The sequence below is a fragment of the Rhinolophus sinicus genome, linkage group LG09, assembly GCF_036562045.2.
Source record: "Rhinolophus sinicus isolate RSC01 linkage group LG09, ASM3656204v1, whole genome shotgun sequence".
Classification (NCBI taxonomy): Eukaryota; Metazoa; Chordata; class Mammalia; order Chiroptera; family Rhinolophidae; genus Rhinolophus; species Rhinolophus sinicus.
The window spans coordinates 73,861,838-73,933,926 of NC_133758.1; the positions used below are offsets into that span (position 1 = coordinate 73,861,838).

General features: G+C 34.6%; 1 protein-coding gene across 2 annotated transcripts; it reads right to left on the reverse strand.

The window, feature by feature from the left end:
* Positions 1–11,961: 11,961 nt before the first annotated feature.
* GNAT3 (G protein subunit alpha transducin 3) lies at positions 11,962–57,396 on the reverse strand. 2 transcript variants are annotated; one of them, XM_019746884.2, is made up of 8 exons: positions 57,182–57,396; positions 47,484–47,526; positions 42,416–42,557; positions 39,648–39,805; positions 30,677–30,805; positions 15,439–15,568; positions 15,094–15,247; positions 11,962–13,538 (listed from the first exon to the last, which is right to left on the reverse strand). In XM_019746884.2, exons 1-8 carry the CDS (start codon positions 57,297–57,299, stop codon positions 13,348–13,350), a joined length of 1,065 nt encoding a protein of 354 aa, XP_019602443.2. In that variant the 5' UTR covers positions 57,300–57,396; the 3' UTR covers positions 11,962–13,347. The 2 variants fall into 2 exon arrangements, with proteins under 2 accessions (XP_019602443.2, XP_019602444.2); XM_019746885.2 differs by lacking the exon at positions 57,182–57,396 and adding an exon at positions 47,797–47,882 and having other exon boundaries at positions 13,204–13,538.
* Between the last annotated feature and the right edge of the window lie 14,693 nt (positions 57,397–72,089).

Sequence of the window (72,089 nt, forward strand, 5' to 3'; positions counted from 1 at the left end):
TGGACTTTTTCTATCTGACTTATTTCGCTTAGCATAATAATCTCAAGATCCATCCATATTGTCGCAAATGGCACTATCTCATCTTTCTTATGGCAGGATAGTATTGCAGAATTGTACACTTGCAATCTATGTGACTTTACTAACCATTGACACTCCAATAAAATTTAATTTAAAAAAATTAAATGAGAGTATCAGGAGACATTTCTTTCACTCCATGTTACTTTGTTAGATCACCTGCTTCTAATTTAGTTCTGTTTGAGATCTCAAAGGCATATTACTCACCCAAAGGAAAATATATACATTTAAAAAAATTAATCTGCATTTTCCACCACGCTTTGGTAGAATGGCTGTTATATTTTTCTCTTATGCCATTCTTCTACTTCTCCATATAAATGCTTGCTTTTCCTTTCTAGTTTGCAAACTCAAGAGAGTGATTGGAAATTATATCTCTATTCCTATGTGTAGAATACTTTTTGTCCATAATATTAAACATAAAAGGGATGAAAAAATTATAAACTTTGACTTTTTCACATCTTTGTTTGCAAATTCATAAAGAAATTGTCCTTAAATGAAAAAATATTATAAACTAAATTATCAAATACACTATTTTAAAGCCAACCTCTTAATCTTTCAGTAAATCACAAAATACGTGTTGTACAATACTTGAAGAAATCTACCCTCAGTTTGTGGTTCTTTTTTTTTTAAAAGAATATTGGATTGAAATAGCACACTATGTATCTATTTTAATGTAATGTGATGATGACAATTGTAAAGATGATGATGTATAAAGAATATACCTTCATGATTCAACCTAATCTGAACTGACATTTGTATGTTAATTTTCTCAACAGCATTTTATGCCATTCTTATTCGTTTTTACATGTAATTACTGAGCAGAAATTGGTGTTAAAAAGTTCAACTCAGTAAATTTTAAAGATCTCATTGACTTTATTCAATGATTCATGAGTTGGGCAGCATCCAATCTAGCAGATCGATAGGAACTATGTGAAAAGCAGCACAGAATGAAAGACTTCTACAGGCAGAAAGAAGCAGCAACAAGACAGATATACTAGGCCAAAAAATCAAGTTGATTATTACAAGGTTACTTTCCTTTAGGGGATGGCAGAGGTCTATTAGTAGATTAACTAACTAGTGTTGATTAGGAGATTCCTTACTGGTTTAAGATTCTATTTCTGGGAAAGCCAAAACCAAAATTAAGTCTCAGTTTGGTGGCATGGGGCTTAAAACAAGTGACTCTATTTTGGATAACTCTTCCCTTTCAGTTGAACAAATTATATTTAAGAGAGGTTAAATTATTTACAAAGGTTAAGTTGTTAACTAAATGGTAGAACTAGGGTGGATCCTCTGGTGAAATTAAGTCACATGCTCATTTTGGATAGAGGGGAGACAGAGTTCAGTGTATTAGAGACCATTCAGCCCTTTGCAGGGAGGGGTGGGACCACTGCAGTCTTGGTAGAGGGGTTGTGTTAGAGCAAAATTACTATTAACAGCTTCTGTGATACAGAAGCGCATTGTGTATTTAATAGAAACAAAATGTAGAAGGAAGTTAAAAGGATGAGTAAAAAAGTAAAGATGATGTTTTTATTGGGAAATATTGTATTTGAAATGTTAATTTGCATTTGAAATCAGCCTCTTTATATTCAGACTTCTAAAATAAAAATGTCAGTATTCATTGTCACCATTAACCTCTCATTCCTTAGTCCATGATTATCTGATTTCCAGCCTTATCATTTTGCCAAAATGTAATCAGTGACATGAGTGTCCCTAAACCCATTGGATGTTTTTCAGGCCTCATCTTTGTTGACCTTTTCCATAAGTAAAACTATTAATTATTCTTCTTCATTTTTGAAAAATTCTTCCATCTTGTCTTTTCCTGCACATTCCCTGGTCTGAATCCTACTACTTTTCCTTTCCTTTTCAGTCTCCTTTGCAGTTTCCTCCTCTTTGCCAAATAACTGTTATAATTCTTCAAAGCTATATCCTAAGCTCTTGTATTCCCTACTCTATATCCTTAGACAATCTCATTTGCACCACAGTTTCTATTACTATCTATTTCTTGATGATTCTCAAATGTCTATCTCCAGTCCAGACTTCTCTGACCTCTATGTAAGAATTTCCAACTACCTACTCAACTCTACTAGGATATCTCCAAGGCACCTCAAATTCATCATGTTCAAAACCATCCTCATGTACTCTCTCTTTAGTCCTCAAACTTGGTCCTCTTCTTCTACTTCCTACTTCAGTAAGTCACTACCATCCCTAAAATTTTCTCCCCCTGCCCACTAACACCTACTACATCTGACAGTGATGAATCAACCACCAAGGTCTGTTGCTTTGACCTCCAGAATACATTATGAGTCTGTCTGCCATTTTATTATTCAGCTCTGTTGTCCTAGTTCAGTTTATCATGATCTCCTTTTGGAACATTTTGAAGCTGCCCACTCATTTGTACAAATCTAGTCTTCCTTTCTTTAGTCATTTTTCCACACCACAGCCAACATGATATTTTCAAATTGTAAATCTTATCATTTCTGAACACTTGCTTTTAAAATAAAGACAAAAATGCCTAATGTGTTGTAAGTGACCCTTACCTCACTCTATTCTACCCCTTCATCTTAGAGCTGCAGCCATGATTTCTCTTACCTCAGGACCTTTGCACATGCACTTCCTGTGGACTGAAATAATTCCCTTCCTCACTTTACCTGACTACTGCATCCTCATCCTCAGTTCAAGTGTATTTACTCAGAAAAAATTTCCTGGCCCCTCTGACTATATCACTGTTTGCATGCTATGTGCTAATGGGATCGTGTTCTATTGCTTTAATAATGTAAACTGCATTTTATACTAATTATGCTATAATTTATAATAGACATAGTAGTAAGAAAAAAAAAACAATTACATCATTTACATGTCTTAAGGAAAAATCATATTCTTCCTCCTATTCTTCCTACCTTCTCTTCTTTCTTCCATCCATATGTTCATATTGATCTAGTTCAAAATAAAAATCATTTATTTACAACAGATTTTAAAATCTTGCTTTCTTTTTCCTGATTCATAAGTATGCTTTGAATTTCATCTGACCAATTTTTATTAAGGGTAGAAACATGTTTGTCCTCCTACGTATTAAAGAAATCGTTATTTATGTCTTAAGTCTGGAGGTACAACACTTAAAGCTGGATACTGATAGTGTATTTATACCTAATTATGTGTTGTATATACTAATCCACAATGGTGCAATTGTGTCTCATACATTTCACTGAGTATTCTTTTGGGAAATTTCAATCTAAGTGTCAACATTTTTCTGGGTTCAATTGTGTGGATTAAATCGTCTGGAAAATAGCTAGGCTGAGAAAGCCATGTTGAGGTTATTACAACAGCACTTCAGTGAAAAATTAGAGTGTCAAAAAAGAGTGTACTCAGATGAATAACTTCATAAGGATTTTATACAAAGGGACAAGTGGTTTCCTAGGGAAAGAGAAGATGATCTTGTCTTTGGTTCAACATTTAAAAATGATAATAAATCAGATTAATGCCAGTCTAATGGCTCCTATTTTGGAACAATAAAGATTTCTGCTAGGGTTGGATTTGGGTTTAAGCACTACAATTTCATAACTTAAAGATGGCTGCTTAATTCACTTCAGAGAGTCAGGATGAAAGTCACGTCCCTGGAGAACTACAAGGACCTCTCCTTATTGAGGGTTTTTGGGTTTTTTTTTAAGAAAATTGCTGCACAAAATAGTATGCAAGCTCCATTCAGGAAAAAAAAAAAAAAAAAAGCAGTGTTGACTCCTGGCACAGAACCCTTATGTGCCAACTAGCTTGCCCAGGCCCAGGACAGTTCTCCTTCTCCTGAGACCTTGACTTTAAGTCAGTCATCAAAGCAGCCTTTTACTGTGCTGAAGTCTGTTACCCATGTGCACAGTCTAAAGAAATATAAATAGTCCCTTATTTCACTGAATTTTGTTTGTGGACACATCATCTTATTCTGAACAGAACTGAAAACCAAGAAGTAAGTACAAAAAGCATTTGCCCAAAAAACCTATCACAAAGTCCATGCAATAATATTATTCTTGTTAACCTATTACCTAACATTTCCCAAACCATATTTCCTAAATCACTTGCTACAGAAACAAGGGTTTTAAAAAGTTCTTATACTTTGTCTCCTTCTCAGAGATATACAGCATTAAAGAAACACTTCACTTTATTTAACCTTCTGTGTCAAAAATTTAACAAAACTAATTCCTCAACTCTTATTTTTGCTGAAGTAGTCCAATGTTGGAAACTGTGTATTAATTAACTGTGTATTAATGTTGGAAAGTGTCTTGGTGACAGAACCCTCATATTAAACTTGAATGATTCTGCAGTAACTTTCAAAGTGCCTGTTTAGAGTACTAGTTTTTTATTAAAAAATTAAATGAATAAATGGATGGGTTAGTGGATGGTTGAACAGATAGGAGGATTAACAAGTAAATAAATGAATAAAAATAATCTTTAGGCCTAACACAATGAATATAATTATTAAACATAGTATAGTAAAGATGAAATAAGGGTTGCTAATGTCATTGGATACTGCCAGTAAAATGAACTAGTATTTGCAATTATAGAAAATAGTAACTCAAATTTACTCCTCACACAAGTGAATCTCTATGACAATTAACCCTTACTTGGCACTTAACATCATCATTTTAATCAACATATGAATAGTTTGAGGTTACTTCTTCCAAGTCTCTTCCTCTTTCACTTCCACCTTCCTCAAACCCCTTACTCTATCCAATCAAATCTTCTGTTATACTGTGAATCCTGTTTATATTTCTATATACAACATTACAATTGCATATTAATATTTTGCCCCCTCCGTTAATAATACATAAGCTCTTAATATGTGTCAAGTACTCTTCTAAGCACTCCCCATGCATTATCTCATTTATTCCTGAGCTCTCATCTGTAGCTGTTAATATTTTTCTCACTTTATGTATATGGACACTGAGGAGGTAAGGACTTTGCTCCAGTCTATGCAGCTAATCAGGGAGAGAGCTGAGATATCAGCCCAGATGTCTAACTGAAAAACCCTTATTTGGCAGTGTTCTCCTCTATTTATATTTCCTCCATGCTAGAGGGGCGGTGTCTCTTGCTTGTTTGTCCTTAACGGCAAGAGCTTTTTCTCCTGGTAACTCAAATTAACTCCTCACACATGTGAATCTCTATGACAATGAATAAAATGAAACCTATACCCTAAATTGAAGCTCAGAGTATCATTGCATTACAATATAATAATTATTGTTCATCATAATGATTGTAAGGCATTAAGGAAAGCATAAAATATGGTGACTATATTCTACCTCCAAAAGATAAAGTAGTCTATAATATAGTTGAATATTCATTGTGGCTTAAGATACCAGGGTTTTAAAGGAGCAAATCCTCTGTTAGTTTGAAAACACCCTATTTAGTAAAACATCATCCATTAGACAGGTGATCAAAAATAAATAATGCCCTTTGAGTTCTAGATGGCAGTTTTATCATATTCAGCTTGCACAGCTTAGGTATCAGGTATTCTATTCTTGCTTTTTGCAACTCCTTGTTGGAGTAGTAATAAAATATGGCACGACAGGAGTTACTTGATGAAGTGATTTAAAACTTCAACATGTTTCCCGTTCAGATCTAACATCCTTAGTCAGCTGATGGTTGGAGATTAATGTCACAATTAGTATGTGGATGTTTGATATGCTAGCCTCCTGGGTTTGGAGCACTTGTAAAATGCTGTGGCTCAGCTGGGCATTTTGTTGCCACAGCTCATAAACGTAATGTAAACAGACATCTGCTGGGCCTCTGCGGAGATGGGGTCTGAAGCTAGGCAAGGACTTGATTTAGCTTAAAAAAGAAACAAGACTTTCAATGTGAAAATATTGTTTTCAGCAGGTAAATATCGCAACAAATTTTGTAGACTCTTATCCGATCACCGGAAAGTCAAATTGTGCACATTCTCCATTCACGCTGTGTGAGATTAATAGATTATAAACTGGTTGTAGTTTGTTCTGGTCATTATGCATGAGAAATAGCGTGTCTCTTGAAATGTCTTTAAAAATTGGAAGTGATGCTAGTTATACTTTTAGACTTAAAACACAACTGAGAGATAGCACAGACTGAGTCCATGGACACTAGAAATTTATCGAATCTTTCTTTAAAGCTTTTTATTTTTATTTGTTTCATTAATGAGGTCCCAGGAATTGTATATAAAAATTTATAATGCCCAAATGATTGGACTTAAATTTGTGAGTTCAGGAAGGACTAATTAACTGGCAGTTCTCATTAGTTTAAAAGTACTTTTAAATTATATTTAGCAAAGGTGTTTTAGGTTTTCATGAAGCATGAGATGGTGTAGGAGATTGATTCAGCATCTTGACTCCGTACTTTACAGCAAGAAGACAAACTATGGAGGTTTCCTAGATTTGATGAATTTATACATTTAAGGCAAGACTACAAACTTAAAAATTTTATGATGGTTTCCCAAAGTTACACACACACACACACACACACACACACACTCACGATTAACGGAAATGATGGAACTATGTCTGTATCAAAGATCACACTACTACACTTCACCAAGAATAAGTCTTTATTGATTTTCATCTGAAATCTATCACAAACAACTAAATATATTAGGTTGGTAGAAAAGTAATTGCAGTTTAGAAAGTTAAAAATAATTGCAGGGGGCGGCTGGATGGCTCAGTTGGTTAGAGCTTGAGCTCTCAACAACAAGATTTGCCGGTTCAATTCCCTGCAACTAAAGATTGAAAACGGCAACTGGACTTGGAGCTGAGCTGCACTCTCCACAACTAGATTGAAGGACAACTACTTGGAGCTGATGGGACCTAGAGAAGCACACTATTCCCCAACGTTCCCCAATAAAAATTATTTTTAAAAAATTGCAAAAACCACAATTACTTTTGCACCAACCTAATATTTATATATCTCAGTGAAGGAAATATTTTTATGTAAAGATATATTGAAATGTGAGAAAAATTAAAAGACAACAAAATATTTGGATTACAGAAAACATACAAATAGGAGTTATACTATTATCTACTTATATTTATAGACGTTAAAGTATCATTACTCTGTTCACTAATTCTCAAAGCATTATAGTGAATGCTTTGAGATGTGAGCATTTCCCAAAGCTCTGATACAACTTCGATCAAGTATATGGTTCAAATCCTTTGGAATGTTACAGATAAGGGTCCTTTATAGTATAGCTGGTACTAGCTTTAAAAATAGCTGATACTCAGGTGAAAACATGATTTGTTCATCAAGTGGTTGTTTACATATGCAGTTTAAAATATGTCCTATTATTCAGGGGAAAGAAATTGCTTTTGAAAGTCTGAAGAGTTTTAAAAGGAAGAATATTAAATATTAGTAGTAAATCTAAACAGGACACCCTTTAATTACTGTAAATGTATAAACAATGTTATGAAATAAAATGTCTAAAGGTTCTAAAGGTTGATTCCTTTATTATTTCGTTTTGCTGTTTTAAAGACAGCACGTCACATGATATAATTCTGCCTTTATAAGCAGGTAGACAAAAGAAATGTTCACATTTTAAGTTTACGTTGTTTTTTTTTTTAGATAATGGACTAGCTCCTACAGGCCTTTATGATGTGCTGCAGTCATTATGCAAAGACTGAAACAGTCCATTTGACTTACATGTCTGCTCTGGATCAGCAGCCTCCTTTCAAGCCCCCTGAGACATCCTGATGGGTCTCTTGTTACAGAAGTATCAGTGTGGTAGCACAGGCAAGAGGCATGTCACTTGCTTTTACATGTCCTTAGGGTAGTACTATCATTTCTTTCAATACTAATGGGTCTGACTTCCTCTCTAGAAGCTTGTATGATCCCTATGATACTAATGGGATGTGGCAAGTGGCTTTGACAAAACAGAGATTTCTGTCATATTCCTGTAGCCTCCTATAGGTGGTCCCAAAGCTCATGGGGGATGTCCAAGAGAGGACCACCAGGCTAAACAACGAATTGTTGCCCTTGAGTAGAGGCAATGTTAAGTGCTTGATTCTCCTTCCTAGGAACAAATAACACTTGGAAACCTTCAATTTAAAACTGAAAAGAAAAGGAAAATCACACATTTTAAACAGTGTCACATTTTAAATGTGAATTAAAACTCTTTTACATATCATTTCTCTTCCTGTTTTTGTTTTCTTTTAATAACTCGGTTAAAACAAGCTTACTCTGGTATCAGTTTTCAAAGGAAATTGCTGCCTTCGAAGCTGAGTCTACATATTGGTCTGTGATGATTCTTTAATCTACTCTGTTCATCCATAGGTAAGAAAAAGAGACACGTGGAAAAAATTAAGAATTGTTCAATGTCCTGCAGAGGAGCTTTGAGATTTAAACTCAGGCACAGTCCAGGGTTCCCTACAGGGACCTTGTCACCTGTCCCTGGAGGGCCGGGGGAGAAACGTTGTTCAAGAGAACATTGCCACAGATTCACAATGAATTACCTGATGAGTAATTTGCTGTTGGAATCTGTGAGTTTAATGAAGCCTTCTCATCCTGGTCCAGAATACAACTGTCCAGATACTTCCACTACTGGTTTATAGCAAAACAATGTGGTTATTGCTTATCAGTACTTCTTTTTACATTTACAACAGAACAGAATTATGGAAAAAGAATAAGAACTTCTGCATTTGAAGTAACATATATGGTTTATGTATTTTTATAATAAAAGTTTCTACTTTTCATTTCAAGAATTGGAGATGATTATGCTTCTCTGCTATAGGTATTGCTGGGGAGTACACCATATTTGTGAATAAAAATGTGAAGTGATTGTTTCTTGAATATACTAGAGACTGACTAAGCATTTGTGGACTCACTGTGATGAATGGACTGACCTACTCCATGGAAAAGAGAAGTGTTTTTTTTTGCTGGTTGATAACTTGTGCTATTATAAATGTACACTCATACATCAATATTTTTAGATAATAAAATATTCAGATTATCATTGGATAAGATCATTGTAGCCTACATCACTTTTATCTCTGGCATTCTGCATGGTGTGATTTTTATGCTAAACTTTCTATGCTAAGAATAAGTGCAATCATTTTCTCCAATGTAAGGCTTTTAATATGATAAAATGGATACAATCTTCATTGGTCTTGATAGTATAAGGATATTTAATATGTGACCATTTTTCATTTTCAGAAAAGAAAACTCACAGCAATATACATTGAAAAAAATGACTTAAAATCATATATGTGTGCCAGTTCTTGTTTCAACCTTACCAATTTATAAAATATGAAGGTCTTTCAAATAGAATAATCCCTTTTCCTTTGTGTCTCGTGTTATTCTTTACCTGAAAGGTGTAATAATAAGGAGGTCATTACTGTCCCTGAGAAGTAAATTAGGATCTTTTTATTTCCTTTTTCTTTCATGTGACTATTTATTTCTTAACTAGTGTGACAAATGTGGTTTAAAATAAAAATTGTGCTATTACCAATGAAAAATGTGTGGGCAGCTGCTGTGCTGGCAATAGCAAAATGTCACAGAGCACTAATTTTCCTCTTGAGGTGGTGGAGTGGTGATTGTGGAAAAAGTTGTAATAAGCAGAATAATGCAGTGGTTAATGTTATAGCAGAATGAAATTTTACTTTAATTTACTGAAAACATACACATTAATAAGCAGCAATTTGTAACTATTCACAAAACATAGTTGTTAGGCATCAAATTATTTTTTTCTTCCTTTCATTGTGAGTTAATCAAGATTTTTAGGCACACTACAGATTAAGAGAAAAACACATTTTACAAAATTAGTGGTAACTTAGATTTAAACAGTTTGAAAATGTCAAAAAAAATGTTAGAACATGAGTAAATATCTTCAAAACACTAAACAAATTTGGAACTGTTTCAATAGCTTTGTTAGTCACAAATTTGACTAGAATAGTGCATATTATGATTATCAGAAGACTAGCATATACTATTGACTAGAAGTTCAAAATGAGCTATGGTTCTTAATAAGATTTTATTACATGTTTCATTAAAGTTACTGACAATCCACATTTATTACGTTTGCAACATTTGGATAGAAAAACACATGATGTAAGTGTGCCCCCATGTGGCTATACATAGTTTGTAAGAATGTCAAAAAAAACCTAAATGGAAAGAGGGCGTTAACTGGTTCTATATTACCTAGTAAGTACTTACTCCATCCCAGGCAGAGTTGGTTGTTTCTCCTACTTTTAAATTTATTCTAAGTTAGAGAAGTCACAATTATTCGCATAGTTCTTACAAATATTTTATTTTTAGTTGCCATACATGTTAACCAACACATCTGCCTCTGATTCTGAAGTAGTATAACAGTAAAAACCATAAATCAACACAAAAATCTTATTTTTCCTTGTATACATAATTATTTGATTAAGTCAAGCCTGAGTAATTCTCTGCAAGTATTTTAAAATACATTTTGTGATTGAAATAGGATGATAGATCAAGTAAAATATTTGTATTAGGGCAGACTCAGGGCCTGAAAACATAGTTTGCCCATTTGTGTGATGTACATGAAGACTGCTGTTTGTTTATAAATTTTGTAAATCAACTAAATATTGGATATCTATAATGTATATTGTAGATGCCACAGAATTTGAAACCTCTTTTCCATAGAGCTTCTTTGTAGAGTTGCCAACATTTCTATTTTGACACATAGATATTACCCAATTTATACCCCTCTTCATTTAACTCTCTAGTCACTAGTCCCACAATGCAAAGACTTATCTATTGACCAGTTCATGCTTCTGGAAAAACTCTGGAAGGAGTAGTCATTAATGATCCCATTAAAGATAAACCCGCGCCCGATTGCTGAGGTAGTGCAGTGTGTCTGCAATTCGACAAATCTTAGAAATGAATGAGTTGGGAGTGTTAGAAATCTAAGGCAAGCAGGATTTGGGGACATTCTGAGTCAGGAAGCAAAACATCAAATAACATGAAAGTATCAGTATATTCACTTTTAAACTTAGAATGACAAAAACTAAGACTGCTTCTTTGAGACACTACAAATGCAAGAACCCTACTGTACAATTAAAAGGTTGAATTTTCAATTAACACAGGTGTTTTCAATTCTTTAAAACAACTTTAACATTGCTGGTCTCAGTGAGAGTTTCTTCCGGCTAAAGCATAGCTCCCCATATTTTCCATTTTGTTACTTTTTTTATAACTCAAAATGCTGTGCATCTACTCCAACCATTTTTTATTAAATATTTAAAAAATGTATAATCAGGAATAGACTCAATTTTAAGGAGAGCAATCATTAAAGAAATAATGCAAACTTTTAAAAATATTTTCTCTATTAAATATTTCTCTACTTAACTAAAATTTGTTTAGCATAGCAACTGTTTTTGATTTTCAAGAAAAATTTCTTTAATTTCAATCACAGGATTAGAAGAAATTTGTTCATTTGTTTGTTTTTGTTTGTTTTAATAATCCAAACTTACCTCTAGTTTCAGTATGGTCATTTAACATATTCGTTAAAGTACTTAAAGAACAATATTCCATAAATAAGTATTGATGCCTGTCAATTTTTTCTGCAGATTAAAATGTATTATATGTTTTTTAAAACAAATTGAACCATTTATTACCCCACCTTGTTATCTAAAAGAGGAATCCTAAAGGAAAGTGAGAGTCAAAATCTTAATAGTAATATTTCAAAAAGTATCTTACTTCTTTCTGGAAAATTTTCCTCACACTGAGGGAAAAGAATAAAGTTAAAGTAGAGTAGGGAAAAAAAGACAAAGCAATGGATGAAATGATAGTATTTATAACCTTAATTTAAAACTTCATAGCATTGAATATCTCTTAGCAAAATGTTGGATTGTTTTCATTTAGACATTGGTTCTTAGCCAGGAAATTTTACTGAGTATCTGAACTAAATATTTTCACATGTTTTTTTTTTTTTTTTGGTCCTTGGTATCTTAGGCTCCTTAAAAATTTATATTTGGCAAAGAAATTCCAAAATATTTTTCTTATAACCTTTTTTATTTGAAAAATTTATTTATAACTCTTTTTGTGTTTTTGAAAATAAATCCAGAGACACTCTAGTCAAGGTAACTTACTGAGCTATCTAAATCAACCTAAGCTACAGATTGGCAAATTGCTAATTTATGTTTCTTTTATCTCATCTAGACTATAGAAACCTAATTAGCTGTCTTTTCAGAGTAGTTCTACCTCTCATGCCCTGACCTACTGTTTTGACTTATATCATCTTCTGCAACTGTTGAAAGTAAAAATATTGAAACATGCTTAAAAAGTACACGTTGTAAGTGGTACATACTTTAAAAAAGGTCTTCTTTTCTGTTCATAAATAATAGGTTTTGGTTTGTAAGACCCCAAAACAGCTTTGAAAAAGGAGGCTTTGACCATTGGCATACCGTATAACATTTAGAATGAACCATAGAATATTAATAGAGAAGCTCAGTGTTACTCTTCTAAAATATCTCTAACTACTCACTCTTTCTACTTCTTATCCCCAAAAACCAAACCTAGTAGTGCTAAGACAGTCAGTTATTTTTTTTCTCTTTTATAGTCTAGAATTAACCCTATATCATCAATTATAATAATGTTCCTTGCTGCTCTGGAATAAAATGTGGGAAATGAGTGGTCCATTGAGAACTTTTGTTCACCCTGAAAGCCTTACATTGTATATTCAGCCATACATGGTCCCGTTTCCAACCAAATTGGGACAAAAAAATTGGTAGAAATCCTCAATTCTAAGGGTAAATTCAGTATTAATGATATTTTCTAAGTGAAAAAAATGCATGCATTTCTTTTGCATATATAGTTTCCCAATAGCAAGTACATGTTTCATTTTGACCAATAAAACACCACATGTATCATCTTTCAATAGTCTCGACAGCATAGGCACAGTTACATTATTAACAGAAATGAATGAACCTCAAAATCTGGACAATAATATGGATTACCTTTCATTTTTAATTATTCTGTGATTAAAAACGGGCCACAATGCAGAAATTTATTTCTAAGCACATTCGGTGTCAATGATATGTACTGATTTAACATTACTAAAATGTATCAGTTTTCAGACTTGAGGACTTCAAAGATACTCCCAATCACAATGTCCCAGAGTAATGGAAACTTACCCAGATATAGGTGACAATACATTAAAACTTTTTGTGAAAGTTTTTGCTTTATAATGCTAATTATATTTTTAAATAAGTTAATATCTATTAAAACTAAACACATCACATAGCCTCATTCCTTTCATATCTTGAAAAATGTACATAAGCAAGAATGGGAGAAAAAAAGTATTGATTAGAAAAGCCCACAGTCTTTCAGATTCTCTTTGATTATTATATCTGTTACTGCATCAAACACAAACTTGACATTTTGGGTATCTGTAGCGCAGGTCATGTGAGAATAAATTTCCTTATCTTCTTTTTTTAAATTCAGGTCTAGAAACTGGTTCTTGATGTAATTCCCTGCATCTTCAAATGTATTTGGACCTTGTTAAAAATAATAATAATAATAAAGTAGTAAACTTTAATTGAATTAAAAACAAAATTATAAATATTGGTAAATTTTAGAATTTCACTTTGTGAGCTGCTATTTGATGTACTCTGTATTGAAAAATCAATATTAGTAATAGTCAGTTATCTGGGATTTACGTGACACCTACTTTGTGCTGGGAACTATGCCTACCCACTGAAATGTGACCTCTGCATCAAAAAGCTCACAATACAGTAGAAGTAATTATATATATATATATATATATATATATATATATATATATATATATATGTATATATATGTATATGTATATATGTATCTATAAAGTAATTATATATATATATCATATGACATGTATGTGAAAGGCTGTGTATGTATATGTGTACATGGGTCTGTGCATGTGCTTTAATATGAACTGAAAGAAGAACATAAATTATACATGACTGAACTACAGAATGAGTTCGTATTTGACCTGGACCTTTGGAAATAGCTAGAATAGAGAAGAAAAATAGTATGAGTGAAAACCAAAAGTGAGAGTGAGAATGGCCTGTAACACTAGACTTGATGGTAGGGTTAGGAAGTGAATGTGTACTTTGGAGAATACAGTCGAGTGGAAATTAAAGATTCATTTAGAGGAATTGTAGGAAATGAAGTAGAACAGATGGTTTGGGCCAGATTATGTACTACGTTGCTAAACCAAACAAAGTAGCTGTGATGAGATATGTAAGACCACAGAGAATTGCTCTTGACTGATGTTTTAGTAGAGTTTAATAAAGAGCCAGTGAAGGCTGTGTCGAGCAAGATTAGACTAGTAGCAGGATACACAATGGGTCAATTGGAAAAAGGCAGAAATAAAATAAGAAGGCTAATCAATACAGGGCAGCTAAAAGTGACCCGTTGATGTACTTTATAAGAGAAATTGCTTAGTAGGGACCTTACACAGGCTAAGACAATAGCACAAAGATTTTCCAAGGAGGTAAGATTTTGTTCCCACTTTATTGTTACTAGGAGAAAAATTCCAGGAGGGACAATCTTTAAAACAAAGAACTTGGCTAACATCCAAAATACTGACCACACTAAATGATGACAAAGATGTGGAGCCCCAGGAACTCTCATTTAATGATGGTGGGAATGCAAAATGAAACAGGCACCTTGGAAGACAGTTTGGCAATTTCTTACAAAACTAAACAATTTCTTATCATACAATCCAGAACTTGTGCTCCTGGGTATTTACACCAAAAATTATATCCATACCAAAACCAGCGTGAGGATGTTTATAGCAGCTTTATTCATGATTACCCCAAATTGGAGGCAACCAAGATGTCCTTCAATAGGTGAAATGGTAAAGAACCTAGTTTGTTTATGAAATGTAATATTACTTAGCAATAAAAAAAAAGAGCTATCAACCTATGAAAAGATATGGAGGGCACTTAAATGCATACTCCATTTAAAATTGAAAAAATTAAAGAAGTTAGAAAATTCCACATATTGTATGATTCCAGCTATATGACAAGAATTCATTACTACATAGTTAAAGGAAAAGTATCTTACCAGTGTATTCTGGAAAGCAGACACTAAGATGCACTTTGGTTACTTTTTCTTGAAAGAGATCTTTTTTATTGAGAAACAGGACAATGGAGGTTGTTGCAAAGTACTTGTGATTACAGATACTGTTGAACAGGTGAAGGCTTTCATGCATTCTGTTCTGTGTGGTTTAAAAGATGAGAATGTGTGGGGTTATTATCTGCAAAATACTCATGTTGGGCATTATAAACAAGGGTCTAGAAATAACATATTTTTTTGGAAGGCCTTAATTGTGATAGAAAATGTGGTCATAATGTTGGAAACTACAAACTCATGTTTTTCACCCTGGCATTATTTTCCTTTCGGACTTACCGCTTCTTCATCTTCCACTAGGACCATGTCATAGGCACTGAGTGCAGCACAAAATATTATGCATGTAACACCTTCAAAGCAGTGAATCCATTTCTTTCTTTCAGATCTCTGTCCACCTACATCGAACATTCTTTGAAAAAGTAAAAATAACAGAATAACAAATTTTACAAATATCCTCCACAATTCATAGTAAGATTAATATTTAGACTTATAGATGAATGCTGTCATATCTTTAAAAGTTTCCTTTTAAATTTTTATTGATTATAGAATAAGACTTATTTGGCCAATTTTCATCTCTAGCACTAAAAAATGAAATTTTTTTTTTTTTTAAAGTCATGCAGACTAGAATAAAATAATTCACACACTGACTTTGGGCACCTGGGAAATTTAAAGTAGTTTAGAGTTTTAGTAAGAAAGTTAGCCTTAGGAGATTCTGATCAAAGTCTATATATAGTCTTGAATTGACAGAACCAACAAGAAGATTGGAAGCTACCATAGTTCTGATATTATGATTCACGGCTATTTTCTTAGCTCCTTCTAGATTCATTCATTCTTGCACTCAAATAGTTATTTAAATTGATCATGAGTTGAAATAATTAATATTGTTAAAATGTCCTTACTACCCAAAGCGATTTCCAGAATCAATGTAATCCCTATCAAAATGGTAATTATTACAGAAATACAAAAAAAAAAAAAAAATCCTAAAATTAGTAAGGAACCACAAAAGACCCCCAATAGCCAAAGCAATTTTGAGAAAGAAGAACAAAGCTTGAGGCATCATGTTCCATGATTTCAAACTATATTACAAAGATATAGTAATTAATACAGCATAGTATCAGCATAAAAACAGACACATAGACACAATAGAACAGAATAGAGAGCCCAGAAAAAACCCATGCATGTATGGTCAATTAATTTATGACAAAGGAGCCAAGAATATATAATGGGGAAAGGACAGTCTCTTCATTAAATGGTGTTGGGAAAACTGGATTCATATGAAAAAGAATGAAACTGAATGATAATCTTACCCCATACACAAAAATTAACCCAAGATGGATTAAAAACTTGAGTGTAAGACCTGAAACCATAAAACTCCTAGAAGAAAAAATAAGTGAAAACTCCTTGACATAGGTCTTGCTAATGACTTTTTAAATCTGATACCAAAAGCAAAAGCAACTAAAGCAGAAATAAGCAAATGGGAATATATTGAATGAAAAAGCTTTTGCACAACAAAGGAAACTATCAAGAAAGTAAAAAAAGCAACCTACTAAATAGGAAAAAAAATTGCAAGTCATATATCTAGTAAGGGGTTAAGAGTCAAGATAAATAAATCATACAATTCAATAGCAAAAAACAAACATCACGTTTAAAATTGGCAGACTTCCTGTCAAGATTTCAGAATAGGTAAACATTATACCTGCCTTCTCTCATGACTAAACTAAACTACAGAACAACCATCACGGAGAATTACCTAGCGTCTAGCTGAATTGGAGGGGCAGCTTTCTCCCAGACAGAAGTGCTGACAGAATCCATTGTTTCTTTGTTGAGCCCTCTACCTCCCAGCATGCTGACACAGGTGGCTTCCATATTTGAGTCTCCATCAACATAGCTAACACCATTCATCCACCATGTCTGGAATTCCTTCAGACCCCGCCACACCCAACTTTTGGGTACAAGCTGCATCTAGTGGCTCTTCCATACAAACGGCCAGTTTTGGCTGCAGACTTTCCTAAAATTTCTCAAAGTTTCACAAAACCCAAATAAGCAGCATCTGGCTTTAGTGTGTCCTATACCTCTTGCTGAGCAGTCCCATACCCGACACTAGTGACAGCTGGATTCGATTTGCAGCTTGGCCTCTAAAGGCACCTACAAGCCCAGCACTGGTAACAGCCATCTGCAGATTGTTCTGTGGCTCATGCTAGGTGTTTCCGAGAAGGACACAGGCTGTGGCTGAACTTTACCTATGGAGGGACCCCGGTGCTGGCACATCCCGTGGTCAGAGTCAGACTGAGCTGGAGTATCACCCGGTCCTCCCTGAGGATGACACACAGAAAGGGCAGACTGGGCAGGTACCAGAGCCTTGCTAAAGCAAATCCTGCTCCATAGAGTTAGCCGCTGAACAGCTCTGCACTGCAGTCATGGCCAGTCCTCATAACCAATCAAACTGAGGATCAATCCCTTCCATTGATGTGCAAACAGCAACCAACTTTCAACTACTACAGGAGGGCAAACACAATCCACACAAGGAACACACCTGGAGCACCTAGCTCAGGAGACCAGGGAGACTGTGCCATTTGGTCCCATAGGACACCTGCTACATAAGGCCACTCTACTAAGACCAGGAGACATAGCAGCCCTACCTAATACATAGAAACAAACATAGTGAGGCAGCCAAAATGGAGAGACAAAAAACATGTCCCAAATGAAGGAACAGAGCATAGCTCCAGAAAAAGAACTGAAAAAAAAAGAAAAAGAAAAAAAAAGAAAGGAAACAAGCAATCTACAAGACAGAGTTGAAAACACTGGTTATAAGCATGCTCAGTGATCTCAGGGAGAACTTCAACAAAAAGAAAGGAAACATAAAATTGGATATGGAAAACATAAAAAAGAACCAGACAGAAATAAAGAATACAGTAACTGAAATGAAAAATACATTAGAGGGAATCAACAGTAGACTAGATGAAACAGAGGACTGAATCCGTAACTTAGAAGATTAGGTAGTAGAAAACACCCAGTCAGAACAAAAAAAACGAAAAAAGAATACCAAAAAAGGAGGATAGTTTAAGGGCCCCTTGGACAATATCAAACAGACCAACATTCGCAGCATATGGGTACCAGAAAACAAAGAGAGAGAGCAAGGAATTGAAAACCGATTTGAAGAAGTTATGAGTGAAAACTTCCCTAGGCTGGCAAATAGACATACAAGACCATGAAGGATAGAAAGTCTTAAAGAAATGAACCCAAAGAGGTCCACAACAAGAAATATCATAATTAAAATGACAAAGGTTAAAGACAAGGAGAGAATCTTAAAAGCAGTAAAAGAAAGGCAGTTAGTTAACTACAAGGGAGTTCCCATAAGACTGTCAGCTGATTTCTCAACAGAAACTTCCCAGGCCAGAAGGGATTGGCATGAAATATTCAAAGTGTTGAAAAGCAAGGACATACAACCAAAATAACTTTACCCAGCAAAGCTAATATTTAGAATTGAAGGACAAATAAGTAGCTTCCCAAACAAACAAACAAACAAACAAACAAAAAGCTATAGGAGTTCATCACCACCAATCCAGTATTATAAGAAATGTTAGAAGGATTTCTTTAAGATGAGAAAAAAAACAACATAAAAAATATGAATAATAAAATGGTAATAACTACATATCTATCAACAAGTATACTTGCAATGTAAATGGATTCAATGCTCCAATCAAAAAACATAGGAGGGCTGCATGGATCAGGAAATAAGACCCTTATATATACTACCGTAAGAGACTTATTTCAGATCAAAAGATGCACAAAGACTAAAAGCAAGGGGATGGGAAAAAGATGAAAATGGGAAAAGAAAAAAAAGAAATCTGGGGTAGCAATACTTGTACCAGACAAATTAGACTTTAAAACAAAGGCTTTAACAAGAGACAGAGAAGGACCCAGTAACCCCACTACTGGGTATTTATCTAAGAATCTCAAAATGCTACTTCCAGGGGACATGTGCATCCATATATCCTTGTAGCATTATTTCCAATAGCCAAGATGTGGAGGCAGCCCGAGTGTTTGTTGATGGATGAATGGATAAAGAGGAAGCGATATATATATATATGAATATTGTTCAGCTATGGTAGGGAATGGGTTCCTGCTATATATGGCAGCATGGATGGACCTGGAGGGTATTGTGCTGAGTGCAGTATGTCAGACAAAGAAAGACAGAGGTAATGTGATTTCACTTATGTGTCGAATCTAAAGCACAAAATAAACAAACAAACAAAATAGAAATAAACTCATAGATACAGAGAACATATTGATGGTTGCTTGATGGGAGGTGGGTTAGGGGGTAGGGAAAAAGGGGAAGGGATTAAGAAGTACAAATTTCTTATTACTAACTAGTGCTTTAGAGTATAGGATAAGGAATATAGTCAATAATATTGTAATAACTATGTATGATTCCAGGTGTGTATTAGAGTAGTCAGGGGATCACTTCTTAAGTTAAATAAATATCTAACCACTATATTGTACACCAGAAATTAATATAAAGTAATATTGAATATCAACTGTAATTGAAACATTAAAAAGGGGGGAAGGTGAAGAGGAATAAGAGGTTCAAATTTCCGGTTATAAAACAAATAAGTCATGGGGATGTAATGTACAACATAGGCAATATAGTCAATAATATTGTGATAGCGTGGTACAGTGTCTGATGGTTGCTGGACTTATCATAGTGATCACTTCTTTAGGTATATAAATGTTGAATAATAATGACATATATCTGAACCTAATATAATATTGTATGTTAGCTATATTTTAATTTAAAAAAACTTCAAAAATGTGCTGAAGTCTGAAAAGACATTTTTCTGTAGAACACAGATAGCTATCAGTTACATGAAAAGATGTCCCACCTCATTAATAATGATAGAAATGCAAATCAAAACCAGAGTGAGCTATTACCTCACACCTGTTAGAAAGGCTGCTGTCAAAAGATGAGGAATAACAAATGCTGGCAAAGATGTGGAGAAAAGGAAAGACTTTTGGGAATGTAGATTGATGTAGCCAGTATGGAAAACAGTATGAAGGTTCCTCAAAAAATTAAAAATAGAAATACCATGTGATGTAGCATTTTTATTTCTTGGTATTTAACCAAAAAACCCCACTAATTTGAGAAAATACCTGTATCCCCATGTTCATTGCAGTATTACTTACATAGCCAAGAAAGATATGGAAGCAACCTAATTGGTCATTGATAGATGAATGGATAACCATATATCTATGAAGGAATATTATTCAGCTAGAAAAAAAGAAGAAAATCTTGCCATTTGCAACAACATGGATGGACCTTGAGAGCATTATACTAAGTTAAATAAGTCAGAGAAAGACAAATACTGTATGATATCTCTTATATGTGGAATCTAAGAAACAAACAAATTAACTCAAGCTTATAGACACAGAACAGAGTGGTGATTGCAAGAGGTAGGAGGTGGAGGTGGGAGAAATGGTGAACTTTTGTTTTTGTATTTTAGTTTAAATAAATCGAATAAAATTTTTTTAGAAAACAATTATTTTTTTTGTCTTCTACGGACTGACACAAAAATGGAAAGATTCAGTTGCTATCTTCAAAGAGTTCTCTGTTGTAGAGAGAAAATAAATAGGTTATTATTATTTAATAAATATTCTAATATGCAAGGGAGAATGTGAACCCAGAGGAAAATAAGTCAGCCTGAAGGATCATAATACTTACTCAGAGAAGATGTTTGAAAGTTTGGCCTTTCCTCTGTTTTGGTGTTTTGGGAAAAGGCACCGTTGTGGACATAACAGCTAAATACGGAGCTACATTTTTAATCCCTCCCTTCCCCTTATCCTCTGTATGGAACATATCCAAACTGCAATTTCTAACTCATCTTCTTCTTTTCAACTCTTCTCCTCTTGTGTAAGCCACCAATGTTTGTCACCAGTGCCACTAAAAGACTTCTACTTTTCAATGGCTTCTGTTTTCCCTTCAGAATCAAACACAAACTGGTTGATGACCACTAAAGCTCTAGCTGTTTTGGCTCTTACTTACCTTTCCAAGCTTAGTTCATACCACTTTCCTCTTTTTATACAGTCCAATCACAAGTCTGTTCTTTCAGTTCCTTTAATATAAACCTGATTTTTTGCTACTTCAGGACTTTTGCACTTTTGTCTCCTTCCCACGTGACATGATTCCCTTTTCCCTATGTAACACTTCTTTTTTCTCAACTTAATAATTGGTCTTAGTATGAATATCTCCTCCACAAAGAAGGCTCTCCCCATCACTCATTTAAATTCCATCACATCGCTCTCTTTATTTCCTTTATAGTAATTGTCACAATCAATTGTTAACTGGTTTATTTTTTACCTGTTTAATAGAATAGTGGCCTCATGAGGACAGGGACCTTTTCTTTATCAGTGATGTATATTCCCTATGCCTGACACATAATAGACATGCAATAAATATTTGCTAATAAATGAATACATTCCATGTCAATGGGGTGGAGGGGGTGTTTTTATGTAAAGTGCATGTGCAAGTCATCAAGAAATGAGAGAACATGGCATTTTTGAAGTAAGCAAGTAATGTATATTTTTGAGAACATGAAGATTAAGGGAAAAATATTGAGATATATATATATATGGCCTGATAATTATTCATTTATTCATCAAATATTTATTTATTGTGTCAGGTATTAGATATTCAACCTCAAGAAGCTTCTAATCTGGTGGTGATAGTGGTATGTGTGTATGTGTTTGTGAATAGACAGGACACATATGTGATAGGGAGTGTAGGGGGTGGTTTGTAATTTGAAATGGAGTGACTAGAAACTGCAGAAGATGATAGTTAGACAAAAACCTAAGAAAATTAGGTTTGAGGGATTAAGCCAAGTAGATGTCTAGGGAAGAATGTCCCAAGTAGAGGTAACAGAGGAAACAGCAAGAGCAAATGATTTGAGCAGGCAAGAAGTCTGAGGTATCAGGCAAGAAGAATTCTAAGGTGTTAGGCAAGAAGAAGTCTGAGGCCAGAAATGGTGTAAGGCCAGAAATATATTTACTGGGCTTTTGTATTACAAGAGAAGATTAAATTTTATATTGCAGTCAAGGGGAGACTATGAGAGAGTTTTGCATAGGGAATTAACAATATTCATTTGGTTTGTTCGCTCTTATGTTAGATCACTTTGATCTGAGTCCAGAGCATAGATGTTTTTTTTAAGTGTGTTTGTCCAGGACCCATCAGGTCCAAGTCAAGTAATTGTTTCAATCTAGTTGTGGAGGGCGCAGCTCACACCGGCCCATGTAGGGATCAAACCGGCAACCTTGTTGTTAAGAGCACTGCACTCTAACAAACTGAGCCAGCTGGCCGCTCCCAGAACATAGATTTGATGAGGAAAAGAGGCAAAGCATGAAATTATGGGGCTTATGTAATTGTTTAATCAAAAGATATTACCAAGAAGAATTCAAGTTGTACAGAGATTTCAAAGGTAATAACTATACTTAGAGTAATAAATGTCAATCGGCTGGCTTATTAAAGATAATTGAAAGTACCGTGCATTATATTTCTTTATGCTTCACATTTCACATGTCAACCAAGTAGAGAACAGGTATATGGAACTAAAATTCTTCAAATATACTTGTATATAGGATAGATAGATAGATGATAGATAGATAGATAGATAGATAGATAGATAGATAGATAGATAGAATAATGCACCAATTCAAATCACTCCATTCAGTAGTAGATTAAAAGAGAAGATAATCACAGTATTCAAGGCAATATTTAAGAGTTCAATAGTTATGTGGTTTAGAAATTTAAATGTGTCAATAAAGACTATTATATGTGCTGCTGATATCCAAACCCTCTACAGTTTCAGACTACCAATATAAATGGAGGTAGAGGTTGTATTATGTGAAAGTTAGCGAACAAATTTAATTTTTAAAAATCAGTCAACATTCTTATGATATAAAGGATAATAACTATGCATTCAGACTTTTAAATTTTTAGACAATGTTACTTTTGACATAAAATTACTTTTGACATAAAAGAATTTTAGTCTTTTTTAATTTTAAAAAATAGAGCTTTATTACTTTATTGAAACTACCTTTATTAAAATAAACTATAAATTGTGGGAGAAATGGAAATAGTTCAGATCACGACTTTTATTTCCTCCATAAATTTCCATATCACCATGATAATGTTTTAATCTTAATATAACACAACTAATAAGAGTTTACTATTTGCCAGGCATAAGCTACAACAATTAACTCATTTAAATGTTACCATAAACTTATAAGGTATGTATGATTCTTATTCTTATTTTTCAGATCAGCCCTTTAAGCAGCTAGCCCAAGGCTTATTAATTCAGCTAATATTTGTTAAGGCTGCTAAGTGCCAGGTGCCATGATAGGTTCTGTGGGAATGGTAATTATGCTGTGGAAGTTGTCAAGCTTTGTTGTGAATCTCATTAAATTTAAATCCATTTACTTAGACCAGCAGTCCCCAGGAAATACATAGTTTCTACAGTTAGCTATCAAACACTCATCAATTAATTGCAATTATTTCTGTGGAGTCTATCTTTCTTGCCTCAGGTCAGACAGTAGTTGTATGTGTTGTCAGACAGGTCACTGGGCAAAAATTTAAAACTCCCCTTTCCAGGAGTTTTGTTCCATTCTTTTAATACAGAAAGTGTAGACCATCTGGAGTCTAGGTGTTGCACATATTTTTTCATTTAATCATATATAAACACATGATGAATCTTGTTGGCAAAGAAATGTGATACTGTGATTGAACAAAAATGTATTAACTTGTGGACTAACTTGATGAGTTGAGGATGCAGTGCACATCACTAGGTTTAAACTCCCGCGGGGCTTTCAAATTAAAACCACCCCTTGTATTTCCATGCACTAAATTCTAACACATAAGAACCTCTATAATTCATTCCTCTTTTTTTTTTTTTTTTTGGCTCTAATCCTCTCCTCAGGGTTTGATTCGATAGTGGGCATCCTATAATGGAGAGCTAACTAATCATGGAATCAGAATAAAGGTCATGGGATGAATGGAATATTTGTACTAGGAAAGCCCAATGTTCAAATTCCACAGCTGGGATGACAGTGCAGTAGGAATCAAATTCCAGGATACGTTGATTAAGTTTTCTCAACTAAACAGGGCTTGGGTTAGTCGCGTTAGCATTTGTTTGTAGCTGCTATTTCTATGTTTTTTTTTCTATCTGACGGATATGTTCTTCCTATAATCACATTTATATTTTCAATGATTATATTCAAATCTTGCAAATCTGAGTATATTCTTCAGGTGACTTATGATAATTGCTCAGATTTCCTGCATGTTAACTAAATATTTTACTTCAGAGAAGATAATCTTATTTGTCTCATGTTGAAAGTTTTTTAATTTTTAAAATAATTTTTACAGGGAGTCCCTAGTAATAAAAACATTATTGACCTGAAATGCTCATTAGCAAATCATACCAATGGCTGGAGTTTTGCTTTTATATTAATTCTCCTGGATATTATGTTAGTCCTAAGAAAATTTACATAATTTTCTCTGCTGCTGTAGTAATTTATTTTTCACACATCTCTTCTCAATTCAGCATTTCCTCTAAATTTTAATTTTGGGCTTATTTTAAAGGTGTAAAGCATTATAGCTTATTGAAACTATTTGGAGATTCCCTAAATAGAGCATTTCCTTATCAGTATATTTCACTGAAGAAGTATTGTGTGTGTGTGTGTGTGTGTGTGTGTGTGTGTGTGTGTATTCCATCATGACCATTCTGTGAAAAACACAGATGCTCGCTGATGAACATTTGGTTTGGTCAAATCTATATGTACAATTAATGAATGGACATATGATACAGCTTGAATATTCTTAATTCCCTGAATAATTAAGGTAACCAGAGCACCTAAATGATATTGAATGGAACTTGAATCCTAATTTTTAGGTAAAGGGTTGTTGTTGTTTTGTAATACATATTTCCTTATAAAGTCTGATATTAAAGTTAGGATTCTTAAATTTAAAAAAAAAGTGCCTGAAATGTATGATGCAGCTAAAAATTGACCACTAATGCTTTTATGTGACAGCTGAATACTGATTTGTTAAGTTGTCCATAGCATTAATATAGGGCAAGGCATCAGAGTTTTATGGCTTTATATTAAACAGTTGACTAAACAGTTGAGTTTATAGTCTATTTTAAACAGTTGGGAAAGCTGCTGAGTTTTATGGATTTAAGATAAAAAATTGGCTAAATATTTACCACACAATATTATTCATACTTCATATCAGAAGAGATTGTTATTAAATAATCTGCCCTTTATAGTGCTTGCAAAATCATTGTATAATTTAGGATAGCTAAAAATCAATATTGCTATTGCAGCTAGTTTATCTGTTGGATGTTTTTGCTCATCCTGTAGGGATGTGACTCTCTTAGAAAAATCATACTTTCTGACATCTTCGTTTATTTGACCACAGAATAATAAGATCTAATCTGAGTAGAAATTTATTTTAAACTATTTTGTTGAGTGGGATTTATTCCAGATATTTGGTTCTATCTCAATTGGTATAACTTCTTTAGATGGCTACATATGACAGGACCAATAGGTGGATCTGTGTCATCACTACCCAGTCATAGCAAAATGACCTGATGAAGTCTTTCTCTTGTGCCCAGTTCTAAAAATCAGGGTGGATACTTGCAGACACATCATATATGCATGGAAATCATTCTAAATTCCTTAACTGTTTGTGGTTAAAACAACAAAATCGAAATGTAAAGTAGCCAGGGTCTCTAAACTTCCATAATTGTTCAGTGTTCAGACCATTGTATACTTTCTACTAAGTGTGTGTGTTTGGAACTTTAAATGCCCACTAGATAATTATTTAATTATTGAATAATTCAACTAATTAAGTCATTAAAATAAATTACATCACTAGAATAAATTACACATTATGTTATATAGATTATTTGGGTAATATTAACCATGAACATACCTGAAACAAATAGATAGTGTACATGAGTTATTGCTCTAAGAGACCTCATAAAGAATAACAAAGCTAAGTTGAGTATAGCTGCTGTGTAGACACCAGACTCATTTGTTCCTGAGCTAAGATGACTCCTACCCCACAGACATGAACACACTGGATGATTCAACTTCAAATTCAGTAAAGTTATAATTTATTTCATATTGGATCCACTCGAATGTTGTTGAAAATAGCTACGTTAAACTTACAAAATCTACAGCTCTATGCTGTAATATTTGCTGACCTCTTTTCCTTGGCTCCCTTATAGTTTTATGCTCTTTCAATTTCTGTTTCGTAATCATAGAGCACTTAGGGAGAAAGTGACTTCTCTATAGTTGTTTAATAAATCCTTGTATATCGATAAATTCTTTGTTCTGTGGAATTATTTTATAGCAAAAATGGGCTCAAATTTACATTGTATTTTCCATTTATATGGACTTTAATATCTTTAATGATAATTTATTTCATCAGTTTGACAATTGGAGTTCTGGTTTGATAAGAATTCTAAGGTGATTTCCATTAAATTAGATGATACATGAAGGTGATACAGTACTTTGGCAGAAATAATTTTTCACTTTGAAGTTTCTGTTTAAAATTCTGGAGTTCTCTAATTTAATATGTAAATTAAGTCTAATTTTGAATAGTCATAGGATGATTTATGCTATGTGAATACAAATCAATGCTAATGCAATATATTTTGTGAATATATATGAATACCTAGCCACTTACTAAAATGAAGTTGAAAGGTACATTATTTTTATACTTTCTGTATAGAAATACTACAAAACTTTATACTACAAAAACCTGTATGCTTTTGGATAATTTTATTCAGTACTTCCCCCCAAAAGGTGATTTAACTGTAAGGTTTATTAAGGGAATAATATATCTCAATTGCAATGACTAAACTTAAAAACATATTTAAATGGTTTAAAGAGTTCCATAAAAAATATAATTGTGTTTTTATATTTTATAGTAAAATTTAAACATGTTCAAAATTTTACTGTTTAAATACTTTTTTAGAGAAATTCCATGCATTCTCATAGAAGATGGCTTTAATAACACACCCTCTTGAGTAAGAAAGAAAGCAAAACCTATAAAGCAGGAGTGTCCAAACTGCGGCCCGAAGGCCAACTGCAGCCCGCAATCCATTTTTAATTGGCCCGCAGCAAATTCCAAAAATATATTTAGTTTACTTAAATAAGCCAGGTGAGGCAATACGTACTTCACCTTGAGTGAGTGGCCCGCCTGTTTGTGTATTTTACTGCATATGGCCTTTGGTAAAAAACGTTGAAAAAAGTTTGGATATCCCTGCTATAAAGGAAACAAAAGAGCTCAACACTTGCTCTACTGAATGGCAAAGAGGTAGTAGTTGTGTAGTATTAAAAATATCACGTCAAAATAAGTGCTAACTTATTTTGGGGTTCACAATCCATTTCACAAATACCATACATTTTGGCATTGATACTGTAATAGAGAATTAGCAAGACATTTCTCATTCCTCCATAATGGCCAGCAATATATGAAAGCAAAATAGGAGAACAGTTACCTATATGACTTAAGACAATGCTTCACAAAATTAACCACAGAACTACAGAACAGTAAAATGGTCATGCACCAGTGGAGGTCTAGAGGTATAATCTGAAGCGGTCTATTCTGGGAAATGTACCTTCAAAACAATGCTTTAATTAAAAAAAAAAAAAAAAAAAGCAAATGTTGTATTCTGCTCAGAATATTTGTTTTTAAAATTTGTGAATATTTATGTTATTTAGTAGTGGATGAAATAGAAGTTCCAGGAAATGAACATGATTTCTGAGGTTTTGTGTGTTCATTGGCAATCATCACCTATCTCCGTTTTAGAAGCACAGACTTGTGAAGTCCCACAGAACCTTTCCAACTCAAAGATATCTCTTCAACAAGCTGGCATTTCATTTAATTCCTCCTTCCTTCTCTCTGAAGGGTATTATGAATGATCAACAATATTGGAAGAAGCACCTACTTCATAGAAAAAAGAATGGATTCCAGCCCGAATTTACCCATAGCCCATCAGTGATATGCACTGTAAGAAGTTAGAAATCTGCGCATTCTGTTCACATTTGTAGCACTTCTATGTATTATCTTGGGGAACTCTTTAACCTTATTTTGCTTCCATTTCTTGATTCTTTACCCTACATACTCATAGCAATGTCCCAATCATCATGTTACAGTGAGGGTGTAAAGATAATATACATAGAGTGTTTGGCATGGTACATTTCTTCATCCAGCAAGAGTCGACTGTATGCCCACTCTGTGCTAGCCATGGTGATAATTACAGAAGATAGAGTGGTAAACAGACATGACCCCTGGCCCTCTGGAGCCCAGAGCATCTGAGGCAGAAACAGAAATAAAAACAGCAAACTGATACAGAAACAAGGCAATTTCAGATATTAGTAAGTTTTAAAAAAGATTAAAAAAATAGTGTGATATATCTATAGTGTCATGGTACCCGCTCACACTGGCATGGCTAGTAAGAGCTTTGTTTGTTTGCATTTCTCCCCAACTCTGCATTTAGCAACTTCATGTTGGTAGGTTGAAATTGGCCATTGCCATGGTGTTTACACCAAAGAAATCAACAAGGGCCACAAATCAGTCTTTCCTCTTCCCCCTGCGCCTGAGAGTCTGTTTACCAGCACACTGCTGTGTGGTAGTGATAGGGATATGCAAGGATGATTAATAGATAGGATGGTCAAGGCTCACTGAGGAGATGGCATTTAATTTGAAGACTTAATGATAAGAAGGAGCCAGTCCTTGCAGAGATCCAAGGTCAGAGCATTTTAGTCACAGCAAACAGCAAGTGCAAAGGCTCTAAGGCTTGGAATGTTCAAGGAAGAGATAAATAAAAGAAGATAATTTATGATAGTGACTATTTATGATAGAAGACACTAAATTGGTCCGTGTTATAGAGAATGACCAGGGCTGTGAACTTCTAGGTGTTCAACATGTGACATTAATTTTTAAAACTGGTTTATGATCCAGACAATCTAGGCTCCAGAAACTTCATTAATGTATGCAAGATAAGCTAACATCAGGTTATAACTTTCTGCTAGAACTTTACGTTAGTCATCTAATCTTTACAGCAAACTCATTAGACAAGTAGAGAATAGGTAATGTTGTTCCTCAACAACTGCTGCTAACAAATAGAGAGCCCGGGGTTGGAAACTCGGTAGGACTAGACTCAAGGCCTACACCTGGCTTCAAGTCTGTGTTTCAGTGAGAAATTTGGAGAGGAGAAGGAGAATAAGAATGAAAACGGAGTGTGTCAAAAATGCTTTGATAGGCTTAGGAGGAGCAGAGGGAAGAATCAATTGAACGTGGGGTCTCAAAGGAAATCCCAGAAACTGAATCAAAGATCTGGTTCTGGAGAAAGTTGCTGCCAAAGGGGACCAGCACCACAGTGATGACAGGGCTGAAGAAACTTCGATCCCAGTCTTTGCAGTCCCATTATACTGGTTTGATCGTTGTCTCATTTTTCAGAAAAATAACTATTTGTGGGCCTGAAATTTATGCATAAATTTTGAAGAACTTTTTTTCCATATTAACTTGAAAATATCTTGGCCATCTATGTAATAACTAGTTTAATTAGGTATTATTTATCACCCATTTTAATACTTAAAATATGTTAACGCTTTTATCCTGCTGAAATAAAATTTTCCTCACAAATTGATGTGAATGATTTGTCACTTTTTTCTAGGTTTTCTACTTTTTAAAAGTATTCACATTATTGCGTATGTGAATGACTATATTTTATTGACTTTTTTCTTTACTAAAGGTTGTATGTAGAGCCTGGTTTTCATGTTTAATACTCCATCTTATCCACAATTCGTAGGGAGAGATGCTTAAGTGTTAAGGGACGTTTTCTAACACTATAGTATGGATTTCTATTTCTGGGAATAGTAATTTAGTAATTTTGCAATAAAATTTCTAGGAAGATCTTGATAATGCAAGGGCAATGAAAACAGTGGACTCATTTTCATACCCAAACAATTCTTATAAAATAGGCCTTGCTGTTCTAGTAAATAGCATCACATTCAAATAATTCTCTTCTCTAGTATTTGCATTTTTAAGTTAAGGAAACAAAGTAATAAGAATATTTCAAGCAAATGGAAGAGTAGGAAGGCAAAGGAAATAGGATCTCTGACACCTGTTGCTTAAATGTTATTTAAATGTATTTCTTTTTTTTTTCCCAAAGTAGGGTATCAGTTTCAAGTATGAGGAAAATAAAATTGAGTTCCCAACTGCTCAAGACAGAGGTGTTTTTCTTGGAGGGAAAGACAAGACTCAGGATGAAGGTTTATGTGCATGGCTACAGGAAGGCAATAAAGGACAGTGGTACAAAGTAAACTGGGCCTAGTGAACATGCCCAAGGACCCACTGCACTTGAACATGGGTTAGCGCTTTTCTCTGTGAAGAAATATGGAACCTGATGCATATTTCTGTTGATACCTAGTTAGAAAAGATATTTGATCATACCTGAAATGCAAGTCTTTAAAGGAGAATTGAGTTTCAATGATTCCAGTTGTTTTCACTCGAGAATGTAGAACATCTTGCTCATTGGGAACATATCCAGGAGCTGTTATTCTATCCAAATCATTAAGGTAGCTAATAAAAACAAAAGAAAAATAAAACACATATACTTTTAACTTTGCATTTGAAGATACCAAGATTCAGTGAAAATGAATTTTTTGTTTAGGGTCCATTAGAATTATTAAACTCTAGGTGGGTGATTTTCTAACTCGGCTAATCAGAATTACAAGAGCCTGGGGACTGGGATGTTGCCGAGCGCAGAGTGTTGTACACAGATGGCTCTGGGGTAGGGGCCTCTTTTAAAGGTAAGCAGATAAATGCTGCCTTAGCTTGTATTGTACGAAGCATGTGTGATAGATTTGTTGGTGTATACCATATTTCCCTGAAAATAAGACAGGGTCTTACATTAATTTTTGCTCCAAACAACGCATTAGGGCGTATTTTCAGGAAATGTCTTATTTTTTCATGTATAACAATCTACATTTATTCAAATACAGTCATGTCTTCTTCTGGAACATCGTCATAACATACTAAATGTGTTCGTCTAGCTGACGATCTTAACTGGGGCTTATTTCCGGGGTAGGTCTTATTTTTGGGGAAACATGGTAAATAGATGTTTGAGAGAAAAGTTCTCTTTATAGAACTTTCATCATCCCCCCAAATGCTACCTGGTAATGGTGGTCCCTGGACTAGTGTCAAAATGTTGTAGTTTGTATTTAGGCACTTTGGGTTTTAAAAGTGATTGGTTTTAACATTATAAATTTTTTTTTAAAAAATTCCTTTAAATCTATTTTTTTAACTGTTATTTATTTAAGTGTGTTTTTTTCAGGACCCATCAGCTCCACGTCAAGTGGTTGTTTCAATCTAGTTGTGGAGGGTGCAGCTCACAACGGCCCATGTGGCAATAGGCAAACCTGGTGTTACAAACATCGTGCTCTAACTAACTGATATAACCGGTCACCCCTTCCCATTATAATTTGAAAGTTGCTGTGTTGTTTCTCCACTGGTTGTCTAGGCTAGGACTCTGAACAATTTTTATTAAGTGCCATGATTATATCCAGTTAACTCCATAAAAGGAGACCCTTTTGACTTTCTTGCTGATTCACACTGGAACTAACGCGTAAAATTGCTGACCCACCCCTGAGCCAGCACTCCTGGGGACAGAAACCTGAACCTATACACTGTAGCCATTCCTACCTTTTCTTCTCTTCCATTAGTGCATCTGTGTCCCACTCTATCCCTACAGCCATATTAAAAAACCCCACTGTTATCAGGCTGAATACTGTACTCTTTCTGCCCACAGGATCTAGGAGTGGTGAGAGCCAGGAATAAGCGATTAAACTGTGTGCTCTATAGGAGTCTGTTAGATTAGATAAAAGAATCTGCTCTTAGTTTCATCCTTGAAACCAGATAATGTCTTAACTAAAACAATGTGTTTTATTGACTTAAAAACAGTTGAAAACCACTGTTCTAGCCTTTTAGTACAAAGGTTTTAGTAACTTAGCAACTTTGCTATTTCTGTGAAATAGAGATAGCAATAGCCTGGTAAGGTTTTTATGAAAAAATTTACCATAATATTTAACAAGTTTATGCAGAACCTCCAATAGAAAGATCATGATGGGCATCCATCCATCCAGACAGAATTTGAGAGGTAGAATCAAACTGAATGTTAGTTATTATTCAAAGTTGAATTTTTCAGGGACTAAGTTGTAGAGCTGTTATATCTTAGCACCTAGCACAATGCTTTAAATAAAAAAAAAAAGCTATTTCATCATTAAAAAAATAAATTCAACAACAATATATAGAATTTATTTTTGGAGGATGTTTCTGCTTTTGCATTGAAATAAACTAAGGATAGCCAAGTGCTCCACCAGAGGGATTTTGGCCATGGACAAATAGACAATCACACTTTAGAAACCCAAGTGTGTATAACATAAAAATTTATCACCATTTATTATTCTAATAAAGTGTAAGATTTTTTTTTTTTTTTTTTTTTTTAAAGGGAGACAAATGAAGATATAAATATGTCATAAAAAAGTACCCGGAAACTTTTCTACTTTATCTATTTTCTTTTTTATTATGATAGGGAATGTTCCTTTAAAAAATTTTTATTTTAGTTTATCTATTTTCTATTTTGTGAATCAAGTTCCTTTGTGAATTCTGCATTAACTATGTTTGCATACGTGGTGGGTATACTGCTGGTCATGCAGGAATAAAAACAAAACAAAAATAAAAGTAAACAAAAACACACCTGCCATGATAGAGATTAAATTCATTGTAATGAGTTAAATGAGCTTTGGTAAAGACACATTTTAATGTACTTTTATCTGCATATATAGATGATTTCAAGCAAAAGAGAAGCTTTAGCAGAGTAACAAATTTGCATACAAAATACTTGTTTTAATAAACAAATACAGAATTTGTATGCTGAAACCTGTGGTCTAAAACTTAAACAAAACCAGAGGCCCTAAGTACATATAATTCAAATCACTTAAAAAAATTAACTCTTTTTCTAATCATTTAAAATAGCATTTTTCCTGGTTAAGTCTATGTTAAATCTTAAAGCATATGGAATTTAAATACTAGCACACTAGACAGCCTCAATCAGTAAACCATGAAGTATTAATTAAGATATTTCCCTTGTTTGCCAGATGCTTTTCTTTCAGTTTGTTAGTAGTGATAGGGTGGGGTGGGGTGTTATGTTGTCAACAAACACTGTTAAATAGAGGTAGTAACAGACTGGTAAAATTTTTATGACAAAATTTTCTTACACTGATTAGGACTCACCTTGAAGTCTTTACATTTGAGAGAATTACAAATATTTCATTTTCACCAAAAAGTAAAAGAAAGAAAGAAAGAAATGAAGGAAGGAAGGGAGGGAGGGAGGGAGGAAGGGAGGGAGGGAGGGAGGGAGGGAGGGAAGGAAAGGAAGAAAGAGAAGGGGAAAAAAAGAAAAGCAAAGAGAAAGGAAAAAGAGAGGGAAAGAGAGAAAGGAAGGACAAGAAAGCAAAAGAGACCACTGCATCATATAATGCATATGAAATAGATGTCGATATGGTACTGATCTGATAATATATTTACTAGTTTTAAAATGTGAATATCATCCAGTATTTCAGAAAAATCTGCTGTTAATTTCTGGAAGAAAACAACAGCTATTCAACTATTAATCTTAGCAACTTTTACTTAATATTCCTTTTAAGGACCCATAAAAGAGAAAAAAAAGTTAACATTCAGTAATTTTAATTTTCTATGAAAACTTTCTTAGACATGTGGTGGGGGAGGTGGGGAATCAACTTTCCTATCGTTATTCTACTGTCTTGCAAATCAATTTGGGTAATTTAAAAACATTAAAATATGGGCAACACTCACAAGATGGGTGCAAAAAGATATTGGGTACATGTGTTTTTCTTGAAGAACAGATAAATTATTTCCAGTGTGGGAGAGAAAATTCCCCATAACTTCTGTCTGTGAAAACCAGTTGAGATTGTGGTTAATATGAATCTATGATGTGATAAATACTCCCAGTGTAAAATACATATGTGTCAAAACAAAGAATAAAATCTAAAACTACTTATTAGAAAGTCTAGAAAATAAAATAAAATGCCCATTTTGACTATACAATATGTAAATATCTTTGGCTATCAAACAGCAAAGAATTTGATAAACATAATGATAATATAATTGAACTATTTTCTTATAGTATTTTAAGGGAAAATCACCTTTAATTAATAATGTGTATCCAAAGCTCATTGTATCTATCTATCATCTATCTATCTATCTATCTGTCTGTCTGTCTATCCATCTATCCATCTAATTCATCTAACCTTCTCTTCCTCCCTCCCCAGAACTTTACAAAGCAATATTTTATGAAGATAGTGCATATTTTGGTTTCTTATTAAATGTGACTGCCTTTATCAATGATTCATATAGAAAAATAATGTTTTTCATATACATAGAACCCTCTCAGTATTAAAATGTCACTAGGCACTGGAACACTTATAAAAACAGTTATTCAACTTTATATAATCACAGGATGATATCCATTCTCTACTTCATCAGATAGACAAGAGCAGGACTTTTCTCCAATGACAATGTGCTCATCAGGTTATGGAATTTAAAATGAACATGAGAGCTCTGATCAAGATGGCAAAATAGGTAAAGGCTGTGCTTGTCTCCTCTCATGATCACATCAAAATTAAAACTAAACTACAGAACAACCATCATTGAGAATCATCTGAAGTCTGGGTAAACCAAAGTCCAACAATTATGGACATAGAGAAGAAACCACTTCAAGAGTGGTAGGAGGGGTAGAGATGTGGAATGAGCTGGCCCCACACCCATCTGTGACCATTAAAAATCAGGAGGGATATCTCAGCTGCTGAGGTTCTCCCCCTTCTCCCCCCACCAAGAAGCGATGGTTCTCAGCCACATACCAGGCTTCCCAACCATGGGTTCCAGTGCCAGGGAGAGAAGTCCCCATAAGAGACTATGGCTGAGTGCAATGGAGGGGTGCTGAGGTCCCAGGCTTTCCTCTTAAAGGACCCATGCATGGACTTACTCACTGAAAGACTTAATTGATCTGAGTACAAGAGCTGGGGCAACAACTTAAAAGTTGCCAAGGACATATAGGCAGGAACTCAGTGGTATGGCTTGAGGACAATGTCTGAAGGGGAAACTTTCTCCCAGACAGAAGTGCTGGCAGAAGCCATTGTTTCATTACTGAGTCATCTCCCATCCTGATGTGAGACACAGGTGGCCACCATATCTAAGTTTCCATCAACCTGGCTAACACTTCACCCAACCATGGTGATTCTCTCCACTTAATTGTGGGCATACCCAACCCACTTCTAGTGGATTTTCCATATAAATGGCCTGTCTTGGCTCATACTGTGGACTATCCTAAAAATCTCTCAAAGATTCACAAAATCCAAACAAGCAGCATCTGACTTTGGTGTGTCCTGTACTGCTTCCTGAGCAGCTTCAACCCCGGCACTAGTGACAGCCAGTTTCGTTTTGCAGTTTGACCTCACAAGGCACCTCCAGGCTCAGCATGGGTGGTGGCCATCTGCATATTGCTTGTGGCTTAGGCCAGGGGGCCCTGTTTAGGGCAAAAGCTGTGTGTGGCTGAAGTTGGCCTGTGGTGGGGCCACTCCTAGGAGACCCCAGAACTGGCATAACCGGTGGCCAGTTTTGGACCAAGCTGGAGCATCATCTGGCCACCTCCAAGGATGAAACACCCAGAAGGCAGACTAGGTAGGAACTAGAAAGCCAGTCCTCACAACCAATCAGCCCAAAGGTCATTCCCTCCAATTGACATGGAAACAGTAACACAGGCTTAACTACAGCAGGAGAACACACACAACCCACACAAGTGACACACTTGGCACATCCAGCTCAGGTGACCAGGAAGACTGTACCACTGGGCCTCACAGGACACCTATACACAAGACCAGTCTACTAAGACCAAGAGACATAGCAGCCCTACATAATACATAGAAAGAAACACAAGAAATCAGTGCAAATGGGGAGACAGAAACATGTTCAAAAGAAAAGAACAGAACAAAGCTCCACAAAAAGAACTAGACAAAGTGGACAAGAAATCTATAAGACACAGAGTTTAAAAACTGGTTATAAGGATGCTCAGAGAACTCAGGGAGAATTTCAACAAAGAGATAGGAAACATAAAAATGGAGATACAAAACATAAAAAAAAATTGTCAAAAATAAAGAGTATAGTAACTGAAATAAAAAAATATATTAGAGGGAATCAATCATAGATTAAATTCTCTACTTCCGAAGTAGGGGATCAAATCAACAATTTAGAATGTAAGGCATCAGAAAACACCCAATAGGAATTGAAAACCTATTTGAAGAAATAATGACAGAAAGCTTCCTTAGCTTGGTGAAGGAAATAGGAATACAAGCTGAGGAAGCACAGAGTCCCAAAAAAGATGAACCAAAAGAGGCCACACCAAGACACATCATAATTAAAATGCAAAGGTTAAAGACAAAGAATGAATCTTAAAAGCAGCAAGAGAAAGGCAGTTATTTACCTACGATGGAGCTCCTATAAGATTGTCAGCTGACTTCTCAACAGTAACTTTCCAGGCCAGAAAGGGTTGGCAGGAAATACTCAACATGATGAGAAGTAAGGACCTGCACCAAGATTACTCTACCCAGCAAAGCTATCATTTAGAATTGAAGGACAGATAAAGAGCTTCCCAGACAAGAAAAATCTAAAGGAGTTCCTCACCACCAAACCAGTATGACAAGAAATGTTAGAGAGACTTTTTTAAGACAAAATAATAAATAAATAAATAAATAAATAAATAAATAAATAAATAAGAATAATAAAATGGCAATAACTACATATCTATCAACAATCACTTTTAATGTAAATGGATGAAACACTCCAATCAAAAGATAGAGTGGCTGATTGGATAAGAAAACAAGACCCTTACATATGCTGCGTATAGTAGACTCACTTCAGATCGAAAGGCACATACAGACTGAAAGTAAAGGGATGGAAAAAGATATTTAAAGGAAAAAAAAAGCTGGAGATGGCAATATTTATATGAGACCAAATAGACTTTAAAACAAATGCTATAACAAGAGACAAAGACAAAGGAGGACCCACTAATCCCACTTCTGGGTAATTATCCGAAGAAGCCCAAAATGCTACTTTGAAGGGATGTATGCAACCATATGTTCATTACAGCACTGCTTCAATAGCCCAGATGTGGAGGCAGCATGGCTGTCCATTGATGAATGAGTGGTAAAGAGTAGGTGGTACACATATTCAATGGATATTGCTCAGCTATGGAAGGGAATGGGTTCTCACCATTTGGGACGGCATGGATGGACCTGGAGGGTATTGTTCTGAGTGAAGTATGACAGACAGTGAAAGACAGATGCAATGTGATTTCACTTATATGTGGAATCTAAAGCACAAAATAAATGAACAAACAAAACAGAAAGAAACTCATAGATACGGAGAATATTTTGATGGTTGCCAGATGGGAGGGGTTTGGAAATGGGTGAAAAGGGGCAAGTGATTAAGAAGTATAAGTTGGTTTTTACAAAGTAGTCATGGGGATGTAGGGAATCGCATAAGGTATGTAGTCAATAATGTTATAATAATTATGTTTAATACCAGGTGGGTAGTAGACTTCTTAAACTATATAAAATTTACCCACTATGCTGTACACCTGAAATTAATATAAAATAATATGGAAGGTCAACTGTAATTGAGAAAATTAAAGAAAAGGAAAAAGAAGGTGAAGGGGAATAAAGGGTCCAAATTTCCAGTATAAAACAATTAAGCCATGGGATGTAATGTACAGCACAGGGAATATAGTCAGTAATATTGCGATAGCATGGTACGATGTCAGACGGTTGCTGGACTTAGCATGGTGATCACTTCTTTAGGTATGTAAATGTTGAATAACTACTGTTACATACGAAACTAATATAATATTGTATGTTAGCTATATTTTAATAAAAATCTTCAAAAAATGTTACCCCAAAGCATGTGTCATCAATACAATTCCTTTAGAAGATGAGTTCAGTAACATGAATAGATATGAGATGAATAACTGCAAACCTCAGTGTGTATGTCACCAGTCTGTTTATATTGGATGAGTTGAAAAATGATTAACTCTTTTTAATCAGAAGAATATATTTACAATATATGGATCCTCTCAGGTAAATAGTTTCAAATTTGGTTATTTAAAATGCTCTCCTGGTTGTAATTTTTATATCTCATGTATATCATTTTTATCTGTTTTTATTTATTTTCAATTACTTTTTATTTTAGTATAATAAAATGTAAAGCCATTTACTTTACTCATTTGTGATTACAATCAAATACAGGGTAGTAGCGTAATAATTTTTTTCCCCTAATTTTATGTCACCATATCTCACATAGCTATAAAAGTTACTTCTCTTTAGTATTTCATGTTTTCAAATTTCTAATTATAGAAATTCAAAAGCATTCCTCTAAAACCAAACATGTGTTATCAAATATTTGTGAAAAGGGGAATTACAATGATAATTTATCACAAAGACTGGTGAGGTCTGAATATGAACATTCCCATGTTTTACAGGGAATTACGGAAATCGTGTGTGATTCATGTGCAGGTCACATGGTTCAAAATACTGGTGGGATGACCAAAGAGATTAATAATTGGTTTTGATATGCTCTAGAAGTGAAGAACTATGGCTGAGAAACTGGTGGTCCCACTATCAGTGGGAAATGAGGGAAAAAGAAATACTATAAAATAATTAATTGAGTTCTGTGGAAATAAGATTACAAAATGATCCTTTGAGTAAAGAAACAGAGAATTGCTCATTTGGCTTGGAGGGTGAGCTCCAGGATTTCACTCAGAGCTTGAAGAAATGCTTTCAATTACTAGAATCATTCTTTAAACTATTACTTATATTTTGTTACATTATGATCTAGTTGTGTAAATAAGCAATGCATCTCCTAAAACGATGGATTTGGAAAATGCTGCACAAAGGATCTGAAAAAAATCTTACTATAGGATATTTAGTTTATATAATAATATAGTTAGACACATACATGACCAAGCAGTCCAGTCGAAAGAGTGATTATATTAAAGGATCGATGCCAATGAGGATGCCACGTGGAGGAACACAGGGATCTGGCCTTGGTCTAACCTGTTCAACCTATTTACTAATGACTTTGAGGAGATAATTGACTGCCTCCTCACCAAACTTACTAGGAGAGATAGTTAACTCATTTGATAAGAGACTGACCTATGTAAGACCCGCAAATCGAATCACCTGAAGGTGGGCAAATTGCGAGAGCGGGGCAGGAGGGAAGAGAGAAGTGCAGAGTTATATTTATTAATTTTAAATATTTCACCTATAAGTCCTGTCAAAACGCATTTACTTACTAAGCTGCTGAGTCGTTGAGCTGATATTCAGATGACCTTTGAAAGCAGGCTTGAATTCCCGGATCTCTCCACAGTCGTTTTATTACCTCAGCCAGTTCAGCAGTCATGCCACCATCTTCCATGGTAGTTGTCATCACACAAAGTTGTTTTTGGTCTTCCTGTGGCAGTGTTTTTGTGACAAGGATAAAAATATGTTTTTATTTGGAATCACATATACTTTTTTTGTAAATAGAGCATTTCAGTTGGATGGTTTTTATTTCATTCTTTTAGGTAATAATTTCATTGAAAATCTATTCAACATATCTTAAGGTTAATAGGACTGAAGATCCTTATAATGGCTGGATGATGTCCAGAAGAGTATTCCATTGCAAAAACTGTGAAAATTATATGGATAAATGAAGACATTTTGGTATCTATCACTAGCTTCTGAATATGATGTAAAAAGGGATAACAATACTTTGGTATAAGTCCACTGAGCCCTCAGAGGGTCAAAATGCTAGTAAAAAGTAGTGGATATGACCTAAACTGGCACTTTATTTTCCTTTGATCATGGCCATGTTTTTTGTTTTTTTTTCCCCAGGAAATAAAAATACAAAAATTAGAGCAAAACTGGAAAATAAAACGCAATACTCTAACACTGTACTTAAAAATTGATATACAATATTGTTTGCAATATTGTACTGATATACAATATGGTACCTCTTTATAATTTGATATACAATATTGTACTTCTTTGTAATCATATTAATAAATAATGGTAAACATTTTGAGATACACACAGTTTTCAACATCCATATAGGTGGTGTTAATTGTATGCCTTTGGAGCAAATCAATAGGGCAGAGGTCAGACTTCATTAAGAAAAGAGGAGAAAAGTAAAAAAGAAAAGAAAGTAAGCATTTTCTTAGTCTTGATGATATGTTTGGAGCTGACAAGAGCAGAAAGAAATAAAAGTATATTGAGTAAATAATATAGTCCATATTTTATTTAAACTAATAAAACTATATTATGATTATTGTTTTTAAGATTAAAAATTGGAATTTCAGAAAAATCATTGACCATGATACTATACCAGACAAATGAAGAAATCTGGGCTCAGATTCTGGTTGTTAGACTCCAAAGCTCATGCTCTTTCCTACTCATATTGTTATATTTACAAAACAATGAACACACATACTCTCTCACACAATCCTTATGCTATCACATAGACACTATATTTTTTCCATGTTTTAGATGAGGAATCTAAAAGTAGGAGGTTAGTTTGCCAAACCAATAAAAACGGTAAGCATCAGAAGAGTCAAACCCCGACATACTCTGTGCACTGTCAGGTGGCTACCAATAAAGTACGTCCAATCAGAACTTGCTGCTTTTCTGATACAATTTAATTTATTATTGTTTTAAATTGATGATAGGTTTATTTCACTGTTTTATCAAAAATCTGCTCTTTGTAAGCAAAACTAAGCTGTGTCTCTCAGTGTTAAAGAGAGGCTCTAGTAAGACTAAAAACCTTATTTTGTCTTTCTTCACATTCAAATTTAATTGCCACACTGAACTGGTGAGATGACCATTAAGCCACAAATTTTAAATGGCCCAAATCAAAGGCTTGACCCCATTTTGTTGCATCAGCACAAGGTAAATTTTCAACCCTTATTCCAATTAGTTGGATGTGAGAGAGAACTGCAAAGCCAGTGAAATATGACCTAATCACTTTTGCCGGCACCATCTTATTTGCCTCCTTTCACTATTAAATTGCCATTTAGGAGAAACGATGCAATGAAACAGTTGCTCAAACAGTTTAGTCCCAAAAAGAAAAGAAAAACACACACAAAAAAACACACAAAACCTTACATGCCTTGTTAGCATACCTTTACAAACCAAGATAATATACCCTTTCATTTCTCTTTAAAATTTTCTATTTTTAACTTAAATACATTTCGTATAAATATCATGAATATAGTTTCACCTTGAACATTTAAATGTCATAAAGTCCTCTTACCACCACTTCAATCCTAGTACTTCCCCCAAGTGCAAGCAATCTTATCAATTTGGTTTTTGCCTTTTGAAATTTTCATTTTTCAGTTTATTGCGTTCATAGGTGGACTGGATGGTGGTGATTTTCAAATCAGGTGGCACATATAAGCATGTGGGCTACGTCTTAAAAATACTGATACCAGGACTTCAATGCAAACAAAATGAGTTATAATCTGTGGGTGTAAAGTTCTACAAAAGTATTTTTTTAAAAATTGCCAAGTGACTCAAATGTGCAGCCTGAGTTGAGAATCTCTAGCAATATAAAGACTTTTTTTGTTTTTGTTTTTCTTTAGCCATAAATCACATCTTATTGAACAAACTACATTTCAATTCTTGAAGTTTTTCTGCAATTATTAAAGGGCTAACATGGTATTTTAAAGAATCAAAATTCATGTGTTTAAGGAAGTGGGTCCCCTAATCAAATTTCAATTATTAAAATACATAGCATCAAATTAACAGATGCTATGAGAAGTTGTCTCCTACATACCCGGTAATAGCCAAATTGCTTGAAAACTGAACTCTTACTGTTTTTCTTACTCCCATATAGCACACAGTCAAAAAGAAAAGTTTCACTTAAAGGAAAATATGAAATCTTATACCAAACAGAATTAATGCTTCCAAAATTCGTATTTAATATTCTTAAATTTTGGTATAGATTAGTACTAATTTATCAAGTCCTACTGTTTTATGGCTCAAACTCCATTGTAGGACCTAAAACTGTGATTATTTGTATACTTACTGTACTACCGGGATTTACATAATCAATCCCAAGTGTAGTCATGGCTTTCACAATAGTTAGGATGGATTGCAGTGTATTACTGTAAACTACTGCTTTGAACTCCATGCATTCTTGCTCACTGTAACCGTTCTTATGGATAATCCTATAATTTAAACACAAAAAACTTTGTGAGTTGAATAATTGATTTCTTTGTAATATTAAAACACATAAAAATAAGTTGCTTAAATAAAATTACAGTATATATTTTGTTTAAAAAAGAAGACTTTTGTCCATACGTATATGTTAAATCTAAACAATTTTATGGCTTTTGGATTTTTATTATCATTGGGGTTTAATACAATATTTTCTTTCTGAGCTTCTAATGTTAAGTATAAAGAGGACTTAGCATTTTCTCTAGATAAACCACTATTAAAAATGGTAAGTAGTGAGCATTTTACTTAGAAAGCTATTTCTTTTCAAGAGAAATATTTCCAGATTTCCACGACAAAGTTTCATGCATAGGTCTGAAAGTCGGTGTTGTGTTTACACGATGATGTTCAGAGGAAGTGAAGTAATTTAACCTAACATTCATGTCTTTTCCTCTCACTTATAATATGCTGGAAAATAGGAGTGTCTGTTTTCTATTTATAGAGTTAACAAAGACATCTTTTCAAAATGTAGGTAATTAGTCGCTGTCACTTTCCCATCTGTACGTGAGACACTGAGTGCTCAAAGCTGAAACGCCCAGATATTTTATTTGGCTGAACTCTTCTTTTCCTTCCACTCATTCAATCAGAACTCAAAAGTTTACTAATAGTTTTGGAATAATAGATTAAAATAGATTAGTCTATTAAAAGCAAAATAATTTATGTATGCTAATTACTTTATGGTATCTTAAGTGCATGATGTGTTTTTGTTCCTTTGTGCTTTTCTTTTCTTATTGTTTTGGAAGTGATTTGTGTTCATTAGGCATCATTGTGGACGTCACTCACATTACTAAGGATTTGGGTTATATTCACACACACAGAGGCTTTAGCACAAAGGGAAAGGAACACAGGAACTCCCAAGTTATTAAAACCTTCAACTACAAGAATTCTGCAGTGAAAGGAGTAATGGCAGTACCTATATCTGTTCTTTATTTTTAATATTTATTGCTAATAATTGCGGTATTTATATTACGAATATGGCCATGTTTATCTTGCTACATTAAACAATTAAATAACAAACTAAATAGACAATGGCTGTAGATAAAAAATGCAGTAAAATATCTTTATGGATAGATGAGGAATAAGTATATTAAAGAAATCCCAGTTCTTTGTCAACAGTTAAAATTGGAAATTTGTTCTAATTATTAAATTAAAATGGCAGTTACAAATAAACTTGGGAGGCATTTAGGTTTTGTTCCTGGAACAAGTTCTGATCCCTGTCCTTTCACCATAGGATAAGGAAACATCTATCACAAAGCAAAATGACAAAAGCAGACTTTAAAAAACCCAGTTGTAGTGGAACTTTAAGAAACATTGTTTTTCTAGGGGCTGCATAAATACATTTCAGTGAGATAGAGCTCTCTACCTGCAAACTGATTCGTAGCTCTGTTCAAATTAATGAGTTTTCCCTGAGCATTTTCTATAACATATTGCATTATTATGCACTGAAGAGAATGAAATAAATGAATGAACAAGTCCCTCCTCTTCAAAAACATACAGACCAGAGCTCTGCTGTCCAATACAATAGCCACCAGGCACATTATTTTGAATTAAGTAAAACTAAAAATTCAGTATCTCCATCATGTTAGCCAGCTTTCAGGTGCTTAATAGACACATGTAGCCAGGAGCTACCATAGTGGAGAGCGCAGATATATAACCTTCCTATCATCGCAGAAAGTTCAATTGGAGAGTCCTGGATTATAGGATTTTTGAGCAGTGTGATAATGCATAGCAATAACATCCACATGTGGTACAATGAACTAGAAAAGAAAAAGTGATAAACTCTATTGGGAGCAGGTGTAAGGGGTCAGGGGAGACTGCCTGGGAGCAGTGATGATCAGTTAATTTTACAAGGATAAAAGTTATTTCTAATTAGTCAAAAAGAAGGAAAACATTTTAGGCAGAAGAATCAGTATGACCAAATATAATGCTCACAATGATCAGGCTTTCAATACGTGCCACACACTGTTTTAACTACTTTATTTGTCTTATATTCTCTCTCTCTCTCTCTCTCTCTCTCTCTCTCTCTCTCTCTCTCTCTCTCTCTCTCTCTCTCTTTTGCAATGAGCTCTTTAAAGTAGATAAAATTATCACCTACATTTTACAGGTAGGAAATGTAGGCATGGATGCCTAAAGCACAACCCCTAACTTATTCAGTTAGTGAGTGGTACAGCCGGGCAACAAATGCACTCTGATTTTACAGCCCCTGGTCTTAGCCACTAAGCTGTACTGTTTTCCGTAGTACACTAGTCTGTAGAACTACATAAATTCAGCATTTCTAAAGTGGAAAATCGGAAGGGGGAAATTATGGGGGACATTAGGTTGATGAGATAAGCAAGAGCTGAATTCTGAAATGTATTATGTACCATGGCAAGGAGTTTGATATTGATAGTATAAGTAAAGAGTTCAAGTCAGGAAAGAGATACATTCAGTTTTTAAAGACAGTTGGTGTGAAGAATGCAGTGGAAGGAAGAGAAGGGAGGTAGAAGATACTGTATTAACCCAGGTCAGAAATGCTGAGGTTTTGAATTATGACAGTGAGTGACAATAAGGATAAATGACACATTTAGAGACATAATTTGTATACCTGTGCCATAACTTGGTGAGATGGTGTTAGCATAGCTATACCTAGATTTATTGCTTTAGAGGCTGACACTGCTGTAATTCACTTAGGGAAATAGAGGCCAGATGGGAAGATAAATTTAATGTTGTTTATTCTGATCTGGACCTAGCCATAAAATACAGAGGTAGATGTATCTGCTTCCCTAGTGTATACAAAGTGTGAGTTTGAAAGAAATATTCTGGATGGTCCTCTTGAAGGAGATAGTAAAAATCATTGGACTCCAGCAGTTTTCATTTGATGAAGGCGTAAACAGAGAAGAACATTAGTACATTAGTGATGCCAATATTTAAGATGTAGTCAAAGAATCAGGGAGTAAAACAGAGTTAGGAGGTGAAATAGGAGAGTCATCCTAGAAGCCAGGCTAAAGTGTTAAGAGGGAAAAGCCCAATGAACACTTCATAAGAAATGGCAATTAGATCACAATTGACATTTATAAGGGCAATTTCTGTGACCTGCTAGAGGCAAGAGTGATGGAAATGGGAAGAGTAATGCAAAAAGGAAGTTTGAAGAGACCTGGTGTTGACTATTCTTTACAGATTCTGAAAAAAGGAATAAGAGGTGGGGCAGAACCAGGAGGCCAATTTTTTAAATAATAGAAGTCATACTTGCTCATTGTAGAAAATGTGAAAAGCCCAACAATATTAAAAACTAAGGTGCAATGTAACTTTAAATTTTACCATTGATAGTAAATTTCTTTGAACTTTGGTATATATTCTTCCATTTGAAAAACATTATTTATTTTGTCATAAAGATGCTGTGATAAAGATGTTTATGCAATTTTGCATCTTGTTTTTTTTCAGTTAACATAAGTATTTTCTTTCATTAAAACTTTCTTGTACACATATAACTTGTAATGAATGCAAAATATTGCAACTGAAAGGTGGATAATCCCTTAATTTGCTTATGTTTTATTTTAATTTAGGGTATTTTATTCTATCTTGTATTTCACTATTTTAAATAAGACTGATGTAAATCTCTGTGCATATATTTTCACATTTATATTATTTTAGTTTTATACTTTTTCAAATATAAGTTATTTATTATTAAAAAATTCTCAGAAATGCATTTACAAGATCAACAATTATTTTCTCAGCTTACTGTGTATATTGCAAAACATATTTCTATAAATTTGCTATAACATGATTTTACAAGCAGTAGTGAGAAATATTCATTTCTTTTCTTACTGCATTTAACCTCATCAAGAATGAAGAGATAAAAAGGATAAGAGGGATTCAAGCATGATTATAACTTGAAGGAAAAGAACAAGCGATCACAGTGGTCATGTTACAAGACAATGAGAGACGGCTTGGGTGCAAGGATAGAGCTGAGAACCCAAAACCAGTATGATCAATGATCAGGATAAAGGAGTTCTGCTCTTCAAAGACAGGAGAAAAGGTAAAAAATTTAGTTACAGATATAGGTGACAGAATTCAAAAGTAAGGCTTAAATATTGGTTGATATGAAAATCACATGACGTTATTCCCCAGAAAGAAGAAAAAAGTAGTGGTTTAGATTATAAGTAGACAATTTCATCACTGACTAGGATCATTCCCTCATATAATATGTTCCTTGAACGTATAATTTAAAATAAGCTCAAAATGATTTTCTTCTCCAATGGCAACAACTGTCTTTGAAAATTCTCCAGTAATGAAAACCATAAGGTTTCACTTATTCACTTCCACTTATCAATTTCCATTTTATTCCCTTAGAGATTGCTTTCTTAAATTGTAGCACTTTTATGTTCATTATCTCTTCATTAAGAAAGTCAGGTATTCTTACGTCATTATAAAGAGAAAAACACAGAGAAAATAAATGCAATAATAAACTTAAATCTAGGACAGTAATAAATTTAAATATGCATTTTATTCCAAGGTAGGCAAAATGCTAGTTAGTTTAAAAATATTATTTCCTCCTAAATTCAAAAGGATCATTGACACATTTTAAAATGTTTATGGCTTATGACCACAATATTAAAGCCCTATATTATAGGAAGATTCATATATTTAAGACATAATTATTTTTAACATTCATCTTGCTAAGAGACAAATTTTAAAAGTGGAAATTGTAATAACATTCATCTGTTATGCTTTCTGTTAAAGGATGGGAATAATGTTTGCACAGGAATTGTGATAGCTCTGCTACTACCTATGATTTAGACTATCAATCAGATTTCCCAAAAGTATTTATCTCAAGAATGGTCAAATAGATAGAGCGACATCAGATATTAAACATTTAAACATTTAAAATAGTATGTACTTACTTCATTTGTTTGACAATAGTACTTTTTCCAGATTCTCCTGCTCCTGAAAAAGAAAAATGGGAGTGTTATCAACTGATACACAAAAATTTCATGTAATATTAAAACATGTGGGCATAACTTTCTCATGGGTAAATCTTTAACAGACACCTCTCCTATCTAAAAATGGAGAGTAATCTCTGTCAAGTCTTAAAAGGTATTAGGTGTCTACTTTCCAGGGTAGCAGAAGAACATAAAATCCCTCCATATTGTTAATAGATCCAGATGTAGGTTGGCCTCAAGGTAGAGTTTATATTTTAAAGCAAGAATTATATACCATCAGGAAAAAAAATCCTATTATATTTGAACATATTTTGGAAAGATTATCTCCTGGGTTTGCAACCCAAGGAGAGGGTACCGACTTTATAGTCTCTAGAGCACTCGCATTCTCCCTGATGTCTATGCATATATCAGATTTGATTAAATAGCAACACACACAAACACAAACACACACACACACACACCAAAAACTAGTCTATAACTTTTTATTTCCAGAGCTATTCAAAGCCTATTCTGATTGAAGGATGGGCTTTGTCTTCATCATCATGTTTATGTTGCTACAGAGGCATTTTCTCTTCTGTTTATACAAAAGAAAGTTGCTAATTAAGAACCTAAATAGAAAACCTAAATAGCCTACAGATCAGTTGTATTTTAAACAATAGGACACATGCAAAAGGACTCCAGAGGATTTATATAAGGATGTTTAAATTATTGATAATATAAAGATGACTGCCATATGAAAAGAGACTAAAACTGAGTAAGTATTACTCATGAGAGTGAAAATGAGAGAATTTGGTTAAAATTGGTACCATATGTAGGATATGGATAGAGTATAAAAACATACTTTTTAGTTTTTGCTTATTTATACATCATAGACATGTGACGGATGGGGTGGTGAGAGCAAATTCAGGCAACTTCTTGAAGTTTGAAAATTCTAGTTTTATGGACAACAGAAAAGCAGTGAGTCACCAAAAGTTGGTAAAGCTTGATAATACAAATTTGTTTACAAAACTTTTAGATAGAATCACCAATAAATCTAAAATATTGAGGAAAACTCAGTATTTTATAATTAAGACAAAATCATATTTTTTAGAATGTGTCCTCAGGTTACAACTAACATTTAACAATAAAAATATGATATTGAAATACTATGTTTACCAAGGGCCTGATCTAAAATACCCATGAGTAATTTAGTGTCCTCATACTAATTTCTGTATCATTAAGAACAGCAAAAACTTGATATATTACTGGCAGTTCCAGAAATTGGATCACAGGACATTTGCAAACTTTCAGTGTGCCTGTTAGTTTTGGACAGTTTTCAAAATAGCACAGCTAAGCCAACTTTAAAATATCCTAGGAAATTTCCAAAATTCAAGAAAACGAAGAGACTTAGAAATATCTCTTGCCAGTATGGCAAACAACTGACTTGTTTTACCAAAACTAGTATGATTTTATGTAAGCAGAAGTAACATGAGTTTGGTAACCCTGAATCTCAGAATTTTCTTCACATTATGTCAAAATATATACTGAATCATTTAAATTTTTTTGATTCCCCTGACTACCCTATTTAAATTTTTTAACCCCCCGTCACCTACTTTATCTTCCTTCCCCTACTCTACATTTTTTCCTTGCACTTCTCTTAGTCTACAAACTTACAAATTGTTCATATATATATATATATATATATATTTTTTTTTTTTTAATTTATTTTTTTAATTTCCTATGCGTCTTCTGTCAATGCAAGGTAAATTCCACAAGGCAGAGGTCTCTTCTGGTTTTTTTCACTGATGTATTTGAAACACCTAGAAGAGTGCCTAATGGAATTTCAATGAAATTAGGTCTTTAAACTCATACTTCAAAAATAACATTGTGTCCTCTGTATTATATGTCATTTTTTCCACAATGAAATTTTTCTTCCTGATTTACTATATTTTCTCAAGTTGTGATGAAAGCTGTAATTACACTTAAATTTAATTCTACTTCAAAGAAAATTTGTTCTGTCCCAGGCATATCTAAATGTCATCTAATTTCTGCAGTTATCTGAAACATCTGTTTGCTTTCTATGATATTGAGGAAATCAGAGTGGTGAAGCTATGGGAAATAATATTCATTGCCTAGTGATGATGTAGATTCTTCCTCTTGGGTAAACCACCAACATACTTCTCTTTAGGCTAGTGTGGTGTATACCACAGAGAGCAATTTGGCAGCAAAGTTGATGAAAACAAAATCAACCACAGCAGTTTGTTAACTTAATCACATTTTATTAATACAATCAAATACAAACTGACCGATTGGGTATAACCATCTCACTTAATAGATGTTGCTATGTCCAAGAATGAAACATTTGAGAATAAAATAAAAATCACATTAAAATGTCACCCCATCTGTTTTCATAAGACAACTGGCTATATTATTTTGCATTGCTGATCATTACTTGTTTGGGAGAATGGCAATAGCAAATTAATGAGCTTTGCTTAATATCTTGGTTTTAGATAATTTGCTATTTTTCTCCAGGCTGTGAATCACTTTGAAAGAAAAGTTATCCAACAAGATTATAAAACTGTTCTTAGTAGTTTTTATTTTAAGCCCTCTAACAATAGAAGTGAACATTAGAAATGGTAGCATCACCCTACACAGATGACATATTTGGAGACTATTTCACTTCTTCAAATATATTTTTTTTTCAATTTTGTTATATGGAAAATTGCAGAGTTATAAGAATGTGAGATGAAACACAATGGGCCCAACAGGAACTCCAATATTTGTCAATGCAGGTGTATTTAGTGTTGTATTTTGTTCAATCAGAATGGAAATATTGGGGAAAATAACTTTGGAAAAACTGAGATGGAGAAAAGAATATGTCATCTCTATCAATTACATTTCCTTAAATAATATTATAATACTATGATTTTTTAAATGAAGAGAAAGTAATTATGATCAATTGATTTAAATAAATTATCTACCTTGAAAATAACAAAAAAAAGAAGCTTGTAAAAGAATTTTTCCAGAATTTACCAGCATTGTGGACAAATACAGCATCAATTAAGAAACACTATAGACATATTAAAAAATTCTAAATAATCACAACCAAATTTCATTGTATTCATTCTGTATTATTGACTAGTCAAACATTTATCATAAATTTGGGGAAAAAGGACTTTTGACAGTGTCAGAGAATTAATGTACATTCAGATGGTCTTCTATACTTCATAAATATGGTTAATTGGCACTTAGACCTAGCAAGTTTCAAAAATTATTTCTGAGGCTAAAGGGTATATTATTAAATAATAATTCTTTATTGTTTAGCTGGTCACTCGTGATGTGTCTCATGTCAGCAGAATAATCAATCATTTAAAAATAGCTTAGAGTTTTTAATGAAACTACATATGAAAATATTAATATTTCCTTTGGAAGATTTTACAAAGGGTTTCTGGATCATTCCTTGTTCTATGTACTGACTTCTGTCTTATATGTGAAGGTCCAGTATAGTCAACTGCAGCAGTAACAGAAAAATTCCTGAATAAAAGCCAATTTCCTCAAAATCTCATTTATTATTTGGAACTCTATTGCAAAGCTATTTCAAAAATAAATTTTGAGTCCCATTCTCACAATGATTCTAGGTCTTAGTTCACAATAATCATTCCATTTTTGTAAGATCATGTTACAGTGCCAAATATAGACATCAAAATAGCGCGTTCGCATAGGCTGAGGGCATCCTGAAATAATTTCTTCCTTCCAAACTGTAATCATCACTAACTAAAATTATTTTCTGGGTCAAGGGGTATCAAGGGACTTTAAGCAAACTATGCATTTATTTCTTTGAAGTAGATAATGTTTCAAATAATTAAATATTTAAATTATACTTAATTCATACTTTAATACTTATAAATTGTTTTATTTTTAATTAGAATAAATTTTAAAATGAAAAAACTAGGGGTTTTATTCCACATTTTTAGTTGCACATATCAAAAGCAATTTTAAAGCTACATGATACCTGGAACTGAACCTCAACTGAACACACTCAAGGCTGATTGCTCATTTGGTACAACTGTTAAAATAAGCAAAATAAGAATAAACGTATTGACTTATTATCATGCAGACGATTTTTTTGGAGGCAGTCTTAAAAATCACATAATGGTACAAGAAAGAAACCTTAGAAATCAATCAGCTTTGAACATCTCTTCATTCTAGCATGAGAAAAGTGTGTCTAACAGAGATTATGATACTCATCAAAAATCCTGGATCTACTTTTAAACAAAGAAACCATGTCGCCTGACTCCCATATTACTGCTGTAATGTTGCTTTCTTTTTTAACTATGCCTGGGTAATGTCAATACAAATGATTTCAACACTTCAAAATAATTTTAAATTCACCATTTTTAAATTAACATGAAAGAAGGGTACTTTCACAGACATATTGGTATGCCACGTCTGCTTGTCCACTGTTGGTAGACTGCCGCATGAAAGAGTCTTAAGGTAGTCTTTTGGAACCAACTTAATTTTGTTCCACTCACTATTCCTCTCTTTCTTGGAGCAACAATAAAATTATGTCTCTTCCACATGACAACCTTTCAAATAGTTGAGAGTGAGGGTAGGAAAATGAGTAGGAAAAATACTCATGTTTTGGAATTAAATAAATATGGGCTTGCACTCATTTCTGACTCTGACTGGGTGTCTTGATCATATTTAATCTGAGTCAGTATCCTCTTTTATAAAATTGGGTTGTTAATATCTGCCTCTTAAGGTTTAGGAAGATTATATTATAGATATAAAATACCTAGAACTACTCTAACATATAGTGAGCTCTCAACATTTCCTCATATATGAAGCACCCTCTCTTTTTTCTAAGAGACTTTTCAAGTATAAAATGCTCCATTTTTTTAATCCTTTCTTGTGGAACATGACTTTTAGACCACTTGCCCTCTGAACCACACTCTATGCAAGAGCCAATGTCCTGAAACATTGGTGATGAAAATTCTGCTGTGGATATCAGATTCATCAAAAGCACTGATATTCTCATGTAGTGAGATAAGAATGCAACCTAAGTCTGCCCTGATACTGGTACTTGTTTTTAAATACATTTTTCTTAATAGGGGCCATGATTAGTTTGCCTTCTTTATTTTTTCTTTGTATATTTATCATATTTTTTACTTATATTGGGTTTGTAGTAATTAAAGTTTTCTACTTTCTTTTTTTCACATCACCTCTTAGCAAACAGATTATCTTACATATGCCTGTGTATAATTGATTTTGAACCCTAATTAAACGTATCTGTTAAGCTTCATTTTGTTCATTTGGGCCAAGAATTTCTGCTAGCTATCACTTGGAATTTTGACTTTATCTGTCACTATATCCTTCCAAACTGTGAATCTTAGTCAAATGTGAAGTGCTGCCTTATCCACCTTCACCCCAATCCCTGATAAAACACTGAAGAGAAGTAGGTCAATGGCAGGAAACTATGTCATTCCCAGTAATCAACATAAGTCCTTGTTCACTGTCTGCAGTCAACAATGCTAAATGTTCCCTATTAAGTATGACAATTACTGAAGGTTTTTGTACATACTGTTTATCTGGTTAAGGGAACTGCCTTCTATTTATAGTTTTTTGTTTCCTTTTTTTCTTATTAGTTTCGAGTGCATAAAACAACACATAGTTATGATGATTATTTTTCTCCTTTAATTTTATAACATAATGAATAATATTAACTGATATTTTAATAATATTTCATCCAGGCATTCTTGGAATAACTCCCCCTGACCCTGTTGAATAGTTATCTCTACTTGGTTGTGCTACAAACATCACAAATTATTACTCTTTTCATTTCTTTCCCAACCTTAACTTTGTCCTGTATTTCATATAATGATGAATAAAACAATCATTGTACCCAATTCTACCCTTAGTCATTCCTCTCACTTAATACCCACAAGTAATCAGCCACCAAGTTTTGTTAATTTATTTTGTTTTGTTGTTATTGGGGAATATTGGGAACAATGCACTCCTCCAGGATGTCAAGTCATTGTTCTTTCAATCTAGTTGTGTGTGTGTGGGGGGGGGGGGGGGAGGAGGCAGGCGCAGCTCAGCTCCAACTCAAGTCATTGTTTTCAATTTAATTGTGGAGGGTGCAGCTCACTGGCCGATGTTGAATTCGAACTGGCAACGTTGGTGTCATGAGCACTGCACTCTAACCACACAGCAACTGGCTGCCCACTGGCGGCTCAACTCCAAGCCCAAGATGCTGTTTTCAATCTAGTTGTGGAAGGTGCAGCTCACTGGCCCATGTGGGAATCGAACTGGCAACCTTGATGCTAAGAGTTCACACTCTAACCAACTGAGTCACTCAGCCACCCCAAGTTCTGTTAATTTTATCTCTGAACATACCTCAAAAATTACTTCCAAACTTGTAATTTCTGCCTTAATTTATAACCTCATCAAGTATTTGCACAGTAGTAACAATTTCCTAATTGGCCTAACTATGTTTCATCATAAAATCTTTGTCTCATAGTGTAGCCACAATAATCTTTGACAAAAATATCCAAGTATTATCATTCTCACTTACTCTTAAAACCTATCAATATCTTCCTACTGACTCAAACAACAAATTCCTAAAGGGATGTCATATATGGCTCTTTTCTGGCTCTGTTTACACATGCCAAATGTACCTCTATGCTTTAATCACTATGAACAATTTACAGAAATCATTTAGATTCTGATTTTGTCATTCTTTCATAACTTCTGCATGCACTTTTCTGTGCTAAGTATGCTGTGCTAGGTAAGAATTCAGTGAAGAGCAAGGAGACACATGTTCTCTGTTTTCGTGGTACTTATAATGCAGATACTAATTTAAAATTGACACAGGTAACATTAAAAAAGGGCTTTGTGTTCCTGTAAACTAACTTGTGATGTTAGAAACTAAATTACCTTCTTGAGCTCTCATGTCCTTCTTCTTTAAATAATAAAAATAACAACATTTATTTCATAGGGTTTTCTTGTAGATTGAAAAAAAGTAGCAGAAACAGTGGGAAAAAAGTGGGAAATATGAGATCCATTCTATCAAAGACTGCAACAGAAGGTCACAAAAAAGGAGCTAAGGAAGATTGAAATGTTGAGTTAATTCAATGGAAATATATATAACAGGGGACGTCATAAAACATAAACTTTGGAGATGAATGGGCAGCAATATAAACTTGGAAAATTATTTTGAGTTCTCCCAAAGTGCAATCAAGTCACTGATAAATAATAGAAATTTGCAAATATGAATCAAGAACTGGGCAAAAGAAAGGATGTTAGAGTCATTCTAGAAGTGATAGTTAAGCCCTGAAATGAGGTCCCCAAAGAGAGTATAAACTGAAAAATACAAAGCTTCAAAGACAAAACTCAGTGAGTGAAACCACTAATGAATGAAGAAGCAAGCTTCAATGAAGTGGCGGGGTGGGGGTGGGGGGAGTGAAGGGATGTTAAAAAGGAGACGGTATTGCGGTGTTACAGGAGTTAAGAAAGAAAAGAGTCAAAATTGAATTGGCAGTTTTTCAGAGCTCTGTAAGACACTTTCTTTTTTTCTTTCTTTTTTTTTTCTTTTTTGTGGAGAGGAGAGTATGAAAGTTAGATCACAAGTAACTGAAGGGAATGTAGAGTGTAAAAAAATAGAAGCAGTGAGCATGGACTTCTTGGAGAAGTATTGCAATATAAAAACATTTTTAAAAATACACATATAAGATACACATGAATGCAGGGGGTTATGGAGTCAAAGTTTTTTAGGCTAATGCAGAGAAGATATATGTCAAGAAGAAAGACCTAGTAGAGAGGAATTTGAAAATGGCAGAGACAAAATAATCCATGGAATAAAATTCATAAAATATGGAAGATGTTGAAATTTATATCACAAAGGCTGAAATTAGCCTTAAATGAAAAAGGAACACCACAACTTCCTTAAAACTAGTTGAAGTAGAAGAAAATAAACGCATGTTCAGTAAAATTTGGAGATGATTCACTGTCTTTTACACGGGTTGTCATCTAGACTAAGGTGGGAGATTTTGGATGAAGGTGATGTTGGGAATGCAGACACAGCAGCCTTTTGGAGTATGTTAGTAGAAAACTAGGAATAAGTAAAATAATTATTGGCCTACCTAAAGTTAAAAACAGAAATTTGTCAGCCAGGAAACTGAATTCATGAAATTGTGACTGTCTTGGGAAAGCAAAAGATGTAATAATACCAGTAATTATTCTTTTATATTTCTGATACCAAAAGTTAACCTTTCTTCTGACCTAACCTACCACTTTCATCTAAAAAAAAAAATGGTATTTGAGAATATGTATATTCTTTTGAAATTTTATTCAAACATAGAGATTTTTAATGTATTTCATCACTACTCTTACACCATTGTTTTCAGTACAAAAGGGACACAAAATGACTTTGCAGGAAATGCTTAGCTTTCCCTCTCACTTTTATTTGCTTTCTCTATGTCCACCTTACTTTCACTCTTGATCAAAGCCTCATAGAATGCTCTGGAGTTTTAGAGAAAGTGTATTTGCTGGTTCAGTGAGAGCTGACCCCACCATCTTTCTAAGTTACCGACCTCCAGGTTGTCACTTTCGAGTGCTTTGGTCAAGTATGCAGCCAGAGATTACAAGCATGAAGGGAGAGAACATGTTCCTTTGAGGAGCAAGTACAGGTAACCCCACAGTTAGCTTCTGAGACACTCTTGCCACTGGGAGCAAATAAGACACAGCAAATGGACACTTAAAAAGTGAGGACATTTTGTTGTGTGAAATTTCACAATCCTGAAGTTAAGTCCTTTTATGTATAACCAAGAACAGGAGGGACACACACCTAGGATTAAATTAAAGCTATTGGTTTTAATAGGTCTTTGTTTTTATTTTAAACACATATTTGTCTTCCAGTGACTGCCACATGTGAAATTTTTTTATGTTTAGAAAAATGTGTGCATATTGGTTATTTTCAATATTTCAATTCATTGAAAACTTATTGAATGCATAGTTGTGGTAACATTGTGCTGAGTTTTAAGGGAATGAAAAGATAGAAGATACACAATTCCTCATCTGAATGAATATATAATTATCCTAAAAAGATTTAAATGGAGTACTCTTCAAATATACAGATAATATCACAGGTAGTATTCAGAAACCATAATAATATTATTAATATAATTTAAAGTACCTTATCATTACTTTTTAAATAACTTGAGACTAATTGGTTTTAACAGCACAATTATTTAAATAACATATTAACTTGGATATCAAACAACTCAACATATTTCTGTTCAAACAAAATAACATAAATCTTTATAACTTGAAATTAAATGATTGTTTTCAGTATTGAAAAGCTCACATTCAAGAAATGATTAGGATGCAATAAAATAATACATGTATATGTTTTCTCTTAATAGTAAGTTGTATTGGTGGCATAGGGAAATTGAGTCATCTGATAAATATTTGTCTCTCTGCTTAACAAAAAGCATGTAATAAAATATTGAACAAGAAAAGTAAATATTTATAAAGCGCACATAAAGTCTATTTAATTTCCAAACACCTTTTCATAGTAAATATATGGTAATACACTTAAAATTAAAGTTTGAGAAAGTCAATACATCACAACTGAAGAAAACATCAGGAATTTGAAAGCAAAGGAAAAAAAAAAACATTACCTAATAACAGCAACTTTACAGTTCTTGCATCTCTCTCAGCATCTTCCTGAAGCTTTTTCTCCAGTTCTTTTGACCTTTTGGCTGACTCCTTGCTCTCTGAACTAATTCCGCTTCCCATCTTGTGTTGTTAGATACTTGTCAGTTTATTAGCTCAAACTTTTTCAGCTGTAGAGCTCCGTTCTGCTTTGAACGTAGGATGTAAGAGCCGTGCCCTGCTGAAGTACTCAATAGCCCACCCCCTCACTCTCTCAAATTCTGCTTTGACTAAGGAGATGCTTTCTGAGCTGTCACCTGATCAAATTAAATGGCCACTTCTGGCACATCTTCAAAATCATGCTCATCTTCCTTAAAGCATAGCACACCATAATGTAGAAAGCTGTCACAATTTATACACTAATCTGCAATGAATAGTTCAAAAGGAATATTTCACACTAATAGGCAACCTTTATGACTGATTTTAAGTTATTATAACTAAACAACAAGCTTACACTTGATCTTCAGATATTTGAGTCTTCAAATTATTCATATTGCTATCAGAATGCTTATATTAAATCATCCAAATTTATAGTCTGCCTATGCTTAGATTATGACTCAAAATTATTAAGAATATCTTAATATTTGTCAGTTAACTAGAAAACGACTAAAAAACAGAAATAGATGTAGTTCTTATATTTATACATATTGTTGTGTTGCCATAAACATAGAATTCAACCCAGAGTGATCTTAAATTATTAATTTGTGTCTCATAGGATCAATGTGTATAAAATGAGCTTTTACTGCTCATGAAAAAGTCAATCCATCAATGTTAATTGAGGACCCACTTGGTGTAGACACTGAACTGTGTTCAATTTAGGTAGTGTATTAACCCTTTCGGGCCATTAAGCAACTGCTGTTGTGCTGGAAGTTCTTTCATTGATTTGGTACCAAGGGAATAAAAAGCAATGATTTTTGAAACAGGAGGTAATTTGGATCTTCCTGAAAAGTAAGAACAGTACATATATCCAAATATGTTTCATTCATGCCTTTTAACTACCACAAGAGATATCATATACTTCTCAAAGATGTGCAAGCTTGGGGACAGAGATTATGTTGTATATTTTTTGTTTATATGAAGCATAAAGCACTTATTAGGTAGTCAATCAATATTTTCCTTATAAACAGAGTTGGCTACCTGTGGCAACAGGCAAATCTTTCATTGTACATTTGGGGATCTGTGACTGTGCCTAACCAAGAAATTCTAGAATATAGTCAGTCCATCAGCATGTTAGTGCCGTTCTTCTTGTGGAATCATGTGCAAAGTTTGAACAGGTGGGTTTTTGCATATTCATACAGGAAGGAAATAGGCTTCCAAATTAAATACATATTCCTGCTTTCTTTACTTTTTCACGTAAAATATTGAGCTTCAGGCACATAAGCATAGTCAAAATTTTGTAGATTTTATCCCTCCAAAGCCGTGTTATGATAGTCTAAAGGTGTGGAAATGTAGGTATGCAAGAGTTTGTGCAAATCATGTGGTATTGCTTTTACAATGCAAAGGGCCTGCCCCAAAGGAACGAGATTTGCACTGACTAGTTTATTTATACTCACCTATGAGCAGAGTTATCTCTGACAGCAACCCAAAAGAACACAAACACGAAAGTAAATCTTTTTGCCTATTGTTTTTATATCAAAATTGAATATACATAGTGTGGGGACAGAACCCCAAAAAGCAGTTTCCAGGCTCTCGGCCTCACATAGAAAGCTGCTGGCTCAGGTAGTAAATGGCCATCAACTGTGATGGGATGGCCATCAGCTGTGGCTAATTGGCCGTCAGCTGTAACCAGTGAGCCATTGGCCACTAATATAACTGCTGTGGCTACGCTAGCAGAAAATGGGGGCTAGCAAGAAGATGGCGGCTGGGCTGGCAAGCGTGGATGGCGGTTTGCGGACAGTGTGGATCCAGCCTCCAGTGAGAGTATAGTGCCGCCAGAGAGAATATAGTGGTATGACTCCCCTATCTATGGCTCCGTGGGTGTTCCTTTTTGGACTCACCATGTCCTGTGTTCTTATGTGGGGAGCGGGAGCAGAGACGCCACAGGCCGCCCCGCACGACACATAGTATCCTGAATATACAAGATTCTTGTGCATTCCATGGCAATTATGAACTGACTGGATACTGTTGGATGGGGACATTCACTGGCTTTGAAAGAGTATGCATTTTAGTAAGTGTTCCTAAGTGGGTTACTGGCTAAAACTGACGCACTCTTTCAGGAGAAGCATACATTTTCTGCTCTGTATAAAATTATAAATTTTCACTTTCTGCGTAATCCAGAATGTTTAGTCATCAACTTTATGACATTATTATGTGATATTTTTCATCAGTGACTAAAAAAAATCTTGACGTAAGATTCAAGATGTATCTATATATGAGGGAGGGAGTTTGTGGGGAACCAGAGAGAAAAAGTCTTCTTTGTTAGCCCTCTCCCCTGGGTGCCTGAGACACAGCTGCACTAATGAGCTGGAATTTTTAGTCCATGATGCTTCACTTAGGATTATAGCTTTCTGGACCTGAGAAAAAGATGAAAGTAAAATAATCAATTCTTTCATAGTAGGGACAATATCTTATCAGCTTGGATGTCCTCCGCAGTGTTTGGCACAGTGCTAGGCACAGGAACTGTTAAAAAATTATCTCTTGCTGATGAACTGATAGAGACTGAGAGAACTTTTTTCTTCTTGTGCTACGATGAGATGCCCATATGGTTAGAGTTTCTTCCCAACATTCAGTGTCATACTTGGTCTACCTAAATACCTTAGAAATTTTATAGTGAATAAAAAAAAAATCAATGAAAAAGCCCAATGTTAATCTGAAATAATGTCAAAATATACAATAACAACTATTAGCCCAACATTTATGCTTTTTTCCCCCCCCTCAGCCTTAAAAATAACACCGGTACACTCTCTTTCTATTGTTAAACCTTGTTCCACAGTGAGGGAAAATTGATAGAAGATGACAAGAGGAAAATTCGATGCTTTTTATTCAGGGAAAAATATGGCCATAAATTCTGTTTGTTCTTGAAAACAAGAAACTATCCAAGACACTGTCATGTTAGAGTTCTACATACTGGCCAGCTAAAAGGAATAGATTGCCCTGTGTACACACACACACACACACACACACACACACACAAAAAAAATCATGAAAAACCCATGCACACACACAGAAGGCAGAAGACATTGTGTTACAGCAGAAGCAGCATGTGTGTTTTTTTTTTGTTTGTTTTTTGTTTTTTGTTTTTTTTGTTTTTTTGTTTTTTTTTTAGGAGGGCGCAGCTCACAGTGATCCATGTGGGGATTGAACCGGGAACGTTGGTGATATTAACATCATGTTCTAACCAACTGAGCTAACAGCCACCCTGCATCATGGTGTTTTAATCATTGAGAGTGACTTCTATAAACATTGTAGCTTTTTTTTTTTTTTTTTATCACAGCATAAGCCTGATTGGGAATATCTTTTTTTGGCACTAGATTGTTCAAGGAAGAAAAACTGACTTAAGGTAAAATACAGAGAATGAGACTTCAGGCCTAAGGGTCCCTGAAATATCACAAGCCTGCATGGTGCGGGTAGTTTTTCCTCTTACTATTTTGGGTCAGGGTCTCTGTGGAATCTTCAAAATTGACATTAACCTTTCAAACGTTTGAGTAATCACTGTTTTAAATCTATAATTGAACACCTGACTCGAGATGACATGTAATTATGTCCCTCCTGCGCTTTGAGATTGAGATTTCAACCTACGGTTTTGCAAATGTCTCTTTTGCCAGTATTACCTGGGCTTCCTCAGTCATCAGGCTGGATTTCTCCCAAGCATGTGGCACGTGGCTGACTATAATAAAGGTCTCCAATGACTCAATTTCCTTCTGGAAATTGTCAATACAGGCTGCTATCTGTATTATTCTTTATTTTGTTTTCATGTCTTAGAGGAGTTGTTGACTGCAGGCGCTGGGTCCCTGGGTGGTTTGAGTCCTGACTGCCTTAGCAATGACCTTTATATCTTTGTATATTCCCATGAAAGTTGAGGCACACCCTCCCTCCTTTGCTACTGGTGCTCAACTGTGTATTTCTAGGAGCTCTATGCATGGCATTTCCTCCAGATACTTCATGTCTTTGGGGACTTCCTGAGAGAAGTCTTTGATCTTGAGGGAATAGGGCAAACAAAACTTGCCATTTCAAATTAGCACTTTCAAATTGTGCAATAAATTTACAGTGCCAACATTAAGCAGCTCTTATGTCTTAAGAGGTAATACAAATATGTAATTTATTTATTTTTTATTCACTGAAGTTAAATTCTACCTTTACTTACACAGGCAGGATTCTTTTCAGTGCTCGTGCCCTCTGGTTCTTCTTTTCTGTTGACAGGCTCTAAAGTGAGAGTACATAGAAGAAAATTCTGTTTATTGAAATAATTGGTGAATAGTGAGTGATTAATAAATATATGGTGTTTGACAACTTTTTGCTCCAACTTGGAAAAGCATGATTTTCCTTCCCAAATGATTGAGTGTGTAAAAAATTACCTCTAGAATTGAAGGAATTCATTTATTCAACAATTGATTTATTCAACAATTGTATATACCAAGCATGGGAGATTCAGCAGTAAACGAAATATATACATCCTCTCAAAGGACTTAAATTCTAGTATTGAGTATGTAAAATGTTCGCACAAACAATAAACATGATAAATTTTTAAAGTATATAGAACTGTAGGTGGTAATGAATGTTAAGAAACAAAACAGAGAATGGATATAAGGGGTATGGGAGTGCTAGAGAAGACAAGAGATTAGAATTTTATATATGTCCAGGAAGACTGAACTGAAAAAGCATTGTTTTAGATCGAGTTCCCTGAAACTGACTTTAATATAAAAAACTGCATGCAGAGAGTGTCAGACAGGGGACCCTGCTCGCTGTGCCATGTGTCATGAGGGGTGGCAGGCAAAGTCTCTGGTCCTGCTCCCCACATAAGAACGCAGGACATGGTGAGTCCAAAAAGGAACACCCACGGAGCCATAGATAGGGGAGTCATAATAGTATATTCTTGCTGGCGGCACTATACTCTCACCGGAGGCTGGATCCACACTGTCCGCAACCCACCATCCTAACTGCAATCCGTGCTTGCTAGCTCAGCCACCATCTTCTTGCTAGCCCCCATTTTCTGCTAGTGTAGCCACAGCAGTTATATTAATGGCCAATGGCTCACTGGTTACAGCTGACGGCCAACTAGCCACAGCTGATGGCCATCCAATCACAGTTGATAGCCGTTTACTACCTGAGTCAGCACCTTTCCACCTGAGGCCGAGAGCCTGGAAACTGCACTCCTGGCTCTGTCCCCACAGAGAGTTTATTGAAAAGTGTCCCTTGGAGCAGTCGATGTGAATGAGTGAGGGAAGTAATACTGGCAGAAGGGGAAATTAGATTGCAATATAGCTGCAATAGAGCCCCAAAGCTGAGATAGTCCTTCATATATTTACTGAAATGAAGAACAAAAACTGGACCAGTATATCCCCTTTAAGGATCGTTAAAAGCTGGGGACTGGATGGGGCAGTATCAGAAGCTTCCGTGTGATATTCTTCACTATGCTAACTATTACTGTACAAGCCAAAAAAGCGATATGAGGATTCTTCCAACGACCATGTACGTTCATTCCGATCATACATTTAGGGACTTGAGACATGACTACTGGCTGGGTCTGTGACTCCTTTGGATCTACTGCAATCTTGATATGGTCTAGGATACCATTTATTACCTGGCTCACATATGTCTCTAATTTAGCATGGGGTCATGATGTTACTGCTGGTCCCCAAGTACCAAGGTCAACTCCGATTTCATAGAATATCTTTAGTGAATCTTCACTCTATACATTTGTCACAGTGTTGAAGATTTCTTCTTCATGAAGAACTTTCAGTAACTGGATTATGGTTCTGAGAGTAGCTCTGGTCTGGAAATAGGACAAAGGATCATGATATTTTTGATATTATCCTCCTTATGATTACCATGGACTTTTCTGGGTGTTTAAATCGAGGAATGCTTATGTTGCCTAACCATTTATTTTGGCTTTAACTAATTGTTTTATTAACTATTTCCAGAGGTCTGTGTATATCAGGCTCTTCTGGCTGACACTTTGACCTTAACTTTCATTACAATATTACACCCACTTTGGTTCTTATCATTAAATGCTGGCACCTGGTCTCTATTATTTTGAGATCTTATCATTCCCATTGCTTTGAGGAAGCCTAGGTCTGTAATTGCATTTTCTGTCATCAACCCTTGCCTAGAAAGCATGGTTTCAATAATGCTGAAATCCTCTCTCACTAGTGCATTCCTTATTATTTTAATACATGAAAAGCTATTTGGTCATTTCCTAGAGTCTGATTGATTTCTCAATCTATGATGCTAACTTCTCTGAGCCTTTTGTTGCCTTCATTTACCATTTGCCATGGACCTGCTCTATGTCAGGCTTTTAAGAGCCACCCTAGAAAATATGTTCATGCCATCTCCCAGGGTACTGGCATCCTGTATCAAAGAAAAGGGCTTTCGTATGATAACTCTCCTTTACTCAATTTTATGTTCCACCTGCCTTTGATTAAGCACCATTAGAATCCAATGATTATATGTGCTTTTCCAGATCCTGTAAGTACATGCTTGTTAGTTCCTGTAGCTCTTTGGATATATGGGCTTTCTTCTGGTAGCAGGTCCAGAACTTCCCTGGCCAGATTATGTCACAAGTAGATTATAGTTATTGACCAGGCCAGTGGAATATATTTTAGAAGGTGGGGAAGAAATCCAGGCCTGGCATGACAGAAAACTGAGAGGTTTATGAATATAAAACACTCCATCCCTGAGTTCAAATCATAGTGAAATCTTAAGCACAGTAATAGGTTTTCTCGCCTGACCCTCTCACATCTCTCTTTCAGTCTCCACAAAGTGGCTAAATATAGTTTCTTAAGCACCATTCAAAAACCTCCATTGTTTTGGAGACTTGACATTCTCATCTCTCTGCTATATGGATCCAATGTACCCTTTTAGTCTCATATCTCAACACATTTCCATTAGTTCTACGCTGTTCAAGGCAATATCTCCCAGAATTTTTCAGTGTTCTTCAAAACAAACTTTTTGCTTTTATCCCTGTGTACCCTGACGTTGTTTCTATGTGAAGCATCATCATGAATCCCATACCTGTCCAGGAAATCAGGATTATATTCATTTTAAAACTGAAAATATGTGTGATGTAAATTAGAAAATTTCTTTCAGTAAAGTGCAAGTCAACAGTAAGGATACTGGGTTTATGTTGTGTTCTGTGTTAACTCAATTTGGGTCAGATGCAAAATAGGTAAGATGCAGGTTGTCTTTCCTCTCTTTTAGCTTTAAAATATAATGCAAACCCAAACATTTGCCATTACGGGCAGCAATGGACCATTGGCAGGATGTAGAAATGGCTTTATTTACCACATATCAGTGAAATCACATGGTTTTCTGCTTTTTCTGTCTGACTTATTTCGCTCAGCATTACCCTCTCAAGATCCATGCATGTTGTCACAAATGTTCCTACATCATCTTTTCTTACTGCCGAATAGTATTCCATTGTGTATATATACCACAACCAAAAACAACAAAAAAACAAGACAAACAAATGAGAAACAGAAACTCATAGACACAGACAATAGTTTAGTGGTTGCCAGAGGGTAAGGGGGGGGGGGGGGAGGTGAGGGTAAGGGGGATCGAATATATGGTGATGGAAGGAGAATTGACTCTGGGTGGTGATCACACAATGGGATTTATAGATGATGTAATACAGAATTATACACCTGAAATCTATGTAATTTTACTAACAATTGTCACCCCAATAAATTAAAAAAAAAAAAGAAATGGCTTTATAATCCACCATGGTGTTTGCCTAGAAAGGACAGCCAACATTACTGAATAATCATGGGACCAATGCCTTTAAAGAGAGTTCTGCTAATATAAAGTGAGTGAAATCATTATTTTCACCATCCTACCCCCCTTTTGAGATCTTATTTCTTCTCCTGTCTCTTGATATATTGTTCCTTAAAAGCTCAGAGGCCTCCCAGAAGTTCCCATTTTCTAATGGCACACTTCCCCCAAACCCTCCCACTAAACAGAGCCTCATCATTCAGGTCTATTCTAACCTCTAAAGATCAAGCTATAAAAGCTGTCTCAGTAAACAATACAGAAGAATGGAAAGTCAAGTAGATCTCACTGAATTAAAGTCTCCGTCTCTAAAAATGGAGATATTAAAATCTACCTGTTGTCACAAATTAATGAAGTAACACACGAGAGAATGTTAGAACAGTGCCTTGCATTTGGCAGTTTTAAAAAAGTGATACTCTTCCTGCTCCTGCTCCAAAAAGAGATGCTCTGATAGTATTCACCTAGGTAACCAATGATAATTGTATCTCCAGCATGATTTTTATGCTGTGGGTGGTCTAATGGACATGTTTACTAGGATTTTCCATAGATATCCTGTGGAACAGGACATGTTGCAGATGCTGTGCCCAGCCAACCACACCCTCCTTCAGGACCAAAGGACTTACTCCCTTACTTGGTAGAATTTCCTGCCTGAATAGCTGTAAGCTGTCAGTTCTCTCCAGAAGTTTCTCTCAGCTGAAAATGTCTACCTCGCCCGAGGTCCTTCATCTCAAAGGGGGCTAATCTGCATTCAATAACTGATTCCTCAAGTAAGGACAAATCTGAAGGGCCATCTCAGCTTCTGAGCTCCCTGTGGGGTTGGCTGAGATCTTATTGCTGCACTGTAGCCCAACTTCTTCCTCTGCCTAGTTCTGCTAATTCACTTTCCCACAGATGTTGATCCTAGGTATACTCCCTAATAAACTTCCTTTCCAATAGTCTGTTTCAGAGTTGGCTTCCCAGGGATCCACACCAAGTAACATATCCCAAACCAAAACAGCCCACCACCACCACCATCAACAACACCAGCACCACCAACACAACCACCAGCAATCCTGTGTCTCACACTGCATTTTGTGTGCTGAACACCATCATTTTGTCTCAAGCACCCAAAGCATCCTCATCCCTCACTTTCACTCCATTCCCTCATCTGTGGAAACAATCAGTCTATTCATTTTCTATAGCAGACTTTATTTTTTAAAGCAGTTTTAGGTTTATAGCAAAATTGAGCAGAAGCTGAAGACATTTTCCATACACCCTCAGCCCCATCCATGTACAGCTTCCCCACCAGAATAGTATATTTGTTTCAATTGATGAAACAAATGACATATTGACACGTCATTATCACTCAAAATCCATAGTTTACATTAGGATTCACAATTGGTATTGTATATTCTATGGGTTTAGACAAACATATAACATGTATCGGTCATTATACTGTCATATAGAATAGTTTCACTGACCTAAAAATCCTCAGTGTTCCACTTCTATATCCCTCCCTCCCCTCAATGCCTGGCAACCACTGATCTTTTTACTGTCTTCATAGAGTTGCCATTTCTAGAATGTCATATATAGTTAGAATCATACATAGCCTATTCAGATTGGTTTCTTTCACTTAGCAATATGTATTTAAATTTATTCCACATCTTTTAACAGCTTGATAGCTCATTTCTTGTTAGCACTGAATAATGAATATCCCATTGTCTACATGTACCACAGTTTATATTTCAATCACCCACTGAGACATATCTTGGTTGCTTCCAAATTTTGGCAATTATAAATAAAGCTGATATAAACATCAATGTGCAGGTTTTATGTGAACATAAGTTTTGAACTCGTTTGTATAATACTGAAGACCACAACTGCTGAATTATATTGTAAGAGTGTATTTAGTGTTGTAAGACATTTTCACTGTACCACTTTGCATTCCCACCAACAACAGATGAGAGTTCCTGTTGCTCCACATCTTCACTAGCATTTGGTAGTCAGTGTTCTGAATTTTGACCATTCTCCTAGGTGTGTGGTGGTATATGGTTGTTTTAATTTGCGTTTCCCTGATGACATATGATGTGGGACATCTTTTCATATGTGTATGTGCCATCTGTATATTTTCTTTTGTATCTTTCAATAAATTGGTCTAGTCTAGGCTGTCAAATTCATCTAAGTTATTAAATTTGTGGGCATAGAGCTTGCGTTTCTTTTAATATCCTTGGGATATGTGATGATGTCCTCTCCTTCATTTCAAACAGTAATTGGTGTCCACTCTCTCTCTCTCTCTCTTTTGAATTTGGCTATCTAAAGACTTAATTAATTTTCTTGGTCTTTTCAAAGAACCGACTTCTGGTTTCATTAATTTTCCTCTGTAGATTTTTTGTTTTTAATTATATTGATTTCTGCTGTAATTTTTATTATTTATTTTCTTCTGCTTACTTTATAATTATTTTACACTTCTTTTTCTAGTTTCCTAAGATGGAAGCTTAGATGATTGATTTTAGGTGTTTCTTTTTTAATATATTCATTCAATGCTACAAATTATCATTTAAACACTATTTGCACTGAATCACACAAATTTTGATAAGCTGTGTTTTCATTTTCATTTGGTTTAAATAGTTTTAAATTTCTCTTGAGATTTTTTTTTGATGCATACATTATTTAAAATTATGCTATTTAATCTCCAAGTATTTGGGGAAATTTCCAAGCTATGTTTATCATATTGATTTCTAGTTTAATTCTGTTGTGGTCTAAGAGCAGACATTGTGTGATTTCTACACTTTTAATTTGTTAAGGTGTATTTTGTGGCCCAGAATGTGGTCGGTCTTGGTGAACGTTCCATGCAGGCCTGAGAAACTTGTATATTCTGCTGTTGTTGGATGAAATAGTCTATAGATGACTATTATATCCAGCTGATTGGTGGTATTATTGGTTCAACTATGTCCTTATTAACTTTCTGCGTGCTGCATCTTTCCATTTCTGATAAAGGTGTGTTGAAGTCTCCAAATACGATATTGTATTCATCTATTTGTCCTTGTAATTCTATCAGTTTCTACCTTATTTTGTTGCTAGGCACATACATCTTAAGGATTGTTATGTCTTCTTGGAGAATTGATCCCTTTATCATTATGTAATATCCCTTTTTTTTGTTATTTCTCTTTCAATTTTGAAGAATAATTTCTCAGAGCACAAAATTCTAGATTGATGTTTTTTGGTTTTTTTTCTCAACATTTTAAATATTTCACTCCATTCTTCTAGCTTGCATGGTTTCTCAGGAGGAGACAGATATAATTCTTATCTTCGCCTTTCTATACATAAGATGTTTTATTCCAGTAACCATTATTTATCTTTGATTTTTCTGTAGTTTGAATATAATGTGCCTAGGAATGGTTTTGTTTTGGTTTGTTTTTGCATTTATCCTGCCTGGCATTCTCTAAGCTTTCTGGGTCTGTGGTTGGGTGTCAGACATTAATATGGGGGAATTCTCAGTCATTATTGTTTCAAATATTTATTCAGTTCCTTTATTTCTTCTCCTGGTATTCCCATTACACATACCGTGTTTCCCTTAAAATAAGACCTAACCAGACCATCAGCTCTAATGTGTCTTTTGGAGCAAAAATTAATATAAGACCCAGTATTATATTATATTATATTATATTATATTATATTATATTATATTATATTATATTACCCGATCTTATATTATATTAAAATAAGACCGGGTCTTATATTAATTTTTGCTCCAAAAGATACATTAGAGCTGATGGTCTGGCTAGGTCTTACTCTCAGGGAAACACAGTATGCTATACCTTTTTTACTTTCTCCACAGTTCTTGAATATTATGTTCCATATTTTTCCATTCTGTTTTTCTTTGTTTTTCAGTTTTTGGAGATTTCTATTGAGATATCCTCAAACTCAGAAGTTCTTTCCTCAGTTGTGTCCAGTCTACTAATAAATCCATCAAAGGCATTTTCTCATTTCTGTTACAGTGTTTTATTTTACCTCTAGCATTTATTTTATGGTCTATCTTACAATCTTTCTCTCTGCTTATGTTTCCCATCTGTTCTTATATGCTCTATACTTTATTTATTAGATCCCTTCACATCTTATTCATAGTTGTTTTAAATTGCCAGTGTGATAATTCTAACTGTCCTGCCATATCTGAGTCTGGGTCAGATGCTTGCTCTGTCTCTTCAAACTGTGTTTCTTGATTTTCAGCATGCCTTATAATTGCACTGGGTAAGAGGAACTGCTGTAGATAGGCCTTTAGTAATGTAGTGTCAAGGTATAGTGGAGGAGGAGAAGATTCTATAGTTCTGTAGTTTTATGTTTAATGACTCTGTGCCTCTGGACTGCGAACTTGCCAAGGGCTTCTCAGTCCTCCCTGCCTCTTCTTTAGGTGGGACAGGATGTCCATAGTGGGCTGGAGTTGGGTATTTCTCTTCCCGTAGTTCAGTTAGATTCTGACAAATTCCCAGCAGGTTAGACTCTGGTTAAATGGTTTCCTCTCAAGACAGACTTTGTTAAGAAGAATTTAGTACTCTGGCATGTTTCAAAATGAGTTTTCCCATCCATCTGCTGGAGGGGATTTTTCTTTGATAGTCACTGTGAGTACCTGGTTGGACTCCAGGAAGTAAAACTCATTCAAGTATGGGGATCTCCTATGACTGGTTCCCTCTGAAGTTTTTATCTCTCAGACATGTCCACACTGAGCCTGCAGCAATCCGTCAATTACATTTTAGGTGTTCCTACCCTGGCTCTGGTTCCCACAGAGTTTTCTGCTTTGGTAAGTTGTGATTCTCTACATTTGCCGTTATGTCTCTCCAGTTTGAAAGGCAGCAATTTTCTTTGTGACTTTTTCACTGTGTTAATTGATTTAAAGTTTGTTCTCCAAAATGTGTCAAAAATCCACAGACAATAATTACAGTATCTATATTTTTAAGTAAATTCAGTTAAGGTGCTACATTTAATTAAAATAAATGATTACTTTGAAGTGTAAAAATTTGTTATTCTTCTTGAAAAACACAAAACTACAGAAATGTACATCTGCTTTCCTGAACGTCCTTTCTGGAACACTGAGCTCGTGGGGTAAAGTCGAGCGTCGCAATCAGCAGTATGGAAATATTCGACTGTAGATGAACATCACAGCAAAAATGCTAAGGATCTAAAAAGCATTGTGGATTTTTCACTTTGTTCAGCTTTTTACTTATTGTTAAGATGCAAGGATGACTTCCAAGTCTTTACATGAGAATTAGAATTGAAAGTCGCATCTTCATTTTTAACTCCAAAATTTCTCCCAAACCTAAGACTTCTTTCCATTCATTTCTACTGCTTTTGTTAACTTATTTCTTCTCTGATATATTGTCATAGCCCACTAATTGGTGCCATGTTTTTCTCATGGTTCCTCTTTGGTACATTTAAAAGGTAATAGATGAATGGACAGAAAATTTTAACATTCAGTGATTTCCCTAGATCCCACATAGATACACTTGTGATTTGCAATGATTTTGAGGACAGATGATTCTTAGATTGTTAGTTCAAAGGATCACCCCTTCCTCCACAAAAAAAATAAAGTTATCCAGAAACATATACTTTTAAATATCTTGAGGTAGATTTTCAAAGGAATGTTGTGTTGCCATAAACCAAAGTTATTTGAGTTGTTATTATTCTTTCTCCTTTGCAGTGAATAAACTGAACATCACTCCTTACACCAGATCTTGCTAAGAATTAGGGTAGAAGGCCACGAGGACTTAGAAGCATCAGAAGGGTGTGGAAAGGATGACACCAACTGGGAGAAATTGGACAAAATAAATGAACTGGAGGCACAAATGACAATAGTAAATTTCCAGTTTACTGAAGAGTGGCCTTCCTATAGCTCATTTGCTCCTGAACATAATTGACCTTATTACAATTATCACTCTTCTCATCACATTCCTTCACATATAACAACACTCTGAATGTTCTCTGAGAACAATATACACATGGTTTTGCCTTGGTTAACAATTATTCCAAGACAATCACAGGTGAGAAGTAAATTAATTGCACATATTCAACATACATTACTTTTGGAGAAGAATCTCTCTCTCTCTCTCTCTCTCTCTCTCTCTCTCTCTCTCTCTCTCTCTCTTTGATTCACTCTGCTGGATAGAGAGCTCGCATGACTTGGCTACTCGATTCAGCAAGCTGCAGTTTGCCTTTCTCTAACGCATGAGATGCTTCAGTATCCACGTCTTTCTAACACCTCAGTCACTTTTCTTGTCACCACACCACACCACACCCCCACTCTAGTCGTGTTAAACATCTTAGCCCCACAGACATGACATTCTTCCTCTGGACTCCAGGGAATTTGCAAACTGCTTCCTCTGTCATGAATTTTCTTACGGCTTTAAACACCTCCAATTTGGATAGCTCCTTCTCATCTTTCAAGTGTGAAATTTGATGTCTTAATCTCTTAAAATAAAAAATAAAAACAAACATTTTCTGCTACCCTAGACTAGGGCAGGTATTCTCCCCTACCACTCCTGGCTTATCTTGCTGATATTATAGTATTCACTAACACATGAAACTGAATAATTTCATTTTTAATTCCTCAAATTAGGTTCCAAAATAATGGGGAAGATGCTAAGTATTATTTACTATTCTAGTCTCAGATCTAGACATAATGACTAACATATGGTAGCCACTCAAAGTTTGTTGAAAGAATGAGTGATTTCTGTGTGAAATGAGTATTCTTTTGGCTAACTTGATAAAATCAAATTGTTGCTTTTAATATAGTTAGGCATAGTACTACACTATGGACAATTTTTGGAATTTTTTCCTCATAAAGTAATTGATATAATTTTAGGGCTCTGCATCAATCAAAGCAGAACAAGTCATACTGCTTTAACAAACCATGCCAAACTCTCAGGGACTTGAAAAAAGGATGATTTCATATAGCTCTTGGACTACCTGTGGCTAAAATTA

What these genes read in the sequence shown, in the direction of transcription:
- GNAT3 (XM_019746884.2), bottom strand. Translation starts at nt 57,299, where the DNA reads ATGGGAAGCGGAATTAGTTCAGAGAGCAAGGAGTCAGCCAAAAGGTCA. An exon ending in TGTAAAGTTGCTGTTATTAG is followed by an intron (nt 47,527 to 57,181) that starts GTAATGTTTTTT and finishes TTTCTTTTTCAG; the next exon opens with GAGCAGGAGAATCTGGAAAA. An exon ending in ACTATTGTCAAACAAATGAA is followed by an intron (nt 42,558 to 47,483) that starts GTAAGTACATAC and finishes TTTAAATTATAG; the next exon opens with GATTATCCATAAGAACGGTT.